The 72,089-nt window shown below is 36.4% G+C and overlaps 1 long non-coding RNA gene across 3 annotated transcripts; it reads left to right on the top strand.

Moving 5' to 3' along the window:
• The first annotated feature begins 13,340 nt into the window (after positions 1-13,340).
• Positions 13,341-60,929, top strand: LOC111922538 (uncharacterized). 3 transcript variants are annotated; one of them, XR_015284345.1, is made up of 5 exons: positions 19,378-19,631; positions 23,803-23,897; positions 31,393-31,481; positions 35,334-35,379; positions 60,592-60,929. It is a non-coding gene; the product is annotated as an uncharacterized LOC111922538 (long non-coding RNA). The 3 variants fall into 3 exon arrangements; XR_015284346.1 differs by lacking the exons at positions 19,378-19,631; positions 23,803-23,897 and adding an exon at positions 13,341-13,491; XR_002860555.2 differs by lacking the exon at positions 23,803-23,897.
• Positions 60,930-72,089: the final 11,160 nt, after the last annotated feature.

The raw sequence follows: 72,089 nt of genomic DNA, 5'->3' as shown, positions 1-72,089 counted from the left end.
GTGTCTTCATATCTTCTTTGTCCTCCAATGTTGTATTAGAGTGAAGAAATGGTAATAGGTAGAAATTCCTTCTTTTACATGATAAAAATTTAGGGTGAACTCATTGAGTAACTGATGAAATATATTTAAAAACATAACTTTATGATGTTGCCTTTTCCACTCTAAGCATTTCTTAATAGCAATGACTATGAGATTCTGGTATGCTATGCTTTTATGGACCATGGTGTTCTCCTTGGAAGAAAATATACTTTTACCATTACCACATCCCTTGTTTTCCAAGTGCAAATGTAACTCATTGACTATCATTTTCAGCTCAGTCTCCCCATTCAAAATTACTCTTTGTGGCATTTTCAACCACTCTCAGTGAAGAAACCCTGACCAAGATAGAGAAACTATTTGAAGTACTCCAATCCACCACCTCAAACTGTGAGTGCACGGGGCCATTGGAGTGGTGATAATTAGTGGTTTGATATTAATTTCTCCAGAGGACCAACTCTACTTTACGAATAACTAGGGAACCATCACGTTGTTTTTAAGGTGAGAACAGGTTTGTATTAAGGATGTGACTTTCATGGGATACATATGGAAATGCCATCAATGTGACGATATAAAATGAATCTATATTTTCAAGGCAAAACTTCAAGATTTTGAAACCAATAATGAGCAGCATAGGGCAAATAGTAAAACAGACATGGATGAAAATCTAGGCTATCTATTAGCATCTGATGTTGACTCAGCAGGGGAATCCTTCCTCTGAGTTGTTCTGTAATCAGTGCTCCTGTATTTATGCATCTCATTTTTCCAAGAGCAAATGGAGCAGAGCTGGTGATTCTTACCAGTCTTTAGCACAATAGCGATTTTGAGGTTTTAGCCAAATTTGAAGCAAATCCCAAGAAATTATTTTAAAACAGATGCATACCACAAGGGTTGTGGCAGAAATAGCAATTTATTTCCAAGGACCTTTCGCATGAAAGGGGCTGTCACTTGTCAGTGATCATGAAAAAATTCAAGTCCACCAAGTCTACTGGTCATAGTTTTATTTGACTGGTAGCATAAACCTTTGGTCTCCTTACAAGAGAACTCTTCCATTTCTTTTTTACAATAAACATTGTCATGCTATTCAGAACTTACGGTATAGTTTGGGATACAGCTGCAGAATTTCTGATAGTCTCACTGGTTGTTTTTGAGTTATAGCATACTATTAAATATTTTAGAGCTAAATTTACCATCAAGGAAAAATACTCAGGTACTTCTAACTTTGCATTCAAGAGAAGATATCTGAATTCTGTTATTATTAAGTTAAATTAAGCTGAGAGAAATTTCTGGGAATGAAAAAAGTCGCTCCCAAACTAGGCTGAAAACACACAACTAATGAACCAAAATAAAGAGGAATGTAGGAGAGGTGATGTAAAGCATTGTTTTTCTAAATTTAAAATCTTAAAAAGAAAAATAAAAAAAAAAGAAAAGGAAGAGTTGTCTGGAATTATTTATATTAAAATTATCCTATTGCATTAGCAAAAAAAAAAGTAAAAAATGTATTCCTCCTGTAAAATGTAATAGTTGATCCATGAAAACAACACAGCTTATTAAAACACTATAATTTTTACAAGGAGTTTGGAAAGAGACATTAAATTTTTATCTGATTATTTACATTTCATCCCTTTAAGAACTTCATTGTGAGAGGATCTACTTTGGTTAACTGAAGGAGAATTATAATTTTGGGTAAAAATCCCTACAAAGTAGTGATTTAAGAAAATCACAAGGCGAAAGTCAACATATTTGGTTGGCAAGAATGCTTCTGCAATGAAAGGAGTTATAAAATACTTTAGAAAGAGGGAGATAATCCATGTAGCAAGAAAATAATCTCACTGGTTGAAGTAAACACCAAAACACACACTGAACATCCACCTTAAAAACTATGTTAATTTATAAGATACCCTGAATTAATTTAATGTTGACATAATGTCCTGAAGTAAGAAAAATGAGCAAAAAAAAGTAGAACTAGTCTATAGCTGCATGCCTTTTTTATTTTTTTAAGAAAAAAATATATTTAATAGTAATAATAATAATAATAACAATGATAAAACATAAAACACATTTGAGATTTCACTGAACTAGTTTCTCACATAACTCTGCTAAAGATAAATTACAGCAAAACCAATAAATTGTTCTTAATATAAAAATGTTCTTATTAATATTTTCATATGCGATTATTAATAATGGTAAAAATAATCCTATGAAGCCCTTTCTTATTAGCACTTTTAAAATCCTCCATAGAGTTTAAATAATATAAGTTGAGAGTCAGTAAGGGAAATGATGACTTTATAAGGGAAGATATTTAGGCCCTGAAGATTTGAACAAATCTTTTTTCTTTTCCATTTCGTGTATTTTACAAGGAAGATTATTAAATCTTAGTGTCACCGCAGCTAGCACTTAGTCATTCTATAATTTTTCTAATTACGGTATTTCTTCAACCTGATGTATTGCCAGTTAACAGTTCATTTTCTAGCCAGCTCTGACTCCAACAAGTCATAATTGCCTGCTACACAGAGCTCTTTACACAGGATCCACAATAAACTCTTTCCTTATAATTAACTACCCCACGAGGAGGTCTCTGGTCAGAAAGTTTTGAGAACTATTTCTTGTCTTCCTTCTGCTTCTTACCACTACTATAAGGGCCCAAGAAACAGCCCATCATCTTTCTATACGTGGTTATGACTTCAAAGAAAGACTGGTTCTGGGGAAATGTTTTTTCCCGTTTGTCATCAAAGTTCAACTTATGTATGGAAGCCAGATGTTTTCTGCCTTTCTATAAACTAGTATAACTGGTAAAGCAGTGCAAAGTGTGTCTTTTATGATCTGTTCACTGAAAGCCAAATGTTTTCATGAAATAGGACTGAAATATATTGTGAAAAAAAATTACTTGGATCTAGTTTTTTTCCTGGGAAAAAAAAGCAAATCTCTATTTTTAAAATATAGAAAGATATTTTGAAAAATGTTTAGCACCTCAACTCGTAACCAAAACATTTGCAGTTTCAAAATACCCATGTATATATGTAATTTTGAGCAGTGTTGTTCTTCACTCACATACTTTGTGACTTTTTATTCAATGCCTGTTTGTAGGCTTTTTTATTAATTTTCTTCTTTTGCAAAAACCTCACTCATTTTCTTTCCAGCTATATTTCCTCTGAAACTTGCAAGATGGTCCTATGCTGAGCTGGAATTAATGCAGTTTTGCAGTCATATTCATGATTGTATATCTTCCTACAAACATTCCTGAGAGCAAGATTTGATCACATGAAAGCTCAAGAGGAAAAATAATTATGACTATCACAAAGGGAATTCAAAATATCAACAAATTCAGAGTTTTTGCATAATGAAGTGATAGCCTTTTCATTTAGCAGCTACTCATTTTCTCTACCTACTCAACACTTACTCCAACGGGTACTAAATTTGCAATGTATCTTCTTCGCTTATTTTTCTATGCTTGTATTATTTTCTTCAGTGTTTTTTTGCCATGTGTGACTTACTTCTGGCTGAATCCATTCAGGGATTGAAGTATCTATGTGACAATTTTGTGATGCACTATTTAAGAATTACTATTGTTTCTGGAATGTGAAATTCTTCGCTGTGTACCAGTTGGCAATTCACATTGCGAGGCATCTGAGCTCCTGAAGGTGGGAAGGGAACACTCCTGGAATGTGGCTCTGGGCCCCCACACAGAACCTCTGCTTTGAGGAATCTCATGCTAGTAGTCAAAAAAGTGATAGGGTTAAGTTCAGTGAAAATGAGTAAAATTGATGTCAATTTTCTTCAGTGAGCCCATACTGACAAAAAATGTGTTTGTGTAAGCTCCTGCAACTCACTCGGAAAGCATCTTGGGCTGACTATGCAAACAGTTTCTTAAAGTGCTGAGTGAAAATTTTAGTGATAAGGATGCGGCAAAGCCATAAATCTGAGCTTCAGGATATGGAGATAGCTCCAAATATTCAGCCCCTGAAAGTGTATCTGAGATCTGCTCCCTCTGACCATAAATGAATTATCTAACTGAAATAAATTAGGTTTCATTACCCATTCTCTCTTAAATCTTTCCTACTGGTTCAGTAGCATTTCACTCTTCATCTGCTCTTTTCTAGGTTTCAATAGGTTTTCTACAGTTTTCAATTAAGTGTCTTGGAAGTATGTCAGAATCACAGACTCACAGAGTGCTTGAGATTGTCAGGCACTTCTAGAGGTTGTCTGGTCCAATCTCTTGTTTCATCTAGAGCCAATTGGCCAAGACCTTGCCCAGATATCCCTTGAATATCCCCTCTGCAGAGTCATCCTCACTTTAAAATCTGTTTCCTGATATTTAGAGGGAAACTATTTTTAAAGTTGTGCCCAATGCCTCTGGTCCTGTCTCTGCACACATTCAGTCATTTGTACACATGGATGACAACCCCCTGAACCTTCTCTTCTCCAGACTGAACAGACATCACCCTGGAGACATCAGATCTATAAATTTAGTGAGGGTAGACTCTGCCCTACCATTCAGAGCATTAAGGAAGGTGTTGAATAGAACTGGACCTATTCTTGACCCATGGGGTACACTTCTAGGTGCTTGTGCTGGTCTCCAACTAGAATTTCTGCAGCTGATCACCCCCTGGGCCTGGCCGTTCTGACCCCTTCCAATCTACCTCAAGAATGAGCCGAACACCTGAGTACTTCAAAATAGCTATTATAATGCCTTTTTTTTTTTTAATTTACTGTTTTATACTAGGAAAAAATACTAAGGTGACTCTTTGATTAGCTTTATCCCAGTCCAATACAAATATAGTTAGTTTGTAAATACCCTGAAAAATGACCTAGTTGGTTTTCAGCTAGAACATACTAAAACTTTAGTTTTCTAAAATGAGCTAAGGTCAGGAAGTCTGCAAGCTGAATATTAACTCCCAGGACACCAGGAGCTGCTATTCATATAATTGAAGAACATACTTAAAAGTCAGAGTCATAGCATCACTCTAGGGAGGAGAAATGGAAAGTAGCCTTGAACAGATTGTAAATATCAGCACTTTAAATTTTCTCATCTAAAAAAAACATTTCTTAAATTCTTTACATGTAATTACTTCTTCCACAAACCTGGTTTAGAGTAAAGGAGTTCTCTGCTGAAATTAAGGTATTATTAACCTAACTACTAATAGAGATATTTTTGTTTTATTTTAGCTGCCAGCTTAATTTGCTGTAGTTAGAACAAAATGAATGGCAAGGGACATTAACATCTATCAATAAATACATTAGCTATTAAATTTAGATCTTAAAAAAACACTTAGGCGTCTTAATCAACATTTGGGAAGAACTTTGATGTCTTCATTCATAATAGGAATTTTAAATCCAAATGTTACCTGGTTCTGGAGGAGCACCTCACCTGGGCAGGGTGGATGTGATCATGGCTAGAGGGAAGACTAAGAGCAGAAAGATTTGTCAGTGGCTGTCATGGATTCTGACCTACATTACTATCTTTGAATTTTACATCTTCATGTGTATATGAAAAAATTGTGCCCAATACCGGAACTGCAGAAGTGTTTTGTCCTAGCACAAAACTATAGTGCCAAGTCTCCCATTCAGTTTTCATTTTCTTTTCTTATAAATCCTGTTTTTTTGTCTATCCCATGAGACTTCCAGCAGATTGGGTTGAAATCATCTCACTGCAATACGAAGAGTCCTGCAGTGTTCTCTTGCTGGAGAATACCTGTCAATTCTTAACAAAATAAAAACTTAAGTCCATTTTTGAAGTCAACCAGTAGACAACAGGTCTCTAGATAACAATTGGTCTTAATAAGTTTGATTTATATATTCCATTGTAATTGCTCTTTTGTATGAATTTTCATATATGCTTTTGTCAAAGTACTCATATTTTCATAATTCTAACCAAATTATAAAGCAATCAGCATCTTCCACTTATTCAAAATGAATGAAATTGTAGTAAATTATTTCTAAATGTTTTTGTCCCTCCTCAGCAGAAAGCTAAAGCACTGCTTACCAGAGGAAATATACCCTTTCTTTTGACAGGTTTGTGAATTTTCAAACTGGAGCCATATGAAAACATTTAATATTTCATGGATAATGAGAAGCTAGAATGTGTGGATTGCAGAGACTCCAGAAGCAGAAGTTAAATGTTGAAATTGTTAGTGTAAGAGTAAAAAGTTAATGTAGAGAAAAGGGTTGCCTATTTTCTTCTGTAAATGGCAATAAATGAAGATAGGCAGGAAAAGAATGCAGGAAAATTTACTTCTGTTTCTTGTATGTATTTTAGTTTCCCTAAAAAGAGGTCTTTTTTTTTTAATTTCACCTACTAATAGTCATAAAGTTTATTTTTTTTTTTTTCTGCAAGACAAGAGTTTAAATCTCACAGGTCTGAGACATTACCCTAATGACAAAGATTTGAAAGATTTTGGGGAAGGAATGAGTATTTTTGCTCTGCAACTTTCAGTATTTAGGAAATTACATAATTGTTGTTTACTTTCATGCAATAAGCCTTAACAATACAATAAGTTGCTGCACATTGTACAGCTAAAAATATGCATGTGGCCTGCTAGGAGCTCTTCTGTTTTTCTGTATCTGTAGGAAGTTAGAAGGCAGTTTGACTGCAGAGATCAACCAAAGGATAAGACAAGAGTAGAAGAGATTATGGATAAAAAAATAATCTCTTAACAAAATCTCTTCAAACCTTTTGAAGCTTCCTATATATCTTCAGGTAATATGCCAAGATTTGTGGCCATTTGGTGAAGAAACAGGTCAAAAATTGCTGACACAACTGAGTCTATGTGTACTTTCTTGTATCAGAGTTGCACTATGGAAAATTCTGGTTCCATTGCATTTTTCTGTCAGATACTTAAATATTTTTAAAAAGTATGAGGCCTTTCAGGATTTTACAGTAGGAAAAAAACCAGTAGGGATTAGTTTGATGATTTCTTCATTTGATGTGTTTTTAAAAATGGTATTCTGCCTAAATTTAGTTGTCTGTCATGCAAATAAGAAGGAAAAACCCTCAGAAAAACAAACCCAAACAACAAACTCTATATAATAGAGCGAATCCCAGACCAGAAGAAAAAAAATGTCTTCTAGTTCTAGCTGGTTAGATTGGTTTTTCATCAGAGAAGGAATTGCTATATTTTACAGATTTCAGGGTTTACTACGCTCCTGGTTCAAGTATGAGAGGTCAGAAGAGGCCAGATGAAGGGCCAAGCTGGGATCTGCAAGACTTTCTGCCTAAGTGAGAGGCAAACTGCTGGATCCTTCTGTGGCTGCTGTGGCAAAAGCAGCTGAACAAAAGCCTACATTTCTCATTAGAAGGAGGGGTGTGATTTCAAAGGAATCAGTTTCCTCTACCTCTGACCTTTCCTCATGCTTTTCTTCAAAAAATAAGCACATCAGAATTAATTCATCAGAATTAAAACTTGTACCTAGCAAAGGGGGATTAGCAGTCCACTATTAGCGGATTGCCATAGTGCTAGATATTGGGTTAAGACAAAACCATACATTTAAATAAAATAAGTAAATGTTATAACTAAGAAGCTTTAAGCGTATTCTAATTTCATTCATAAGGAAAAGAAAAAATAGCAGCAATCATGGATGATAAATATAAGATAGAAAAAACTAAAGAAAAAATAAAGTCCAACAGTTTTACATTATACCTCATTCCAGGGTCTGAAATTAGCTGGTCCTGACTTTGCTCAGTAAGATAATATCTAGCTTCAGCCTGACTTCAAGTGAACTCTATTGATGAATGGAAAAGGCTGTTTGTCACTGGGAAAGGGCTTGAAAACAATCTGTTCCTGAGAGCAACTGAGATGTTAGCAGAAAAGTAAAAGAGACAGTCATCTGGGATGTTCCCTTCTGTGTTCTATTGCTCTGAATAATACAGAAAATTAGATACTAATTCTTAGAATGTAAGGATTCTAATAAACTACTTTTAGACAAGGGAAGTTTTCTTATCTGTGATTTTTTTCCCACTATTTTCTATCTGCCTTTTCATATTGTAAGCTCTCTGGGTAAGATCTTTCATACATATTTGGAAAACACTAGGCACTCTCTCTGTACTTAATACAAATACTAAGATCCAACACAGTATAAAATATTACTTCTTCAGTTAAATCAGAATGGTTCACTTAGCTCCCCTCTACTTTCTGTGAAGGTTATTAATTGAAGTAGCCTGTAAAAAAAGGTAATCATGGGAGTTTGAAGCCATCTAGACTAGTTTTACCCCTGTTAAATTTTTGTTTCATGGTGTTACACTTAGAACTTCATATAATTGAAATTAGAATCCAGGCTACACAACAAATAAAGAGCCTATTGAGAGAGGCTAGTCAGGATGTAGGCTATTTTCTTCCTTGCTACTTCCTCATTTTTCTAGAAACAAAGAGCATATCATGATAGTGTCCTCTCCTGGCTCTAGAAAACCTGGAAGCATATAAAGAGCAAAGAGAAGGTTTTCTTTAAAGGATTTTCTTTCTATTGTATTTTTTTAAGTATTAGCCTCACTAGAAATTGCCCACATCAATGAAATATGAAAGGGAAAAGATAAAAAGGAAAAAATAAAAAAAAAAAAAGAAAGCATGAGGGAGCAATGGAGTTCTATTTCCCCTTCCTCTTCTCCACAAGAAGAGAAAAATTCTTTTGAATTCCCTTCTAGGATTCCAATGAGTCTCACAGACAAATATTCAGCTGTGGTCTTGACAGCTTCTCAGAGGCCTTATTTTAAGAAAATGAGTCACACCCATCTTCTGGAAAAGCAAATTATTTTAAAACACTCTTGGTTGTTGAAAATCATTATTCTTCTTGAATATCTTAAGCCTATATTAATTGCCTACAGATAAAGATATATTAATTACCTACTGATAAACTCTTCTTTAAAAATGTTGAGTTCCGATAGCAAGGCACTTGAATATAATTAAGACCTTGGGATAATTGAGAAATGTAGGGCACATCCACATACACTTCACATAAGTTTATTCAAGTTAGTCCAAAAGAGAGGATATGTGTATGCCACTCTGCTATGCCACACAGGTATACTAGCTCATATATAGGAAGCTATATAGTGATGTGAATGTGGTATTTGCACTGGGACTAATTAGGTCACTTTTCACATCGTGATTGTTTCCAGTTTCAGAGCCAGCTGGGTATTTTTCACAATGCAATACTCTTCACTATAGACATAGCCTTAAAATTATTGTGTATACCCCCTTACCTATTTGTCATGTGTACTGAATGAATTAGGATCCCCACTGGAAAGCAGAACACAATTATTCATAAGCCATCACATATTTCAGGATTTTTTATTTGGGATTTTCTAACTTTAAATGTTTGATTTTTGCCATCTGACTTTTGAAGAAAGGAGGAAACTGAAACGAATTTTTATATGTTGTGACAACCCTCCATTCTGTGCTCTAACAAGTATTTGAACCACAACCTTCACAGCTGAGTCTGCTATTCCTTGTAGTAGGAGACAACTATTATCTCAGTGGGGAATAGACAAACCGATGGTGTTTAATCATGGGGTTTGGAGGGGCTTCAGCATCGGCTGACTTCCTTTCTTCAACTTCCTACCATGGAAGCTTTTGGCCAGATGTAAGGAAAGAATTACTTGGATTACTCTGATCTAGGAAAAACAGAAAGAACTTTTCTTTTTCCATAACAAATTTTAGCATATATTGCTTTGAGTTCATATGCAGGACCCAAACATTGTTGCTTACAGGACCTACTAGTCATTGCATCAACATTTCACAATAAAAAACCCAGTTAGCAAAAGCATTGCACAGGAGTAACGAGAATTGTGTTCAGATGATGGATTCAGAGGTATGTGCAAGGCTTTTTTCCCCGGTGTAGTTTAGGATTTTTTCCCTGAAGAAGTTTCCTAAACAAAAATTAAAGATAAAAATATTTTTTTCATAAATATGTATTTCCTTTTTACAGAGTTAGCATGAAACACTAAATTTTTGTATCTCCTATGATTGAAGTATGAGTAATTGCACATTAATTGAACTGCCAGATATAATTTCTCTGATTAGGAATGTACAGATTTCAGTTTGGTTTCCTAGCTTGAAACTGATCTAACATCATAGATTTGTAGGTTAACATGATCTATTGAGATAGATTTCCATTGGTCTCTGTGCAAAATAAAGTCAAGCCATTCACAAACACTTAATTCTATTAAAGATTAATTCCATTACATTGTTATAATCTTTCTGAAGTGATAAATGTGACAGCAATGAGCCAGATTCATGCCTGGGATACATTGAATTTTAAAGGCCTCATCTTTGATGGCAGATCCAGATAGGGAATTTTTTTCCGGATGTGGGCTACAACCACACAAAAGCATATATGATTTCAGGAAATTGGAACCAAAGTGTTCAGTGTTAAACTGCCAGGATGTCTGACTGCCCATTAAAACTGTCAGCAAGCTATGGAAATATTGAAAAGGACAGTAACAAAATCACTGTTTACATTCTTGTGAACCTGAACCCATCTTTAGTGACTGCATCAATCTCAACCTCTAGTTCTGGTGCAGAATTCATGACTTAAAGGCTTTTTGCGCAAAGTCATAATTTTCATCATTCACAGATGGCTTGTTTAGACCCTGTTTCATGAGACACAGCACAGGAAAGCTCAGGGTATCTGGTACAGCACTTTTATCAGCCCAGACCTCTCCAGGGGCACCAAAGGAAGGTCAAAAACATAAGAAAGAACTTCCATATCCAGAAATTAGGTACTCACTACAAGGTAGAGCTTCATTATCTTTAGTATCCTAAACTCCACAGGCTGAGAAGAAAAATAACTTTATTAGAAAAAATTTCCTTTTTAAATCCTGCTTCTAATGGAGAAATCACAAGACAAAAGATTGAAGGAAGAGCCATTACAGCTTTTAAGTTAAACTAGAAAATGAAAAATAACACATCTGTCAGAGCAAACAGTAAAACTTTTCAATACAGTTCAGACCTACTTGAAAGACTGAGATGTTGCTGAAATTGGAAATACTGCTGAACTTAAGTGTAATACCATGCAAGTTTTTTCCAGAACACATATATTCTTCTAAGAACAACAAATATAAGAAGCATATAAACTCTGAAAAGGATAGCAAGATAGGTTTAATTAACCTAATGTGCTTCCAATCCATCAACTAAATGGTTCAAATATTTTAAGTATGCTAAAAGTAAATAAGTGAGGCAAGGTTCATAAATTCAACATATTGCTTTGTTGTCTGTGGAGTTGTACTGATTTTCCAGTTGGAGTAGATATAGCAATGCCATTTCTTTAATAAATCTTTTTATTAATTTTTGATGCATAGGAATACACAAAAGTCATAAATATGAAAAAATAGCACAGAAAGAAAATAATGCTGAAGAAAATGCAAATTATATCCGTTCATAATACTGACAATAGTTGCAATTTTAGGACACTTTAGGACACTTTCCATTCTGTTGCCTCCAAATATGCCACAGATATTAACTAGTTGCAAGTCTTCTGCGAGAAGAGGAAGACTTAGCACCTCTGTTTAAACTGGCTTCAATTTTTTAAGCGCCCAATAATTTAAGGAGACTCTTTTGGAGAAGCCTAACTAAAGGAGAAATGAGCTACCCATAAGACATTCTGATCAATAATAAAAATGCCTCTTTTTATCATTGATTTCCTTAAGGATTGGGGTCTTTGGGAATAGAAGAGAATTTCATCTAGAGTGTGTATCAGGAAAAAGAATAGAGTTGAGGGCTAGTAATTTTAAATCTTGTGTGCTATCCACAAAATCATTCTGTCCAGCTCACAGCATGACACTGTAGCTTGAGGACATCAGCTGTATGCAGTCTCAATCATTGTGTTTGCTGTTTGTAGTAGAGCTACTCATCCAAGGAAACTCTTTTTGCAATAACAATTGACACAGCCTCATTCTGCTACCATAAATGAAACACATCATCCTCCTCCTGCCTCTTTTAGATTCTGTAAAAATTTATCAGCTCTTCTTTATTTCAGTCTATAACACTGTACTAAAAGGAATATGAATAATTAAATGACAATATTCTCTATATGTCTTGAAAGGGATATAGAGTCTGATAAAACTTCCTCACTGTGCAAAGTGTTTGTCTGGAGAACAATGGCAATTTGAAATATCAGTATAATTATTTCAATAAGCACATTAACAGAGAGAAATCTTTTCAAGAAATAAAATTATAATTTAAAAATTAAACAGAAAAAAAAAAAAAGGAAAATAGGAGGTATGTCCTACTCAGTGTGTTGAATTTTTATCTGCTAACTCTGTACTACATCAATAGCTAAGACAGAAAATTTTTCCAGCACTCATTTCAAGACTGTAACCCAAATCCATATTATGATATTGGGGAAATGTCCTGGTTTCAAGAAATTAGACGAGCTTTAATCATTTCAATTCACCAGTCTCTTATGATTTGTTCATATGATTTCACTAAGTAGTTTGATACGTTGTTTAAGAATATTCTGTTAAATAAGTAACATTTACCAGAATTTCTCTCCATCCCTGCAGGGATAATAGAACATTATAACAGTTCCCTCACATAGAAAACTCTCAACTTTTATCTCCTTTTTTCCTTAAATCTAAAAATCAACTTCCTTTCTAGCAGCACTGACAGATCTATTCACAGTAGATCAAACAAAGGGGTGGAAAATGAAGTGGAAAATGTCAGAGAGATTGGTAATGTTTGAGAGGACAATAAAATCTCGAGAAAGAGGACCTGGAGTACAAAACCTCTGTACAGGCTGTTGTTTCACAACAACTTGCCAGGATGATGACACTTTTATAGAAAATTTTGGAGTTTGTCCTGAGTTTTTATGTATTTTCTGCAACACCCAGGGACTCTGGAAGCTCTGCAGGAAGCCAGAATATGATATGCAGACAGGGGTTCTGGCGACTTCTCCTTCACCTGCTCTCCTTTGCTTGGCCAAATCATAGTATGTAATATTTCTAAAAAGTCATAACCTTTCACAAAATTTATTTTGGGGGAATGGTAATGGATCACAGAAGATGCAAATATTACAGAAGAGCCCCTTTCAATCCCCATACCTACATGCCCATGCATAAAAATCATCTTGGCGTTGACTGATGATTTCTTCTAAATATGACAGATCACGAATTTCTAGCTCATTTGTTTCTTTCTCTTTCATAGAAGATCTGATTATCGGCCATGAAATTTACCTAAATAAAGATTGTGTGTGGAGCAGATTTTACGCCTTTAATTACAAAGAAGAGTTAGTTAACGTTGCTGTACCAGCCTTCCTCTCTGTTACGCGCTGATTCCACGCAGCCCCTTCAGAAAAAGGAGTGCCTACAAAATGGAACTGCAAGGAAGGCAAAGCTGGGAGGGGATCTGTAGTAAATGCCTAGCCTAGGTGCATCCCTGGAGGTTTTCTGGCAGGAATTTGAGCTTGCAGAGTCCTCAGTTCAAGTGTGCTTATTGGGAGATCCTGATTGCAAGCCTCGGTTTTTAGAAGGTGAGCGGGTGGTTCATAATTTGGGGAGAAGAGGGTGCTGAGCTGCCTTGCCGTCAAGCCTTCTGACTGCAACGGTGGCAGGTCTGGCTTCAGTTCTGAGAAGAGAGAGGGGTTTTTGCCAAATTTTCTAACCCAAGTACCTGCATTGTTACATGCTTAGCTCTGACATGCAAATACTGACGCTCATACATATGTATGAATATGTCAGTGTCGGTCTTCAGCCGTGGATAGCTGTATGCTTGACTGGCATGTGTGTTGCTGATTACTTGATTCTTGGATTCCAATGATTTTTTAAGACAGCTGAAACCCCAATTTTTTGCATTTTGTTTATTTAGTGAAATAGAAAAGAAAAAAAAAAAAGGAAGAGAAGGCGAAGGTTGATTTAAGTTTGGAGGTTTGGAGGTTTGTTTTTTTTCAAGGTTTTCTTTTTTTTTTTTTTTTTTTTTTTTTCTTTGGCTTTGGTGTTTTCTCTTAAGCTGTGTTTCAGCTTGCAGCAAGTGGTTGGCCACCCCTACCCTTCTGGTTCCTTGCTTTCTTTTACACTATTCCAGAACATGTTTCATGCCTTCCCTCTTTCTTGTTTAGACTAAATTAGCCAATGAACAACCTGACCCAGCTGCTTAGCTGTTCCCTGATCTGCATTTTACTTCTTAATGAGCTCAGAGTGACAAGCTATTTAGGCTGCTTGTTCCAGCATCAGCTCTGACTCCATCTGTAACTTTAGTGCCACTTCTTTGTCAGCAATGCCAATTACAAATGTGTGCCTTTCTAATTTACAGCACTCTAGTTATAACGCCCACGCTGTGCTCCGTGTGTTCTCTCTTTGCTTCTACTGTTTGTAGTCACCTGAGCAGACCTTCAGATTGTCAGAGCAAGGGTCTGCTACATGGCTGGCATTGATCAGCTATCTATAGCACCATATACGATTTGGCACTGCATAGATCGTTTGCTCCCTTTCATCTGCCCTGAATTTGGAAAGCTCTGTCGGTTCACACGGGGTTCTACAAACCTGTCTGTGCGTTGATCCTTCTGTGAACTGGCAATCCTGGAGCAAATGTGTTCCCTTGCATATGATACCGCAATATGGGAAAAAGAATTACTTACTATGCATCTGTAGGGCTATATTATATTTTTCTTGGCCTCCTCTGCATTCATCTGCAGAAAAATCTTAAATATGTTCCTCTTTTGCCCGTGAGCAATAACTACAACTTGATCCATCTCTTTGTGTGTATTGTTAAAAACGCAGAACATCCTCGAGTCTCTGCTCAGGCAAATACAGTATCAGTAAGCAGTCTCCATTTCTACTGGTTTATAATACAGCTTACTGAGTAGCTGAAAACTGATCTGCTCTTTTCTGTTGCTGCTGCTGCTGCTGGGTGTGCATTGCCTGTTGACCAGTTGGTCTTCTGAAAAGTAAGACTCATATCTAGAAAGATGTTTCAGGTAGCACAAAAGAAGCAATATGTTTGGCTCCTTAGCTTCTCAGACAGAGAGTTCCTCAGATTTGATAGCTATTTCAAATTAATCAAAATATATATAACTTCTTCACATCATTCATAATTTACTTTTCGGTTTGAATTTCGTCATGATTATGTTGCTGCTCTGTGTAGTGGCTGGATGTGAAAAGACCATTATTATCTCTAGCCATGCCAGATGATATGAGAACACAATCTCAGACTGTCTAATTTCATCTGAAAATTCACTATGACTGTGTTATCCACTAAATTTTTTGCTCCCTGTTTGCACTATTTCTTAGTAACTGTGGAATACCCTCAATTATTGTAAGCAGAGAGGAATGAGGGAAATCCCAAGAAAAGCATCAAGTGATGCTTATGATGTTAAGGTAGGACAACAAGGTTCCAATAGTTACCAGGCTACATTTCTTTCATCAGATTCCATGTGGTGCTTTCAGCTGAAATGAGTGTGCATCAGCCAAGGTATTCCTGAAATGATTAAGCCCTTTATCTCCCATGGACACTGGAAGTAGAATTTGGTTTGATGTGCAGAACAAAGAAGCAGTAGTGAGCAACACTTAGCATCTATTTCTACATTATTATTTTTTCTTCAGGGGAAAAAAATTGAGTCTTGAGATAAAATTGTTACGCTCAGGGTAAAAGTGCTAAAAGTTGTTGCATTCACATACATAGTAGTCAGAAACTGTACCAGAAAATCTGGTATTAGAAAGTTTAGATCTTGAGTCTGTAAACTATAGATATAGGTTGCTGAGTTCAAATGGCCACAAAAATAAGGCTGTGTGTGTATGGATTGATTTTGAATCATTTATGATCTGTCTCTGATAACTCTTCCTTTATTAGAAGATTTACTCAGTTTTTCAGGGAAAACAAAACAGTAGTGAACAAGCTGCTCAGCACTTAGATTTTTCCTGATCAGCTGATAACTAGACTATGAAGTTCATTTAGATTATTAAAAATGCTACCAACTTTTAAAATTTTATCAGAAATTCTACTTCAAATGTTTTTGCAAGGGGTAAATATATTTGGGAAAAAAATCACAAAGGCTTACATATACAGAGAGCATGGTAGAGAGATGAACATCATATCTCATTTTTCATATTAAACAAACATAGAAAAGATAAGGGATGATGGTGGCCAAACCTGTTACTTTTAATTTTTAATACTGAAGGGTTCAGTTTGTTTATTTTTTTTTTGAAGATTCCTCACTAAAAAGCAAAAAAGCTTTGGAAATGATGATCATAATTCTAAAATATTAGCATTAGAATTGGTGGGTTTGTCTCAGGAAATTAGATTTGCTTTTATTCTCCTGTTTTGAGTAGCTTAAGTTCTTCTGAAAAGGAAGAATTACAATGGTTTTAGTCTACTTTCCACAAGAGAGATGGTGTTGATGTCTATAAGTGTCACAGTGAAATAACTTCTTTTAAATTCTACTCATTTGTAAGAAGGATTCTGTCCTGTAAGAAGATCCTGTCTTTATCTTTTTTTTTTTTTTAAGTCTATTGCTTGTAAGAATTAAAGAATTTCTTTTAGATACATAAATTTAGCTGCAATAAGGAGATGTGATTCTGATCACAATGACTCTTTGCTACTCCTCCTTCTACTTTTCCTCTGTCTCTCCAGGCTTTTTTTGGGAAACATGCTTTGGGGACTGCCAGAGGAATGAGTGTAGAGGACTATGGATCTTGTTTTGGCCTGACTATTCATCAACAAGTACAGCAGCTATAGGGCACATTGGCCAGCTAGCACAATTTAGGACAGTCCTGAGGTTGCTCAGAACAGCACTGGGGGTAACCAGTCCCAAGAAGGACTCAGGAACTGGGACAGTCTCTGTCACCACTTTTCACTACTGCACTAAGTACTTAAGCCAAGGCAGCAAAATCTGGCAAGTGAAAAAATCTGGAGTGCTATAAATGTGTTATTTTTAAATAGTCACTTTTAAAATGCATAGGATTAAGATCTCCTTAATAATTTCCATTGATATTGCATCAGCTGCAGAGCTGTTTTGTTAAGATTGGTCATTCTTTCCCAACTTTTTACTTTTCTTTTTTTTTCTTTTTTTTTGATGCATTTTTTATGAAGACTAAAACTAATAAATTAATACATTTTAAGCTCAAAAATATGCATGACAATATTTTAGTTTTACATCCTGTATTACGTAAGTCATTGAACTTCATCTTGTAATTTTATCATTGAATCTTATAACTTGCAGCTGAGATAGAAAGTACCTTTTAAAAAGCTATCCAGTATTGATTTAAGGACTCCCACTGAAAAGGAATCAACTATGTCCCTCAGTAATTTACTCCAGTGATTAATTACCCTCCGTATTAATACTGTGCATCTTATTCTCAATATCTCTCTTTTTAATCCAACATTTTTGGTGGGAACTTTTTAGAGTAGGAGACTTTTTACACTGTTCTATGGAGAACTGCCCTGCACTATTCATCTATATGAAGCAAAAATAGTGTTACTCCCTTATTTCTCCCTTCCAGATGTAACAGTTCATCAGTAACCTTTTGGAGCTCATTGAGTACTACACACATACCTTTAAATAGGGGCTCAAGTATGATATAAGCCCATATCCTTACCTCTCAATTAATGCCCGAGAAATACTTACTTTTACGTGGGGTCTGGAGAGTGAGCTGTTGTGTCAGGGGGGCTAAGACTGCAGGTACACTTACTTCCTGGCCTGTATTAAGTAGCCTCAAGGAGGTAGAGGTTAAGTCCTTCCCCTAAGTGCATGTCTGAAAATAATGTGATTGTACTGGTAATTTGTAGAGAACAGAGTTTTTCAGGTAAGGTTTTTCATGTATTTTCATAGAAGTCAACATGGTGATGGAGATGACTGGAGGGTATCAGCCTCTCCCCCTAATTATGAAACATAATTGTTAAAAGGAAATCCAAACCTTTGCTTATTTGCAGGCTAAACTGAAGCAGCAAGAGTAGACATTGGTTAAGAATTGGTTGCATCGCTTTCAGTGCAGACTAAGGTCTCTTGTTCACAAATTAAACAGTACTTTTGGTGTACATTTTTCTCTTCATTTCTTCATCTCCAAATGTGCTTTAGTCCTAACCTAGAGGGACCACCTGTGAGCGAGAGGGTAGTTTAGTCTCCATGCTTATTCACTCCTTGGTCTCTCTGCTGAGACTGTCAAGCCAAGAATGCCAATTAGTTCAGCATTAACAAGCCCCTTTATGTGTTCTATTGGGCCTAAGAATTGACAGCCTCAATTCTGAATTTCCTCGGTTATGTGGATTTATGTTAAATTCTTGTTTCTCATGAAAATGCTCTCAAGCCTCTAGTTGGGCTGTAACTAATTGTTTCAGAATTAAAAGTGGGTGCAAAAGAAAACCTGGTCAGGTTACCCTTGGACTTGGATACACTATCAAAGCTAATCTGTACAGATCCTGCTTAACCGTGTTTACAGTGCTCCTCTGAAATAATTTTTTTTTGTCTAAAACTGTGAAAGGTCTTAGTTTTATATTGATGGACATGCATGTGCTTGATCCATGAGCAAAGAGTGGGATTTGAAGCAAGCCCTGTTCAGAAACAGATTTTGAAAAAAGGAAAAGAATTTTAAATCCATGCACTATATAAACTGCCTTGTACCTTTGGTTCAATGTTAGCCCATGCCTGCAAAAGTACTGCGAGTGCTGGATACTTACAGACTACGTAGGGTGGTTGTGCTTTCTCCTGTGCTACCCCACACACTTAGGAAGAGGTATGGCTAAAGCCCAGAAAACCATGCTACCTCACTTTTAGTATTCATCATACCCTCTTAAAAACCTTCATCACAAGAACTCCGAAGTAATAAAAAAAAAAAAAGGAAAAGAAAATGGCAGCAATTAGGCTACTTTATTGCAGAGATCACAGCATGTCCCATTTTCTCATTGCTTCCCAGTGCCAAGCCCTTCCACTGAGTTCCTTTACTAGGTGTAACTAGGAGTGAAATTTTGTTTTGCATAGGTTCTGACCCCTCCCGGGGTAAAATTTTATGACATGAATGGCCATGCTTCACAGTAACACCAGCATGCAATAGTCTATAAGCACCTGTGAAAAAAAGGCAAAATCAGAGAGATTGTTTCTTATTCTGCTTTTCCATTGACTGTACAACAGTAGTCAGCATGCCTGAAAAATGTCTCCATGCACGTTGTTTATAGCCCTGTTGCATTAGTCAGCTTCCTTTAATAAATCAGATACAAGTTGTGACATGTTGTTAATTCGATCACTAATAACCTGCTCAAATTGCAAATCTATGTCAGCAGGTTGGTGTTGATTAAGTCATAGTCACTACTAACATATTGTTTTAAATGACTGATAAATTTTATTTGCTGCGGTGACAGACTGCCTGCTCTGCTGTGTTCGGTTGTGGCTTGTGGGCGATTTTTGTTGTGGGGGTCCTTTTGGTTGGTTTTTTTGGATTTTTTTTTTTTTTTTTTTTTTTTTTTTTTTTTTTGTCTCCTTGTAAGCTTAGCAAAATGACACAAATGGCCCTGAGGTGGTCCTCTAAAGGCCTTTCTCTTCCCCTGTTTGCTGCAAAGAGAGCTGGTAGCCACTAGAGGGGAGGAGACTGCCGGCTTTACTGAGCGCTCCAGCTACAGCTTGAAGGTGCAGAGGCTGTCACCAGACTGGTTGCCCAACGAAATGGTTTAAAATATGTTATGAAGGTTAGTAAAAAAATAAAAATAAAATGTTTTTCCCTCATGCCCCCACTTCCCTTAATGCATTTTAAATATTAACTGCTCAGTACATGGGCTATCTTAGGAGGGTTTACTATCTCAGGTGATAACTGGGGGAGGGAAAAAAGGACTACGGTAATAAACATTTAAAATGTTACGTCTGAAGGTAATGTGTTAAATCTTTCAAGGCAAATGTTTAATTTTCTATGCAAGGATGCTGGAAAATTAGGGTGTAGTCTAGGAATAACAATCATTTATTTCCTATGTGAAATGAGAAGTTTTGATTTTATGTGTTCGAAGTTTCCAACCATTCTGTCCATTCCCCTCTTCCCTACCCCCCCAATCTATTGATGCTGAAGGAACGTCTAAACTAGTAGAAAACTTAAGTATCATTCTTACAAACTTTTTGAAACATAAGGTCTGTGTTACATGTAACCAAATCTAAGCCAGAATAGCAGAAAATCTCATTTTGTCATCTGTGGATGGAAAAATATATATTTCTTTCTTTATATGTACAGTTGACCTTTTTATTTTATTTTTTAAAACAGAGTAAAATTCTTGGTATTGTTAAAGAGCTATAATGTAGAACTGTAGCTTGTTACACTTACTCTCCTGAGTGTAATTGCACTAAGATCATTCAGTTTCCATTTGGAAAGCCAGTGGCAATTACTGGAATACAATGTATCATGCATTTGCTCACTGGATATAAAACGTATATACTAATTCGCAATAAAATGTAACAGCTGTCAGTGCATTTTCTGCTCTGTTACTTCAATAAATTGGAACTCTGACTAGAAAATGGGAATATTGCATTTTTACACACTCCGTAATGTGTTTGCTTTTTGCAAATACAATTTATTTTTTTCATGACAAAAATTGTGGTTTGTTATTACTGCTAGTGGATAAATATTCTTATATCAGAATGAATTACACATGGTATCTGTAAAGAAGTAGTAATATTTTCTGCTTTTTATTGTAGCCTGTCTCCAGTAAACAAAATGCACTTAACCTACTTCTGTCATATATTGGGTATTTTTTTTATTTTATTTTATATTTTTTTTTTAGCATTGCAATGGTTGAGGGATGGCAGGAGTCTATTTTACCCTACCTTTGCAGTTATTTGAGTAACTGGTTAACATTTTATAGGAGACTGTTATTTCTCTCTTGGATTTATTTTTATTTTTATAAACATATATAGAGATAAATAGTTCTGGAAGACAGTTATTAACCATGACTCCTCACATTATGAACTAGTGCATCTGAGTTTTATTTAAGATAAAATGCCTGCACATTTGTGTAATTTTGTTACTTGAGGTCAGACTTTTCACAGATAATTAGCCTTTTACACACTGTGAAATCAACCTGCATTGGTTATTTGGCTAGACTCTTTGCTTCTGTTCTTTATTTCCCAGAAGGTTAACGTGCTGAAAATCTAGCTGCAAGCACATAGTACTGTCTCTTTGTGTTGCTAATTATCCCGTTGCATAATTATTAATATCAGGAGCAGGAAGAGGAAACAAGCACACCAAATAGTCATGAATGCTAGTGTTCTGGCAGGAAGCTAGTCCTGCATTAATAAAATGTGCCTGTGCCAATATCACAGAAGATAGGAGCGTTCCTTGTTAAGGATCATTTATTAACTGAGATCATCTTTTAGTTCGCCTTGGGGTAATGACTAATGTCAATGGCAAATTTCACAGTTGTCTAGAGAAATGAATTAAATTTGTAATAAAAAGCCCTTCGGCTTGTTGTACATGTTCATTTATTGGAGTAGTTGAACTAGGAGAACTGTAAGGCAACCAAGAACATTGGCTTAATTTTCCTTACATATAATAGTGACCTTTAGCTTCATATTGAAAAAGTTACCTATTATAGACTGGTAAATTAAATGAGAAGTTCCTCTAATGCAAAATAAACTAAGTGACTGAGCTAAGTTAAACAGCCCTTGAGCTTATGAGGTTTTTGGCAGAAACAAATTCTTTTTTTTTGCTACATCTGTTCTGCACCAGGCTTCTGAAGGTGGTTTGGTATCTAATCAGTCAGATAAAACATTACAAACTGGGATTCTAAGAAGTAGTTAGAAGCCCATCCTATAGGACACCAGGATGATTACAAACTTGGGACAGTACAGTGCCAGTTTTCACATTGAAATTGTGGTTTTGTTTGAAAACTTTCAAATGCTCTTTACACGTTATCTTTTAGATAAAGTCAAAGCAACCTGCATCCACTAATAAAAAAGGGTGTGTTGTAGTTTACTGTTTTAAAAATTTATGTGTGCATTGAAAAATAGAAGAACCTTTTAAATATTGTCACGCCAGAGAACAAATATGAAATTTACAGGAAAATATCAAAATGTAAAGAGCAATGGCATGCACCACAGCAAAGATGGAATAAGAATTATAAAATTTCTCTTTTCCTGGGTCAAAGAACAAGAGAATTTTTGATTTGGAGGTATATACCAACATATTTTAGTGTTAGGAAAGATGATAATCCCTGTCCCACCACCAATTTAATACAGACTCTATCTAACAATTAATGTGGTGGGTTTCTCTCTTTCAAAGAGAGACGAAACAAGAGAAAGCACAAAAAAAGGTATGGGGGAAACCCCAGCAGACAGCAAGAGAAAAATACTGTAGCTGTTGAAAGAAAATGGAGGTGGGAATACATTTATAAGACATAGTAGGGCTCAGGATGTGCCTTTATGGTGACTCCCTGAAATCATACTGCAGTGCTTGGAAAAGGTCAAAATCAATGCAAGGGTGCTGTCTTACTCTGCATATTTTTTAAAGTTCATGACAGAATTGCAGCACCAATGTTTTTAAAATCACTTTCCTGTTTGTATAAATTCTCCATTTAATTCTGTGTAGTAGGTGCTTTTGTGTGATATGGCGCTGGAATCCTGTGTTTATTTCCATCAAATTTAATATGACAGTCATTCAGCTTATTTACTCTGAAAGTTCCTGAAGTTTTAAAAGTTCTGTAGATGTGAAATTTTCTTTCTGTTCTATTCAACAACATAAAATGACTTTTGGAACTCTAGTGATTTTAATGGATACTTTCCCCATAAAATAATATTTAAAATATATTTTATGTGAATTAAAGGATGTTCTTATTATAACTGATGAGGCTGATAAAAAAAAAAAATGGAGTGACTAATAAAATCATGGAAATACCACTGTCAGTATGAAATCTTAATGGCTCCTAGTGCAAACCCTAAGTTGTTGACAGACGTGCAAACATAAGAAGTTTTTACAAAATTTTGGCAATTCTTCTCTACAATATTGTTGTGTGACCAAGTCAAGAGTGAATTCTTTCAAATATAAAATTAGGCTGTGGAGGAAAGGTTATAGTCAAGTGTAATATCCAGAGATTGTAATATATCCACAGGGAGTCAGTGTTGCCGGGGATCCTTTTTGCACCAGTCAGCTAATGGACCCAAACTAGGGAGGCAGAAAATAGGGAGTTAAATGCAGAGGTACAAAGCTGCTAATGGTTACTGTTTATTTTTTCTGACAGAGAAGGTCAACTTTAATTTTGTATCTGTCACATGCCTGAATTCTAATGTATCATGTTAGCAGCTTTTAAGAATATTCCGGAGATGGTTACCAGAAGATAATGCAGAAATGAAGCATGGTGGCATTCGTAGGTGGGGGAGGGAAAGAACAGGCTCACGTTGTCCTTTGGTGTAAATCATTGTTAAGTTTAGTGGGACAGCTATCTTTCTTTCAAGTCCAGACTAATACTCATGGCACTGACAGGATGATAACTAATTGAAGAAAATTTTCACCTATATGGCTCTGAGTAAAATCTAAAAGTTTATCTTTTATTCCATTTTGAAATCCAGAAAAAAGAACAACAAAAAAAACCAACTTGAGAATATCTTTTTCTTAAGCAGTAAAAAAGGGTTTTGTCTAGCCGTATGTAGTGAAATTGCATTTTCTCACTGGCAAGAATGTATAGTAGAAGGAGACTTTCATTTCAAAAAGGCTCCTCTAAAATACAGCCATTGAAAGTTGTGAATATGGTAAGCAAGCCCTGTGTTTTTAAAATAAATATTCTAATGCCTGTTCAGAATGTGGGCATGGGCATGTATAAAAAGTGTGGTTTACATAAAGTTTTCAGTATGTTGATTTAAGTTGGTTTTTGTTTGTTTTTTAAGGAAAGAAGAAAAAAGTGTAATCAAAGCCAAAACTTGATCCGAGTGACAAAAAAAATTCTAATCTTGGAGTTGATAAAGACAGTGATCATATACAGGTACTGATAAATTTCAATATGAAGTTCTATGAAGAAAACAAAGAAATTTTTAATGTGTAAGGAAAAGGAGAGTAACTCATACATAATATTTTTTCACAACTTTTTTTTCTTTGCTAGGTGGTGTGTGACCAATAATATAAAACGTTTTAAAAAACTCAGTGAAAAACCAATGTCCTTGCATCCAGAAATATGAAAGTGTATAATTATTGCACAATTAAATAAAATTATGGAATATATATTTTCTTAAAATTCAAGTGCTGTCATCAGCATTTGCAAAATTAATACCTAGTGTACCTGCAACACATGTCAAAATGTTTCAGAAATTTTGGTGTGAGGAATATCTGAAATTTGGGCTATTGTTGTACAATATGTGATTTGTGCCAAATATGGATTTAACAACTAAGTTTCAGAATGCTGGCTCACTTTTGGGGTTTTGTATTATTTAATTCTTTTTACACAATTCTATTAGCCCTTTAGGAAAAGATCTTTCATCTCTGCTCTGTTTCCTTAAACTTAATTTTGTATTTTCAACTAAGAGGCATATTTTATTATGGATTTGTTTTGGTTTTAATTTTTCCACCTTTGTAAACTGTATTTACTTTAAAGTATTTACTTTTTACAGCCTTAGCTGACCAAGGAATACAGCAACATAGGAGAAATAAAGCAGATATGGGTGGGGTTCTCTGAAACAAATTCATTTTCTCTCTGTGCATTTCTATGCTGTGGAATAGACTTTATGCTTATTCACACAGAGGGAGTTTAGAAATGTTTTTAGAAAATGCAGATGTGTAAAGCATTCTTAATAAGGATGGGAAAAGAGTTTGCACTCCCCTTTTAACCACTCTCTCACCTCAGCCCTTTTCAGCATGTAACCTTATTCTCTGTGGGATTACTTGGATGAAAACCAATTAGAGAACTGCTCACACAATATAAATGCATACAGATTAGTACAGATTGAACGGTACCAATGCCAACTAATCATACAGTATATAAAGTCCTAAACAATATAGATATTAAGGAATGATGTGGAAATGGACTCATATTGTTATAAAACTGAGCACAAAATGGAAGCAGCATAAAACTGTTTATTTAAATAATAAATAAAGTATAGGTTTTCTTTAGCCCCCTCCTTTTTTTCTTCCCTTTGTGGCAATCTGCCCACAGACAAAACTAAGTATACCAAAGAAAAGTCAGCCTACATGTTTCTCAGGGTATTCCCCATGCCTTCATGATAACGTTACTTTATTGCTGCTGGTTTTTTGTCCTTTAACTGTCCGTCCCCTTGATAACCTCAAATGCAGAGCTTATTCTCCAGCTGGGATGAGAATGAGAAAATGGTCTCCTCTGAGGTGGATGCTGATGCCACTACAAAAGGTGTCTGTGAGGGAGAAGTAGAGACTGTGAATATAACTGAGTTATTTTAATGCATGGCCCCCAAGGACTGTGTGACCTGAAGGGTTTGTTTTACTGAGGGAAGCCTGCAAGAGGATGACTGCAGAACCATGAGATCAGTCATTGTTTCCTTTTGCGTTGGTGTTGTCAATTCCTGACATTCCAGGGAGAATATTTTGAGGAAAATATAGTACTTTTTTCTCCTCACAACTGTTGCCCAGCAATGGAAATATAATGACGAAAAAATGCAAGTCTCCCTCAGGTTTCATGATGTCTTCATACTACAGTGTCTGCTCTGATATGACTACAGCTTTGGCCATTTGTTCTTCCTTTACCTTGTTTTTGTGCTTTTTCTGTTAGTATAAATGGGAAAATTTTTCAGTGATTAAACTCTAGGCTTTCTGATGAGCACTAAGGTTTTCTTACCTCCTTCTTCCGATGTTTCTTTGCTATATAATCATTGTGAAACCTTCTGACTTTTTAAATATCATAGACAATCATTCTGTTCCTAGTTAGAGCCATGTGACACACTGTTATTTACTTTAATATTGAAAAAGCTTTTTAATCCTTGAAAAACATTTCAGCAAGAGTGTTGAAATACGATGTCAGAATTTTGACTGTCCTACTTCAGAACTTCTCCTGGGCACTTGTCTCAGTGATCTCTTAGCTGCTGGGCTGAATTGTCCACTTACTATCATACTGAAAGTGATAGACTGAGAAGTCTATCTAGGTATAGTTGCAAATCAAAAGAAACACACATAAAAGAACTGAGTCACAGTCAGTTTGGAAAAAGAAACCCTTAACATAACTAAAGGAAGTGGAATAGTTTACAGGAGGGATTGGTGTGTACATTGGTCTTCTCCAGAACAGCTGTCATTTTTAGATCAGCAGTGATTATGCATTGAGTTTTACTCTGAAAGTGTTTACTATAGCATTTAGGAAAAAAAAGGCTAATTACTGTAGTCACTCGCTGTACTATATAGTGTCTGTTTTTCTCTAGCTTCAAAGAAGAGAGAAAAGAAGTCCTTCCTACCATGGTTGTTACATAATTTTAGCTGGATTTTTGTGCTCAACTTTTGATAGAGATGCGCAGAAACTCAAATGCCTGCATTCATTAAGCTCTCACTGCTCAGTTCTCTAGCTGCAATCCAGAGCCAAATCCTGACTGTATGCTCAGATACTAATTATGTCCTAAAAGGAGTGTTGGATTGGCCCTTGTGAATGTGGCACCCTCATCAGATGATGTCTAGGTACGGTAATTTCCTTATCTGGAGTAGTCTAATAATGATTTCCGTATCATGAAAGAAAGTAATTTTGTAAGTGACGGAGAGAGAGCAAGAGCTGGCAGAGAGCATAGTACCTAAGCAGCACAACTTCTTAGAGCTACAGAGCAGGAGAGAGCAGCAGGGGCCTAATGTCTCCTAAGAGTACATGTAATCCACTCCTCTCTTCATGGTTTGCTCAGCTTTTGGGGACTTCACCGATTGCTGTTTTGGTAGAACTTTTTATTTCAGACCTCAAATGAAAATACACATGAGCAAATATGACTACTATGTTGGAACTTCTGGATTTTGCCTGGAAATGGATCACTAGAGTTATTAATGTCAAGTCTCAGTGAATTTGAAGAAATACTGACCTTTTCCAAGAAAAATTCAGACCTGATCATTTGAACTTTTAGAGGGAGTAATTTTTTTATCATTAATATGAATAATTTCTCAGATTTTCTAGAATGATATTTATTTTTTCTCAAATGCCTTTCATTGCCATTGCCTTAATATTGCCCAGCTCCATGGAGCTCCTTGGTTCCCTGCAGGAAGGAACCTGGTGTCTCCTTTGCATTGCTTTGGAGTTTTGAAAGATCCTGACCCTCCTCAAAAGGCAAAAATGTGCCTCTTCAGTTCATCTGAATATTCAAGCCATATCAGGAAAAAATATTACTTACTATAATAACCAACACTGAAGATGAAGATTTTTCATTTAGAGCACTTTGCCACATTACCTCTCACTCCAAGTTAAAGTAAGCATAGTCTGAAAGGAATTATTAACATATAATAAGCAGGACTTTGTTATACCATTGATCACTGAAGATTTATTATTTTTCCTTTTCTGTCACAGAGTTGTCAAGGACCAGTCAGGGAACTGAGGTATCATGTGTCTGAAGGGTTTAAAATAGGGAAAAGCCTATTAGGTCACTAACTCCTCCCTTCTGCTAGGAGAGGTTTGTTACTTGACAGTGTAGTCTGAAGTTCTTTGTCCACTTCAATTTTTAATGACATTTGCTGTTGTCTAGAAGCTCTGGCAGGAGAAACAACATCTTACAGAAATAAAAATAATCAGTGGACAAAGACTACTAGTTTAGGAAATTATATGGAAGTTAGAGGCTTTATGTGAGCTTTCTGAAGCCTCAGAAGGCATCTGTCCAGAAACAGTGAAAAAATTTTGGGCCAACAGTGGGAAGATGTCCACAGTTCTTGAACATAAACCATAAATGATAGCAGAGCACTGATTTTTTAACAACAATTTTTATGTTTTTCTATAAAAATGTATTGGAGGAAAAATGTAAGGGATGGAGGGTTGCATTTAAGGGATGGAGAAAATTAGCTGCCAAGGGTAATAGAATCTGTGCAGTACAACACTATTTCTGTTTCAAGCAGAGGACGGTGTAAGAAAGCAGCACAGTGCTTACTGATTCATCTCAAAAAAAGCATGCTGAATCCTGAAAACCTGCCAGAACTAACAAGATATCATGGGTGAATTCCTGTTCCCAAACAAGTGAGCAAGGATCTTGCCATTGACTTTCTTGGGGTTAGGATTTCACACAGTAGTCGAAATTTCTGTTGTGCGGTGTGGAGCTGAGGGGTCACTGAGACTTCGACTCATGAATATGCACACACAGTGCTATACTGGGAAGTGAAATGTGGGCTTCAAAGAAACAGGGAGAAATCAGTCTGGGATGCTTTCTGTACCATCTCCTGACCGGGTCTCATTTCTGCTAGGCTGATACTAATCCCAGACATTCCTTATGAATTTGCATTCCAGAGAACAATAACCTACCTGAAAGACTGCATTTTCTCTAATTCCCTTTTAATATCCTGTTCGTGTTCCTGAGTGTATAAGTAATTGATATGTTATTGTTATGCTTAGATTTCAGGGGTATTTTTGAATACTATCTTCAAGGAAGTGGTGTCAGGGCATCATGTGAATTGTGAAGGAAAGGAATGCCATAGCTGACTACCTCCTGTGACCAATAAACCTCTGTGCCATGCTCTTTCAGATTTCACTCTGTCATTGATACTGTCAGTTCCAGGCTTCCTGCTGGTCATATTTACTATCCTAGGATGTGGGGGAGGGGAAGAAAAACTGCCCTCCAAATAGTAGAGATCTTACTCAGTGGGAATCCCGAAGATCAGGCTGAAGACCTTGAGTGGATTAGTGGTATATGTGCTGCTGCATTTTGTACTGTTTGGAGCATCTGCATGTGCCTTGGATACTTTTGTAACACTTACAGCAATAATTTTCACTGAGCTCATTCTCATCTCTAGTTTTAATAATTTAGATTTAATATGGAAGGAATTATAAATATGGCCTCCTAGTCAAATGGTGAAAGATGTTCAGCATATGTGTTCATGAAAAGCCCACATTTTTATAGAGTGTCCACACTCAATAGTAGAAAATCTTGTCCAAAGAAAAAAATACTCTCTGAAACAGTAGAAACAGTGTATCTCTGAGTATAAAATGTTTGGAAAAGTATCAACTCAATCTGATTTTTCTTCATCATTTTCAAAAAATGATCTTTGTTTTTCACTATTATATTCCCCACATCAAAACGTAAAAAAATACTGTTCATTTTTATATGTTTCTGGTGCCCTGGGAAGAGTTGAACAGAGCATTTTCATATTAGAGAACCCAGAAAATAAATATAAAAAGATATAGTATCCATCAACAAGCAAAGATAACAATTTTTTTTAAAAAAAACCAAGACATACTCAGCTAATATTTGTTATTCATGCTAAAATTCTGCTCCCTTTATCCATTTTTCATTTCTATACCAGAAAAAAAAAATTAACAGTTTTAGTCATCCATGAACACTCCCCAGTGAAAACATAGCACCACTATAGGGAGATCTCTATACAAAATACCAATTTTGCTATATAACTTATTTTCCTGATAAATTTTTCTGTGGTATAAAGAAAATCAGACCACATTTGTCACTTGTCAAGGCAAGGAGGAAGCTTTATAGATTTGTGGAGTGGACATTGAGGAACAGAAAGGCCCTGTAATGTAGTTCACCACTTGCTCTCTACAGGAAATTTAGGATGCCTTCCTTAAGAGCAGTTTACAGTATAGTTATGACCTAAGTCCCTTATGTAGCTGGTCAGGTTTCTACCTTGAAGTCATTAGAAGAATTAGTAGAATTGTTCAAGAGTAAGAATAAGGTCTTGTTCATATTGAAGTCTGCTGCTGGGGCTGATAGTCTTGTAAACGTCTGTATTGCAGAAGAAATGCTATGGGTGAGCATCTCCATCTGAGGACAGAATGAAAATACAGACAGTAAGATTCATCTGGCCTTAATTCAAGTCATTGCTCCCAAATGTCCAGTAATGGCCACCTACTGATCCTGGTCCAGCTGGCAGCATGTGCATATAAAGGTCTCCGTGGAGATAAACAGAAATTAAATCACAGAGAGAGAGAGAGAGAGGCAGAAAGTAATTGCTGTTGCAGAAGCTAATACTGGGAAATATCACAAAACCAAGCTTCTACTGCACGTGTGACATTATTTTTTATAGGATTCAAGCTGAATGCACCAAAGTAGAAAACACTGGTTGCCTAAGCATATTGGGGGGGAGTAGAGCTGGATATGATTTACACTGTTCAAGGCCACAGTGCCTGTGCTACTGTGATGGAAAGACATATGGTGCTTGCTTGAAGCAAGCGGAATACAAGCAGAGGTCAGTCTTGCACTGGTGAACAGTATCTTGCATGTGGATATACAGTGCTACTGGAATTCAGCAGTGGTTAGCACAGCTTGCTTTTCCATTGTGGACATTGTAGAATTGGGGTTACAAGATGCAACTGTGCTCATCACTGGAGAGGTTACCCTGAAAAATGTATTTGTTTGCAGCAGTGATGGTATAATTTCTGTTACAGGGGTCTTGTGCCTTTGTTAAGAATATTTGTTTCACCAAAATATGATTCTTTTAGACACTGCATTCTCGTGGTATTTAAAGGAAATAGAGCAGGTTAATACCCAGGAAATTCCTTCTTAGAGAGTGGAATTTACTATTTTGGATATTTACATTAATATTTTTTTTCTTCCCTATTGAAGTGTCTGTGAAGGAAAAACCATCCTGGAGTGAAATGCTATTTACCTATATAGAGGATTTTTACAGGAATTTTGTTTTCAGGTGCATTGACTCAGACAGCCTTTCTGTTGGTTAGCATCTGGATTTTGTTAAAAAATTTGAATTTATGTCTCTCTTTCTCATGCGCTCTCTAAGTTTAACTCACATAGAGCCAGTAGATGGTAATTTTGTTTCCATCCTCATACAGTAAAAAATAACCTCTTTGCATTAAGATGACTTTGCTTTTTTGCAAAGATGTGGTACGCAGGTCAAAATCAATATGTATCCAAATCCTTTGTGGCAAGAAAAGATGGATAAAATGCTTTGAGACAAAATTTTAAAAACAAACACTGTAATTAGCTTTTATTTAGTCTTTTTTTTTTTAAGACAATGATTTTCATTTCATATGGAAATGTAGATTTCTTCAGAGTAATTTCATGTTCTTTTTGGTTTAAAGCAACTTTTTTCCTTTGATTACTGAAATATGCAGTTCTCTCTATTTAACACGTAATATCAAATCAACATACTTCCCCCTTCCTTTTTTTGCTGATGACAGTCAGCAGAAATCATGTTCCAAAGTGCCCTGAGAACAAGGACATTGATCTCAAGTGAGACTCTTGTGCCACCTTCCCCTTGTCACTTTCAGCTGTAATTTGTTAAGATACCAGCTCTAAATTATTAAACACTTTATAAGTATAAATAATTCAGCAGTCAACAAATAAAGTGACAGCCCATTAATCAGTTTCTGTTCATGTACATAGGTGGCATGCTGTGGTCTGTGGTGGGGTATGAATTCTGCTGAAGTCCGTGCGCTTTGCAGCTGAGCTGCTTCTTCTCACACCAGGAAAAGGTTTGTGCGGATCTTCTGTGTTTGTCATTTGTTTGCACAAAATCCAACAAGTTTTCGCTAAACTCTAGGGAGGGTGAGTGGTGAATTGAGGCTGTTATTGTATGAGACCACACTGATGCGCACTCTTTCCTTCTGGCCTGAGTTTAGATCTTTCAAGGGCCAACCAGTTTCCCAGCTTGGGAATAGAACACCAGAAATCAGGCAGGGTGCCTGTAAGTGGGAATGCTGCAAACTGACATGGTCCAAATGACAGAAGGAACACCTCTTTGCTATTTCAGGAATCACCTGAACAAGGGAAGCAGTGTGTGAATCAGGCTGAGATTCTTGTATGCTGCCCATAAGGTCAGCAACCATCCCCTCCTCAGGATTTCAGTAAAGTTCTTGTCAAACACAAGCAGCACGTACCAATGAAAGGCTGTTTTCAGAACACTGTATACTCCAAATCCAAAGTATTATTAGAGTTTCTCACTACAAAGGTGGCCTATTTCATAGTCCCAAAATGCTTTGAAGAAGAAGCCATCGATGGACACAAATGTGGCACAAATGTCCTTAGAAATTTTTATCCCAATATGTCACAAAAATCTAGGTAAACCTGTATATGAGGATTATGCACTGTGCTTAGACATGATGTTATTCTGGGAAAAAAAAAAAAAAAAATCTCTGGAAAGTGTTTTAAAAAATGCTGTATGAATTTTTGTGTTTTTAAATCACTGTTTGACAAACATAAATGTAGAGTGAACGCCTTTAAGTCTTCATTTTCAACACCGCAGGTGTTGCAAATTTGGATTGGCAGTAAAAAGTTTCCTCAGGAAGAATGAGAAAATGGTTGTTTAACAGCTTTCCATTCTCATCTTGCATAGAAAGCCTGGGAAATTCTTGTTGTAATGGAGAGACTACAAAGAGGCAACTGAAATGATCCTAAGTCAAGGATCAATCCATCACACATAGGAAAAGATTATGTATGTGTCAATCTCTCTTGCTTTTTGATGCAGAACAAATGGATGTTACCCTTTGTAAATGGTTTATATGAATGCCAGTGCAGCGTTTTAATAGAACAGGCCAAGGACAGGGAGACCTCAGACTTCAGCACAGTCAGGGTTTCTTGCTGGATAAAGCACTAGACTGGAACTTGCAAGACCTAAGTTCTGCTCTCACCAAGCTGTTAGATGACCTTGAGCAAGTCACTTCACCCCGACACAGCACCCTTATAAAACTGTGATAATGATATTGACCTCTTTTGTTACAAAAGTGTGAGGTCTAGTGTTTAAAAGTCCTGCTTAAGAGCAAGTGGTGGTGTCACCCTGTGTGTAGTTGGAACTTGGATGAGACAATTTTTGGACCACATACATGCAAGTGAAGAGATTCTAAATTACACTGGTGATTGAATTTGCATAAGTGCTTGAAAAGAGAAAAGTGAGCACCTGTGACGAAGCTGGTCTGAATAATATACAGTAAGTAGGTGCAATGGCAGTAACAAGAAAATAATGCAGTTCTGAAACTGAATATGAGAAATGACAAGCAACTGGCAAAGGAAAGCTTTCACTAAAAGGAATGTGATTCTGTGGTGAAGCTGAGTAAATTATACAGATTTTGTAAAAAATAAAACAATTTGGATTTTTTTTTTTTTTTTAGAGTGGGATCATATTAAGCCTGTGAAGTTCTCACATGTAAATAAAGATTAGGCTCATGTCTTTCCTGCAGTAGAACGGATGCAGAAATCTATTGTCTGGTGGAGAACTTACTGGGACATGGGACTGTTTATTGCAAAGTCAGAGCATCACAGAGCTAACCGAGGGTGAGGGAAACATATATGAGATATTACTTTTCTGACTATTAAAAGATAGTCTCTGGTCAAGGGATCAGGTTTCTGGATAATGAGTGCTTTTAAGGTCTGCAAGGTTAAGATGATGTGGCATCAGCTATATATAAAATGCTAGTGCTGCCACTTGAAGCAGAGCTCAAGGTGAAAGTTAAAACTGTCATGGAACAAGGTGGCTGAGAAAAGTTGCAAGGCCAATTGACTGGATCAGCAGTATGGTGGCAGTTAGAAAGACAGGCAAACTGATGATCTGCATCAATCCAAAGGACCTCAATAGCATACTAAAGTGCTTATACTGTTCCCTGCCAACAGTCACTGAAATATTGCCAACTCAAGCGAACACAATAGTCTTTTCAGTCATGGATGCCAGAGATGGCTTCTGGCAAGAAAAACTGGATGCAGCAAACAGTTACTTGACAACTTTCTGGACCCTGTTTGGGTGCTATCAGTGGCTGACAATGCCATACAGAACAGAAATTGCTTGAGGGGGTACCAGCAGAGATTGCACACAGCCCCTGAGGGTTGTCTGCTGCAGATATCAGTGCAGATGACATTGTTTATACTCATGTGGGAGGGCAAGGATTGAGCTATGGCCAACCATGATCATAAATTTTCTCTGGTAGAGACAGGAGACAGTAAGAAAGAACAGTCACGAGCAAGCATAGGAAAAGCTGTACTGGCTCAAAACAAAGCTCTCTAACCCCTGCTTCTAGTGAAGGCTGCAGGAAGAAGTCAAGAAAATTAAAAACATTTCAAGTGCCCAGTGATAACCACACAAACTTCTTCTACAGAGAAATTTGAAGAGATAGAGATGGCTGTAGAGCAATACACATCCTTGCACATTATCACTGCCATCGGCAGGACCATCAGTAGCTTCTGAGGGGCATTATTTCCCTTCCCTTCCCTTCCCTTCCCTTCCCTTCCCTTCCCTTCCCTTCCCTTCCCTTCCCTTCCCTTCCCTTCCCTTCCCTTCCCTTCCCTTCCCTTCCCTTCCCTTCCCTTCCCTTCCCTTCCCTTCCCTTCCCTTCCCTTCCCTTCCCTTCCCTTCCCTTCCCTTCCCTTCCCTTCCCTTCCCTTCCCTTCCCTTCCCTTCCCTTCCCTTCCCTTCCCTTCCCTTCCCTTCCCTTCCCTTCCCTTCCCTTCCCTTCCCTTCCCTTCCCTTCCCTTCCCTTCCCTTCCCTTCCCTTCCCTTCCCTTCCCTTCCCTTCCCTTCCCTTCCCTTCCCTTCCCTTCCCTTCCCTTCCCTTCCCTTCCCTTCCCTTCCCTTCCCTTCCCTTCCCTTCCCTTCCCTTCCCTTCCCTTCCCTTCCCTTCCCTTCCCTTCCCTTCCCTTCCCTTCCCTTCCCTTCCCTTCCCTTCCCTTCCCTTCCCTTCCCTTCCCTTCCCTTCCCTTCCCTTCCCTTCCCTTCCCTTCCCTTCCCTTCCCTTCCCTTCCCTTCCCTTCCCTTCCCTTCCCTTCCCTTCCCTTCCCTTCCCTTCCCTTCCCTTCCCTTCCCTTCCCTTCCCTTCCCTTCCCTTCCCTTCCCTTCCCTTCCCTTCCCTTCCCTTCCCTTCCCTTCCCTTCCCTTCCCTTCCCTTCCCGTACCTTCCCGTACCTTCCCGTACCTTCCCGTACCTTCCCGTACCTTCCCTTCCCGTACCTTCCCTTCCCTTCCCGTACCTTCCCGTACCTTCCCGTACCTTCCCGTACCTTCCCTTCCCGTACCTTCCCTTCCCTTCCCTTCCCTTCCCGTACCTTCCCTTCCCTTCCCGTACCTTCCCGTACCTTCCCGTACCTTCCCTTCCCTTCCCGTACCTTCCCGTACCTTCCCTTCCCTTCCTGTACCTTCCCGCACCTTCCCTTCCCGCACCTTGTCTTCCCACTGTATTATCCATGGTTTTGTTAATTCTGTTTTGTCTTCTCTACTTTTTGTTTCAATTCCAATTTCTATGTTTTTTCCTTTATGGGAGTCAAGTTTGATGATTCTAATTTCCTTAAACATCCCCAAATTCTTTTGAAAAATTCAATTGCTAATTTACATTTCTCTTGTACAGAGGCCATTTTGATGACCAATTTCTTTCTACAACTGCTGGAAAAGGTGTAAGTACAGGTATAACTATAAGGTATTAGGTTTAGGCAGTTGGGAAGCTCTTTATAAAAAAATATTTTGGATTCTCTTAACATTAAAGGAGATTTCAAGATTATATTTTTTTTAATTTGAGCAATGCTTTTAACTTTGAATAATTAGAAAATTAAATAATTTTTGAATAATTAAATAGAAGGCTGTAAGAAAGTATCTTCCTGCCATCTGACAATTCTATAATTAAATTACTTTTGACAAGAAATAGCTGTATTTCTTAATGATAGATTTTATTTTTTTCTCTTTGTGTGTGCAATCCTGTACAGATCTTTTATTTTAATAGAGAATATTATTTTTTATTTATATTTACTCTAAAATTATGTCTTTAATGTCTTTAAACCATCCACCATCTGTATTTTACCTCTCTAATTTTTATGTTGTCCTCCTACATAATATTAAACACCATTCTAATGAATTTTCAGTCTTTTTTTTAAACTTACATTTATTCAGTTTGAATATCTTATGCTCATTCTTTTACAATAACTATCTGATGTTAAATTTTTGAGATAATGATTATTTCAGAACTAAATAAAATACAACTTGTGCTCTGAATTCGCTTCCTAGCTGTTCCAAGTGTGACCGTGCAAATCGTGTAGCTTTTTCCCACAAGATAAACAGGGTTGCTCCATTATTTTGCTTTCTGCTCAATCTCTCTGAGCTTCCCTACCATCTCCTTGTCTTTACCACAGCCCTGTGTGGAAGACAGTAGAACAGTCTTCACTATTTACTTTTTTAATTTGGGAATGTAGTTGAAATTCTTCAGGGCTCTACTTTATTTGTGGGTATAAGAAACTTTTTTGTTCTTACTTTGCTTTAGGATTCTTTAAAGTGCTGACTTATTATTTTATACGTGTTCTCATATTTATGAAGATATATTTTAAGAGAGCTAGAAGCAGGTCTTTTTCTAGGAGAAAAACTCTAAACATTAAAGAAAGCTAAAATTTAAAAGAGAAAATAATCTACAAACTACAATAAAAAGGAAAATACTCCCAAACGCAAAAATATTAGTATTTTTTCTTATTATCCTTTAAATAAGTTGTCTCATTTTCTGTAGATATACCAGTTTACTTTTTTTAACGTTACAAAAAAATGCCTTATTTAAACTATTCAGTGCTGAACTCACATTCATTGTCCTTGGCTTATGTTGCACATCGAGCCAATGCTTTCAGAGAACTCTTTATGGATGATCCAACATGTATTTCCTGAGCTGTAACTACCATTCTGAATGCAGAATCATTAGATTTCATTGGCATTCCCCAGATGCATTACCTTATATTTAGCCACTAAAGCCCAGCTGCTGCCCTTCTGGCCACTCTTTTTTGTGGGAAGCATTTTCAGGTCCTCAACAATTGCACAGCTCAAAAAAAACAACAACAACAAAAAAAACCCCAAAAAATTACTATGGTCTGTAGTGTTGGAGATTTTAGTGTTCACACCCTTTTCCAGACCACTGATGATTTATATTGGAAAACAGCAACACAAGCACCAGTTGATAGGACAATATCCTACTATTTTCCATCTAGAAAATTAAAGAACATTTGGTCTATAAAGGTCTATGTTAGGACGTTTTCTTCCTATCCTTTAATCAGCTTTTAATCCATAAAAGATGCCCTCTACCAATCCTGGCACAGTTTAATTTCTTTAATAATCTTTGATGTCAAGGACTTTTCAGAAATGCAAGTACATCCACATTTCTGCTGACATCATCAGCACAGTGGGTAGCAAGGTAATATTTCCTTTACAGAAATAAGGCTCTTTCCCTTGTAACAAACTTTTTTTTTTTATTATTTTTTTTAAGTGGGGATGGACTCCTGCCTTTCCTAGGATCATTTCTTGAGACCTTTTTGAGATGGGAGGTGCATTGGCAATCTGTCAGTCTTCTGCCACTGTAACCTTTCATAATGTAGCTTACAGACTGCAGACAAAAGTCCTGTAAGTTCAGATCTATGTTGCTTCAGAGCTCTTGGGTGAAGGCCATGCAGTTTAATGTCTTGCTTCTTACATAAAATTGATCAATCTAGTTCAACTGCCTATTTAAGATCTTGCATGAAAATCCAACATTAGGAACAAAATAATCACAGATTCACAGAATACTCTGACTTGAAGGGACCCACAAAGGTCATCAAGTCCAGACCTTAGCCCTGAATAGAACATCCAGAATATCACACCAAGTGCCTGAGAGCATTGGCCAGATCTTCTTGAGCTCTGTCAGGCTTGGTGCTGTGACCTCTTCCCTGGGGAGCCTGAGCCAGTGCCCAACCACCCTCTAGATAAAGAACTTTTTTTCTTATACGCAACCTAAACCATGCCTGACACCATTTCAGGCCATTCCCTTGGGTCCTGTCCCTGGTCACCATAAACATGAGATCAGTACCTGTCCCTTTACTTCCCTTCATGAAGAACCTGTAGACCTGCAATGAGGTCTCCACTCATTCTCCTCCAGGCTGTGTGAGCCAAGTGACCTCATTTGCTCCTCTTATGACTTCTCTTTCTCCATTCTTGTGGCCGTCCTTTGGATGCTCTCCAATAGCTTTAAGACTTTTTTCTATTGTGGCACCCAAAACTGTTCACATGACTTGAGGTAAGGCCATCCCAATTCCCCATCCCCTCCCTTGCCCAGCTGGCCATGCTGTGCCTGATGTTCCCAGGACAGGGTTGGCCCTCCTGGCTGCCAGGGCACTGCTGGCTCTGTTCAACTTGGCATTGACCAGGGCCCCCAGGCTTGCTCTCCAACCTCTCATTCCCCAGTCTCTTCATACATCCAGGGTTGTCCCATCCCCTGGGCAGAATTCAGCACTTTCCACTGTTAAATTTAATGCAACTGCTGGTTTCCCAGCTCTCTAATTTGTCTAAATTTGTCTTTCTCCCATCAGGGCTTCTCTGCCTTCCAGGGAGTCAACAGCTGCTCCCAGCTCTGTATTATCTGCAAACTTACTTAGTATCCCTTTAGTCTTCTGTCCAGGTTGTTTATAAAGATGCTGAAGAGCAATCTGTTTCATGTGAAAGCAGACCCTGATATTTAAAATGTTTTAATTCAAAATTATTAAAAAATAAAATTACAGAGTGAACGGAATTGAAGGCAAGGTTTCAGAACATAATGGAAAAGAAGTGAGAGTGTTTATTCACCTGTAATATAAACCAATTCTTGCCTGGTAGTTATAGGCTTCATGTTTCCCATAATACTTCTAGTCACAGATTATTTCTGTATTTTGCTACATATATTATTGGCCTTGCATGTAGAAATCTGTAATGAATTTTCAGAACTGATCTATGGTTAAAATCTATATATTTTTGACCTGTTTTTTATTTGAAAACTGCTTCCTAGGAAGACATGCATATATTTATATTTGCCTTTTAGAAGATGAAGAATAACACCTGGCATGTATTTCTCTACAGAAAATGTTTAGCTTCACATCACACATCTTCCTTGTTAGGAAATGAAGAGTTAATTAATCTCTCTTAGCTGCTCTCCATTTATAGTTCAATCAGGGAGTACATTCTAGAAGAATCAAATCCAGTACAGTTCATAGACATTGCAGTAATTTTGTACCACTATATCATGCTACCAGAGGGGATATCAAGATTAGAGTTTTCATGCTGAATATTGAACACATCAGACTGAAGATGTGGAGTTCTTAATTGCCAGAGTGGGAGTGTCTATGCCCAAAATAAACTTGCAACGGAGAAAGTTCACTCATCAACTTGCACGACACAGGACTTGCTCCTTTTATCTCTCTTTTAACTTTGACAGTAAATTCTCTGAAAAGAAAATTATAGTTCTTATGTGCTGAAAAGTCTTGGCCACTGTGTGGAGAAGAGGGGGTTATATATTGGGCAGTGTCAGTGGAGGAGGAAGGGTTATACTTTCATGAACCCACAAGAGACTTTTTTTCCATGTTTTAAGCCACAGAGGGGTGTCCTAACTGTTTTCACCTTCTCCTGGAACAGTCTCCTAAGCATCAATGTTGTTACCAGCACTTTCCTAGAAAAATTTACATTCTCATTTGTAGAACTTCTCCTGGGAGGTGGACATTTCTGCAGCTTCAAGTAAAAGAGGAAATTTAAATTGTTTTTGTCGTACATAGGTGTAGAATATCTAAAATATTTAGTTAATTATGAAAATGTGTCTTCTAGCAATTTTGGAAAAAAAAAAAAGGGCCTCAGTCTTTCAATTTTTATGTAGAAGTGCCCAAATGAATACAGCTGATTTTGCATAGGTAAAAATGAAAACAAAATATTTCTGTGTTGTTTGTTCTGTTTCTGGTGCAATGAAAAATAAAAATTCTGTGTTTAGTTTAGATTGATGTTTGCCCTTCCTATTTTAGTTAATGAACTTGCTTCTTTCAATTCCTCCTCGTCTCTCGCTCCCAAATAACCAAGATTCCCAACATGGTCACATCAATCTTAAAAAAGAATGAGTGTTTTGTGAGTTTTGGATGAGACTAGCATTACCTCTGAGGGAAACCTATTCAGCACATTGTGTTTTATATAAAATATGGTAGTATAGCAAAAGGCAAAAAAGATGAGATTTTAGATTAAAGGCTGAAAATCTCTCTTGGAAATTCTGTTATGAAAATGAAATAGAAAAAAATCTTTTTTATACTGCAGAGGAATAAAAACTAGCAAAAGCAGATTTTTTACTCACAAAATGATGAAATTTTCCCCATAATGCTTTGGGCCAACTTACTTTATTCAATGCAATTTAAATATTTCATTTTGATTTCCTTATTAATGATTTTCTCTAAAAGCAATTTCACTCTGGGAAGAAATTTTGAAATAAACGTTCAATTCAAAAAATGCTAAATAGGGCACCTGGGTGTTATTGAAATACCTAGCTTTATTTTCAAGCTGACATGCTTTACAAATGCTGTAGCTTTTATTAAAATTTTATGTTAAGTAGTTCAAAACTGTGTGATTATAAATTTGTGAGTCAAGTCTATTGCTGGGGAAATATAATACTCCTTAAAGAAACAGGTGGTTGGCCATGTGTAACTTGCATTGTACTGATCAGGATGTATTTAAGTGATACATGGAACAGAGTTCAGTGTGTTGATACATTTCCAATTTATGGGCAGAATGGGTAATTGGGTTTTGCTTTGTTTTTTTTTGGGGGGGGGCTAGGGATAGAGATGGTGGTCACATTCTTCATTTCATTTATAGCAAGAATTAATATTCAGTAAACACAACATGCATGTGTTCTACAGACTGGATCCAACCCCTGGGATCCACAAATGTTAAAGAGCTTCCAGGTTTGTAATCCTGATATTTGGAATACTGCAACCACGGGGTACACTGTGCCATGAAGCTGCTGATGGTTTAGATCTGACCTCTGGAAATGTTATGTGGCTGTTGCTGTCCACTGTTTGCATCTCCACAATGCCAAAGGAATGAGGACTCTCAGTGCCAGGTGGTGCACAGAGAAGGGACAGACCGCCTCGCCCCAGAGACAGGGAGGACAACAGAAACAGACTCAAATAAATAACCAAGTACAAGGAAGCAGTTGGTTTGCTGTGATAGTTAGTAGATCCTGTGAACACATCAAGATTATAAGATGCACTGCAGAAGGTGACTTAATGAGAAATTGAAAGCTGAATAATGAATCAGTTTAAATATTTCTTCCAAAGAAATCCTCTTTAGTCTAAATGAAATTAACATCTTGGAAAACAGCACATTGCTGCTCACAATAAAGTTTAACATATGAAAGAGTGGACATTTGCATCAGTGATTTACCAACTCTTGTCTCTTAACTGTACTAAATAAAAATAAAAAAGTAGCCCAAGTTTGGCAGTAAGGCAATCCAAGAGTGTAAATTTATATTTAGTGCAATGGTCAATAACAAGCCCCAGAAAAAATACAAAGGTGAGAGAGGATTAGCACTGATGAAGCCGGCAGAATGAATCTTATAGCAACAGTCTGGATTGAAATGAGTAGGGCAATTCCTCAAGGCCACAGAGAATAATGCCACTGTAATTAAAATTAATGCTAATTATACCCTACTCAAAAAGGATTATGTCCTGGCCATGTTGAGCAGAAGATGGCTGTGGTAACAACCTGTGGTAAGTGGTCAGACTTCAAAGATCAAGAACACTGGGATGTGGTAGAGGTACCTGAATCCACAGTAGTACTGAGGGCTCCCTGGCAGGAAAGCATTCCTTTCTGAAGGAATGGCTGCAAATATATAAGTTGAAAGTGTTAATATTACTTTGTTCAAAAATCAGGTGAATTACAATGTGTTTAAAAAGAATGAGGTAGGTCTTTGTCTTGTACAAACAATAACCACTCCACCTGTTTTAATGATTGTGGTCAGTCAAGAAAAGTTCACTGTGGACTCCTCAGCATGAAGATTCATTTTCCATCTGCATTTCAGGGAAATAGATAGACACTTAAACATACTGTACATATTGCCCAAATAGATTGGAATAATTACAACTAAGCAACATCAGCACTAGAAATATAAAATTTAGTTCTGTATTAGGAAAAATATCAATCTTAATTACTTTAAAGATAAAAATATTTTAATAGTTAAAAGTAGCTGCATTTGTTAAAAATTATAAATTATCATCAATTGCTGTTTTTAGCTAGTTTAAATATGACTGTTTTTCAGTCACTGTGAAATTCTGGTGTAGGTTTGGAAAAGCAGTTAAAAATGCAACCTATAGGAAGCTTTAAACTTTATATGTATTTAGAGATTTAAAATGAAACAGAATACTATTTCAGATAGGCATAAAATTAGAAACGTCAGCTAATGAGATGTTATGTGTTATGACTTTTTAATGTATTATTTATGGAAACTTTTATCAGGTTATCTATCACTCAAAATAAATGAAATATAACCATTTTATTAATCATATTTATCAATCATGGTTGTTCTTGAGAAATAGGATTTTCATGTCAAGAACAAAAAAGCATATATACTATTTTCATTTTATTCTGCATGGGTAGAGTTTCATAATGAAAATGATATACAGGAAATAATTTTAACTTCAGTATAATATTCTCTCATGCTAGAAATTCAGAGCAATTCAGAAGCATTAAAGATGAGACAGAAGGTGCAAAGAAAGGACAAAATTATCCAAAGAATAAGCAGTAGAATATGGAAAGAACCAAAAGATTTCATCTGATCTTGGCTAGAAAGCATCTTTAACTGAAAGGTAGTGACACTTTCTGGAAAAAAAAAAAAAAAAAAACAGGGATCTATAAGAAAGTGAGAGATAGAAAGTTGCAGAATCACTTTTCAGTCTCAAATGCAGCTAAAGCAAAGCATAACTTCCTTCATACATGTCTTTGGAGATGTCTTCAACTTTCAGAAAGCCTGATCTCACCACTGAAGGGCTGTGAGTCTTCACCAACCTCTCTGGGTGCATATCTGTGTGTTCCTACACACCAACACTACCCTTACTGCAAATATGCAGTGGGCACTGCTGACCTGAGCTGTTATATTTCAAAACATAAGGGACAAAAAAGAAAAAAAAGGAGAATGCTTTTGAACCACTGAGAAGAGTCTAGAGTTGCTTCAGGACAAAGTTTGTCCAAACATATGACTAGACACATGGAAACAACATGTTATCCACATGAAACAACAGCTGAGTGAATTTTTACCCCTTACAGAAAGACATCTGAAAAAGACCTGTCCATACAAATTTTGTAACATGTCTAATAGATATCTGCATATTTTTTCTTGTTATTTTTACTTATTTTTTAACAGGAGATGCCTTGTGGCTCGACAAAATTGCAAAGAGCAATTTTTGGTTATTAAAGTACATGAAAATCACCAAAGAAAAATGCAGAAAAATATAATTACTTATGTAAAATTATCACACAGTTATTGATGTTTAGTATTCATGATTCCTATAGTATTCATATGTAAACTTATCCTGCAAGAAGGAGAGAGAAGGGATCCCAAGTATCAAAACAACTTCAGGAACGCAAACTCTTCATTTTGCAACAAAAGGTATATCATTACCATGTCATGGATCATTGTCCAACATCCCCAGCAGCCTGGTGCCATGGAAAATAGAGGAATGCAAGCCCCGTCCTTGATGTTTACACTTACAAGGGCAAGTGGTTAGCAGAAACAAATGACTACATCCTGTAATCAATAATTACCAACTGGGGAAACTGAATGTAATCACTGAACAAAATGGTTATTTAATCAGAAGGTATTACTATGTATTATTCAATATTTAAACTCATTGGGTATTTACTTGGTTATTTTGAACTTATATAGTTTTAAATAGGTTTCTGCTCAATAGAAATAATAGAAGACCTCAATAGAAATCTGAAAATCAGTGATTTTTGAGGGTACCTGAAACCAAGATGGACATTTGATCTTGAAGATGCCTATATATTGGTTTCTGCATACCACTTATGTGCCAACAGCTTAATTTTTTTTAATTGACCTTCAGATCAAGAGAAATAGATCTCTGATTCATTATGAGTCAGACTTTCTCTTCGTATATCAAAGTTACAGGTTGTTTTAACAACAGGAATTTTAAACTGCCTTTTGGTTTTCATTCTTAGAAATCCTTTCCAGCTCCACTGTTGGGAGTTTTTTTTGTATGATGTGAGTTTTTTTGTATGTCTGTGATCTCCTGTCATGTCTTAGTTTTGACTCTTAGGCATTGTTACCTCATTTAGCTGCAAAAATTACACTTAAAATGTGTAGCAATAAGAACTGTAATTTTGCCCTGGCTTTATCAGGAAAAAGCTCTGACCATTTAGTGTGCTGAGCAGTGTATGAAGACAAATATGGGAAGAAAGACTGCGGACTTCTAAGTGACATTTTGGGATAGTAGATCGATTGTTTCAGAGGAACTTTAGGACACTATCTCAACACTGGGTTTAAGCTAGGTCTCTTGAGTCTAGAGACACTGTAGAATATTTGGTGGTCTACCACAATCCTTATTCCTGTGCAAATACTTAGATTACAGGAACTGTGTTCTGAAAGTGCATTATCTTTAAAGAAATCAACAGGAACCTTTGTTCTTTAGAGGAACAAGGCTTGATCTTGCCTTGACCCTAATGGTCAAGTTTAGATTAGATGCACCTTGCTCAAAGATATGGGAGGAGAACCTAATCCCAAAATCATTCCATTTTCTGAATCATAAACTACCTGTTGTGGCACACAGCTTGTCTTTTGTACCTTTTTATGGCTCTATCACTAAGCTAAAATATTTCTGGACAAATATCATCTTTTCTTTACTAGAAGACAAATCAAACTGAGCTTCCTTTGCTGGTCCAAATCAAGCTAAGCTTTGAAGGATCTAGATGTAAATCCATACTTCACTGTCTGGACTCCTCTTTCTTCAGCACAACAGGAAGATGTAAGCAGATATGCAGATGACTGCAGTTTTCTGAATTAATTTCAGATATAAGGACTATTGCATTTCCCCCCCCAAAAAATTAAAAAATCAAATACAAGATAAAACACAAAACCAACTCCTGTGGTTGGTTCTTCAATTTGATGCTTTGAAGATCCAAATATTTTTCTGCTCAGCTCTCTTACCATTATAATTTTCATTTGTACAGAACTTTTGCATTCTTTGCACAGAATGATAGGTTTTTGGAGAAAAATAAAATATTGACATACCTTCCTATAACCTCACCTTTTATTCATGAATGAGAGGCAACTCCAAAAACTAGGAGTGGAAAAATGTTACTCAAATTTTATTTATTTTTTAAACATTTTTTATTTTAAATTCCATGTCCGCTTCCATTCCTCAGTAAAGCATGCATAACAGTAGAAAAAATAGGGAATGCAAAGGATTTACTGAACAGAATCTTTTGCAAAAGGAATAAGCATTTTCTATTACAGAATCTGCTGTGTGTGAAAGTAATAATGAAAATAACATTTTTTCATTTGTAGTTGTGATGTAAGATACTAGCAATCCTTCAAAGTGTCCTACTCTGGTACTTTGAAATTTGGTATCTTGTGTGCATTTCTTTACACATTAACTTGTTTTTCCTGCCTTCCTGCTCATCTGTTTGCAAGATGGATACAAGTATAGAGATACACACCAGTCCTAAAATGAAATTCCATGTTTGGAGAGTCTCTGCTTCTAGAATCAACTGAAAATGAGGTAATCCCTTCTGGTCCTCTTGACTGCAGTCTGTCAGGAGGAGCATAGGATTAGTGGTGGAATATCAGATTGTTGATTACAATGTTCTAATAATAATCACTTATTGGTGCTTATAAGCACCATCATACAGCAATCTCACTGAGATGGTTATCAATGTCAGTGTTGAGACTACATGAATTTCCCTTTATCCCTGACACCTCTAGCCCAATACTCTGCTCTACACTGGCATGGCCTCACCTCAAGTCCTGTGTGCAGTTTTGGTCACCTCAATATAAGAAATTAGCTCATTAGAAAGTGTCCAAAGGAGGGCAAGGAAGATGGTAAAGAGCCTTGGGGGAAACTGTATGAGAAGCAGCTGTGGTGACTCAATCTGTTCAGCCTGGAGGAGAGGAGACTGCAGAGAAACCCCATCACAGTCAACAACTTCCTCACAAGGAGAATAGAGGTGGCAGGCAGTAATCTCTGCTCTGTGGTGACCAGTGACAGGAGCCAAGGGAATGGCCTGAAACCGTGTCAGGGAATGTTTAGGTTGGATATTAGGAAAAGGTTCTTCACCCAAAGCATTTTTGGGCACTGGAACAGGTTTCCCAGGGAGGTGGTCACAGCACTAAGCATGACAGAGTTCAAGAAGCATTTGGACAACGTTCCCAGGCTCTTGGTGTGACTTGAACATGGTCAATTATTCAGGGCCATGACTTCAACTTGACTAGATCTGTTCATCTGCACCATTCCCCTTTCTAAGAAAAGTCACTGCATCTCACTGAAAAAAGATATCTTCTTATTCTAGCACAATGAATGTTTGGTAAATAAATGTTTAGCTTTGCAGTTACATCCATGTTTCTAATTTTGAATTCCTATTTATGTTTGTTCTAAATCTCTCATGTTTTGATATGGCTAACCAGCTATCAATTTGCCATATTCATTAATTCTACCTCTTAACGGTAAGAGTTCTGACTCTCAATAATATCCAACAAAAATCTTTGCTACTGGTCACAAGACCAGTGTGGATTAGAGTCACAGGAAGTTGGAAGGAACTTATAGAGATCTGTAATACAACCTCCTGACCAAAGCAAGGCTAATCAAGTTCATTAGGATCTTGTCTGGTCATTTTATGTAAACATCCAAGGCAGGGCACACTATTGCATGACAGAGACCATCCTGTGCTTCAGGCCAAGTCCACTCTGGCATTTCAGTTATGAGTGCAGATGATGTGAAATAAGACTTATCAATGAGCAGATGTTTTTGTCCCCATATTCAGGCAAGGACAGATGTATCTTTGCTCTAAAGATAGGAAAGAAGAGGGACATTGGCCTCTGCCTGAAGCATACAATGTGTGGACAGGCTGCTCTGGAGCAGACCCTGACACTGACTAAAATATTTTCATAGGAGTGGCTTCCTTAACATGGGACTCAGTATATTTCCCTTCTCAGACCTTTTCCAGTAAAGATAGCACTACAGCTTTTTATAGGCAGTCATTTCTCCATCTTTGAAGATTCCCAGAAGAGTCTAAGAAACTCCTGGATCATGTCAGCATTCATTAAGAAGATGAGGAACAAGGAAAGACTTTAGATACTAGTGGCAGTTAAGAAAGGAATGATTGTCTGGCATATCTTCTTTATTGTAATTTGCCAGATTTTCCTTTTTCAGTCTGTGAAAATGGACTACCACTTCATTATTTCTTATTTAAAATTTCTTATCGATGAAGACTGTCTCAATCCCAGAAGGCAAGAAGATGTGAATAAGTAACTTTGGAGCTGGTATTGGAGCTGAGATTACTGCTTAGGGACTCTGATACGTAATGTGTGACCTCTATCTTTTGTCATCATTATTTTGTCTACAAAAGACCACTCTCATACTGGTGATCAAGCTAGGAATCACTCACAGAAAATTATACATTAATTCTGAATAACAAATATGTTTGAGAGAATGAGTCTGTTCACAGATAACTCACAGTTATCATCCTGTGATAACCCTTCTTTCATTTATGGCAAGTTAAAAGGTGAGAAACAATGATTTTATGCCTCTTTTTATCAAAGTTTAAGGTCATTTAGGGAGCATGCGTTTATAAGGCAGAATTATTTTGTACTGTGGGCTTGGATTTTTTTGATTATTGAAAAGAAGCATGCAGTTTTAAATAGTGAAAATTATAATACCCTGCCTTTCAGGTAAGAAAGTTTTTGATTTTTCCACTCTAGAAGCTGTGACTTGTTCTTGCATGTGGGAAACTGCAGTAAGAAACAGCAGATATCCAATGCAGTGGAAACTGTGCAATGTGCTGGCGTATGCAGCTTGGTGCAATATATTCTTTAAATGTATGCCTGTGCTGCTGCAGTATCCCATTGTTTTTACACATGTCAAAACCACTGAAGACTGTTGGAAGTTCCTATCAGGAAAATATACTCTAGTGGGGTTTTGGTCTCTCACAAGAGGAATATCACCAGGTATTCTAGAAAACTGCTTATGAACAGAGAAAGGGAAACTTGAAAGACAAGGGTCATTTATTTTACTTAGAACACCACTCATATTCTTTTAAGAAAGACAAGGAGAAGAGAGCTTCTATCTTACTCTGGCAATGTATTTTAATGTAAATAAAATTATATTAGTTTAGAAACCATGTAAACAGTTAAATGAACAAGAAAGATCAAATTCAGGTGAAAATACATTCTATATGCTTCATTATAATTCTCTGCAGAAGAGAGATCCTGATAACATCCTTCAAGTCATATGTTATCACTTCTGCCAGTTATTATTAGAGCTACTTGAAAATTAAGTTAGCATCAGTACAAGTGAGGACAACAAAGCCTGATACTCAGGATGATGTCTGGTCAACAATACAGGATATTTAAATTTTCTTTTTTTTGCTTTTTTTTTTGGTTTTTTTTAAGGATCTAACTTATTGTAGTCATAAAAGACACTCGTGGAACCTTGGGAGGGTCAGAAATTATTATCTGTGTGTCTTCAGCTTTAGGCTGTTCTTGCTCTAATATACGCAATCAAGTCAGAGTTGATTCAGTTTATTTTTTTCCCTTTTGTTTTCTTTTTTAAGGTGTTACAGTTCTTCTGGATGAAGTTATGGTCAAATTTTGATTTTCAGATTTGTAGGTACTTCCTTGAAACTCCTGGTTGGTCAAAGCAATTTCTTAGTCCCTTTCCTGAGTTTACTGCTACACTAAATCAGGCAAAAAGCTTATGCTGACATCTGCAAAAAGAATTCCGTAGTTTTTTTTTAAAAGCTGATTCTGCCTTTTTCCTTCAGACCTACAATATGTGCTTTCATTGTTCACACACCAACTTATGAATATGTTGATGCCGTATTCTCTTTTTTTAAGCTCCCATCTGAGTTCTGTTCATCACAGATGTTTAGACACACAGCTGTCCATCTACAGTGGTTCTGCATGAAAGACCATGGCTGTTGTGTACAAAGAAGGGATTCAGGCAAAATGTACTATAAATAGATAGCATTGTCTGCTTCTTCATTCTCCACTGGAGTCCTAAGTTCTGGAATTGGAATATTTGCTACTTTATCAAAATAGTTTTGCCTTCTGCCTCCACTGAACTAAAAGATGAAGTACAACCTGAACATTTATTATAGCTGTTATTTGTTAAAGGTTTCCATTCTCTCTGAACCAAGCTGGCTACTCTGGCAGGATCCCAAGCTATATGTAGTGCACAGTGAACATGGGCACACAATGTGGCATCTTCACCTGTACAAGTTGGCTAACTTCGCATAAGATAAACAGTTTAAAAATGCTTCAAGGTCATGCTATTAATGTCTTAAAGCATTTGATTTAGAGAACAGATCTGCATGCAGCATGATAAGCCCCTCTGAAAACTGTGGAGCAGCAGCATAATATCTGAGAGCATTGTGGCAAATTGGGAAGTTGAGATGGAGCTGCTAATTATTCCAAGGCATATTTCTGAAAGGACAGGAGGTGTGGGATGTTCTCTGCCAAAAGCCCCTATTTCTTGAATGCTCTCACCATCTCCATATGCACATATGAAACTTAAGCTATGCTGTGTGTGTATAAGCTGTAGATAATGTGGTCTTATCTATTGCTTGAAACCTTGAAATTCAGTAAGATACAATTCAATAATGATGAGGGCAGCAGTGGAATAATTTGGGTAAGACTAGATTATCAAAAAACAAAGAAGAAGCTGCAATTAGCATCTGTTACAGACCCCCAGGACTATAAGACAGTGAGGAAAAATATTCATAGAACAACTCTGGAGTAGTTCAAAACCCACAGTACTGTCCCAGAGGGGACTGTAACTGTCCAAACATCTGTTAAATTATAAAGCTACTGTAAATATAGATCAGAGATTCCTATGCACAAATGAAAGTGTGTGGATCCAAAAAAAGATTCCTATCTTTAGTAGTGGAGTACCTTATCAAAATATCATGCTAATAAGTCAATAAGGAGAAGCTACTCTGAAACAATGGGAACTATATTAAGGATGCATGAATAGAACTGGAAAATTCTAGTGAAAATGTGTCATTTCAAGTCAGGTATATATCAATAAAATAAATTATAATGTCACAAGGAAAAAAATCTTTTTAGCATGTTACTAATGTTTACTTGATGCAGTATTATTGCAAGAACAATATCTACATGGATATATAGATATATAGATATATAGATATATAAAAGAAATTAGCAAGCAATTTGATGAGGAAGAGCATTAATGGTGGTTTAGAAATGAGTCATTCAATAACTTTCTGAGATATTGTTAAAGGTTTCACGATAGCTGTACACACCTTGAAATTCCTAGAAATTAAGTAGAGTGGAATTTTCTAAGTAAGAAATTTCCTTATTTTTTTCATAGAGCATAGTCCTCTAGTTGTCATCTTCCTTTTACCTTTCCTTAGAAAAATAGGCTATTATTTCTCTTCCATGCTGGATAAAGATTGGAACACCTGCAGAAAAAGTTTTTTGAGATGCTGGCATTTAATGGTATATACCTTCTGACTCCTGCCTTCATTGGCCCGTAAGGATAAACAAATGTTTGGCTTTGGAGAGGTTTTGAGATGTTTGGAGAAGGTTGTTGATCTGCCTTTTAAACCATGTGGTTTCCACAGGATTTTGATACCAAGTGAAAACAACTTTTATTGAAGCTTTTGTTTCCCTTTTAATGACTTCTGGCACTTTCATAGCAATACAGCAAAATTCCAGGGTTCATCTTTTGATGCTTTATCCAGGTAAACCAAACTGTATCTGACTGAGCTGCTTGACCTCCATTCATTTTCTCAACAGAAGTAAAGCAAAATAAACTGTTTGCGTGACCAGAAAAAAATTTTACTGGCCACTGAGTTACATTTAGTCTTTGAATGACCATTTTTTGTTTCTTCCAGCAGCATAAAAAAGTGCATGTTGCAATTTATAATGTTAATGAGATATGAGAGGCACACATAAAAAAGCACTTGGTTCACACTGGATATCTGTGAGAGATACCCATTTTAAAATATCTGTAGGTGGTTCACTAGCAAAGGTAATTGAGTTCTGACATATTTCTCCTTTGGCTCCTTCTAGAAGGATAGTCTATAAAGTAAGAAATGAAGAAAATTACTTTTAAGGTACTGTGGTATTTTTTTTAATTTGAGCCATAATGGAAAATTTTTGTCACTCTACTATTGTATTTTCTTTTAAGTGAATATTTACATACCCAAAAAGAAGCCCTCTCCATATTCAGAGATAAGTACTTTAATACAGCCACTTATGTTGTGTATTTAAGCAGGTGTTTTTCAAAAGAGCAAAATACTTGCTTGTAACAGGCTGTGATGACATGGGCATCCTGAGAATATAAATTTTTAAGAAGAATAGGCCCTCTGGAAATTACAGATGTGTTAGTGACTTTCTGCTTTCACTAAGAATATCTCAAAATCCATTCACTCTGTGCATTTCTGGTTTTCAGGGGTTTTTAAATAGATGAAATTTTACTTTCCTTCTATAAATTACAGTTTATTCTCGGAAGCCATTTCATGCCCTGCTTTTATTTATTTCTAATAATGCATTTTTTGTCAGGCTCCAAAGTGGGAAGAGATGAATTAAAATGCAGAGTTTCAGAACTTATTTTCTAATTCTTTTTTCCTATGGTTGCTTGCTTAGTCTTATAATTGTCAGGGTATGTCAGATAGTTGAGAATTCAGTTCTCTGAAGTCCCTGTAATCTGACTTCTTCATTATGGTAAAAGAGCCACAGTTAACTCCCTCTCAAAGTCAAATTATCATGTTGTTTTCCTCAGTCAGGATTTTGGACCCTGTCGATAAAAATTATCTTCCACCATGTAGCCTGCTCATATCTTGTTCATAGGCAACTTTTTCCCTTGGGATTCGTTTTCATCTGTGGTTGCTGAATTCTTTCCCAAACCTTCATTGTTTTGGTTTCTTTTTGGAGACTTGTCCTCAGATCTTCTGCATATATTGATGACTTTAATATTTTGTTGCCTCCTTTAGGCACCGAATTTCCTCTTCAAGTGCACGGGCAGCCTGTAATCCTGAGCTCCTTGACAGAGACTGCCTAGTTCTTGACTTATTTCTACCTTTTTAGGTAATTTCTGTCCAAAATGCTCTACTTTTGGCCCCTAGATGGATCTGTCTCTTTCAAACATGCTTGGTTGATGAATTCAGTCACTCTCTTTGTAAAGCTATGAAAGTGATGGAACAGAGTAGTGCAGTGAGGTGTTTTTTTCCCTTTTGTGGGAGGGGAAAGAATTTATTTGCTGAAGAAATGAAATTTCTGGCAACTCAGATCTGTTTGTAACTTTAATTTCAAATGTGTGAACTAACTGTGCCTGAAGAAACATTTAGAAATGTTCAAAAAGCACTGTCATTGGCTTTTTACTAACTGATAAGGCATGTAGCTCAGATAGCTCAGCTGTCTGAGGTGACTTGGAAGTAGGAGAGAGAAAAACTCTTCCCCCCTGCAAGAGCTGCTATTTAACTCCACTGGGTCAAGGAGGAAAAGCAGCACTAAAAGAAATACAGTGACCTTGTGGTTGATTGGAATTGAGTCTCCTGTTGTCATTGAGAACAGCATTAACAGCAGAGCGTGTTAAGAAACCCATCCTCAGGTGTCATATGATGTCATGATTTTTGCAGATGTGATAGCAGGAATGCCAGTCTGTCCAGGCAAACATATGCTGATCTGAACTTGGGTCTTCCATGACCTCGGGGAATAATCTAACCACCCTGACATTGGATAAGAGGGGAGACAAAGCACACGGGGATCTCCTAAAACACAAAGCTCTGGAGGATAAAGCAAGCAGTCACAGGGTTTATTACTAGTAAAGTAACATCTGGTGAAATGCATCCCAGTCATATTTGCATTCATGATTTTTAAAGTGTGATGTACATTTCTAACTTCTGTCCATGGAGAATGTACAGCTTAATTGACAGGAAAAGCAGAGGGTGAAAAGGAAAATAGAAGCACAAAGATTATAAAGTGTGTTGCTGAAAGTAAGGTAGAAGTAGCAGAAAGGTTTCTGTTGTTGGTCACATCTATGGCCCATCTTTCCAGGCAGCATTTGACCACTCCTCTTACCTTCTTATGTTCATAATACATCCCACATAAACTTTTCATTTGCTCTTTCCTCCCACACTTCCACTTCCTTTGGTTACAAAACATATTCCTAATATTATACAGAGGTGTATTTTGTGATATAATAGTGATTTAGTTGTGATATATGAATGATGATAGAAATGTTGTTGGGTCACTTATAGACATTATATATTCAAAAGTCAGTGTATCATTAAATGAAATTAATTCAACCATGCACTTTTACCTAATATTTGACAATGTTTGTAACCCCCATGTAGTTTAGATATTCATAACAGGGACTAATATCTGTACCCCAAATAGTATATTTCCTTCTCATGTAAGCTGAAGATTTTTGTCTTCCAGATGCCACTCCTGATATTCAAACCTGAGCCTTTCTGCCTTTCCATTCTGGATGCTCCACTGTCTTTGCTCAGTGCTGGCCACAGAAAAAATGAACTCACTTTCAGTATTCACAGGCAGCAATGAGGGAACATCAGTCGTAGTCACTCAGAAAGAGAAGGTTGCATTTAAGACATTGGTTCAAGAAAAACACAGAACAAAACAACATCTATCAGTGAAGATGAAGAGAGCCTGTTTCTGCCCAACACAATGATAAAACTGTGAATGGTTCATACCTTTCTGTCAATGACACACACAGGACTCATTATTCCCATTCCCTGGAAATACTGCTGGGGTCAATGAAAAGCAGTGCTACCATCTATACTGCCACTAAACGGGCACACCTCAATTAAAAAATTAAAAAATTTGATCTATGAATTTTCATGATTTCTTTTCCTTGTCCACTTGGCCAAACAACACCATGTCTGCCCTTCTCCTCCCACTGCTCTTCTTGTCCCTTTCCCCACTTCACATAAACATCTCTTCAGGCTCCTTTTGGACTTGGCAATCCTTTCAAAGGGGCTAGCTAAGAGGGTATGCCAGTTTGAGGGTAATTTTAGACAGAATTCTGCTTTAAAATACCCTAAATTTATGCTTATGTAGTGTAAGAACTGTTCTTTAACAAACTGGAGACTATAGAATAATGTCTGTATGCTACATTGGAAAGTGACTTCAACTATTTCAACTTGTGTATTTATTAAATTTTTCCAGTGATGCACAACCCATCCCTCTGGTTTGTTTGGAGTATTGACTTTACAGTAATTTGTCTGATCATTCACTAGGTTTAAATATTATGAAAAAAGCTTTTTTGCAGCTTCTATCTGCTGTGCCTCTTCCCTCCACACCGATTAGGCATTTTACTGTGCTTGTTTCCAGAATAAAGGAGCTCCTCTGGAATTGCCACAGTGTTTGAATTTATGGACCTACTCTTTTATATTACATGCTGGCAGTGATGTCTCATGCTTGATCAAAGGTGACAGCTGCATTCTTCAAAGGGACAATTGTGCTCAAGACATTCAATAGGTGTTAAGTGAGCAGTTGTTATCTATGATACTGCTGGTGGCCAGGACCTACCAAAACAGTAGAGGTGCTGTTACTGCTGCTCATCTTGCCCACTGCAGCAGTTGGCAAGCACTGCCAGTCAGCAGGGAATGGTTAGGGTGAAGGAGACCCAATCAGGCATACATGTAATTTACATCTGATTGATGAATGCACGAAGAGTGTGGGAACACCAATTAGAAATAAAATTGTGGCTGCTAAGACTTTTGGATGTGCTTCTCTTACCCTCTGCTCCTGAGTATAACCCAGAAAACTTGGAAGGTCTGACAGATAAAAGAAATTCAAAAGGCAAACTCTGTGTGCATTCACAGCTTAATTTGGATTGCATTGCTGTGTTTTTAATACATTGTAAAATGTATTACAAAATGTTTATTTTGCAAAATTTTTACTCAACTTTGAAATGAAAATTTAATTTTCAAGTAAGGGTAGAATTATAAATAATTTGTATTCTCATTCTAAGCATATTTCCTGATTATAATAATTATCTAAAACTAACTTTTGATATAATTTTGAAATTTTTTATTCAACTATAATAGTAACTTGAAATAAATTCAGTGCTTCTTTTTTAAAATGCACTGCTTATAAATACATCAAAACAATTTTTCCATGCTGAGTGAAACAGCATCTCTTTAACATTTTTTCCTTAAGCCAGTATTGCCAGTGCCATGCTTTTGATCCATATGACCTGCTTTTCTGAATCCTTCCTCTCTTTCTGTTCTCGTGTGTGTGTTCCCAGTACAGTGATCAATATCATTTATCTCAGTATAGAAGAATTGGAGTTGATATTGATTACGCTGTGTTAGATTTTGAAATTCCTTTGTAAATGTGTAAAGCCTGTGAACATCTACCATTCATCTACCAACACCTTAAAAGAATCATCCTTCCTCTGACCACATAATTGTTAAATTGTGCATGCAAAATGGCTAGAGGATATTCTGTCCCTTTTCCAGCAGGTTATCAGGGAAAACTTGCCAGAGAACATTGTGTTGTTTATATATGCTCCAGTTTAAGAACTCAAAGGTCAATAGTTGCCAAAAGCAGTTTCACTTAGTAACTTACTACTTTTCCCAAGCTCTGCAACCTTCCTCACCAGTGATCCTTATCATTTATTAGTGAAAGTGTACATATCCAGCTCCTAGATCTCTACCCATGGGCAAGTAATCTTGGTTTACTGAAATAATCTGTCCACCTTCTAGTATAATTAATCATGATGATTAATTACCTGAATAAGCAAATATTGCCTGTAAATACGATGAGCTTACATTGTAATGTTTTTGTTTCCTAACACTTACTGACTGAATCTGCGATGCAACTTGATTGACTGAAAGTTTTCCTGGGTTGGAGTTAGCCTTTGCTTTTTTTCCTTCCATGAAATAGCTAAAAACGGTATCTTTTTCTTTATTGTTTACTTGCTTGCTTTTTAAATTGAATTTTAAAAAATCATTGTACTAATTTTTCTAGATCACAAGATAGAGTGCTACCAAATATTTAAATTTCATCTGCTTTCAACAGCTTGATTTTGTCTTCAAATGACTTATGACACCCTATTGATTTAAAGACGTTGTTTCTGTTTTTTGTTTTTGTTTTTGTTTTGTCTGTTTGTTTGTTTTTTTGTTAGGGGGAGATTTTTCTTTTATTTACATGTTTTCCAAACTGCTGATTTAAAAGGAATAAAAAATAGATATTAATTTTCATTTTAAACAGTCATTTTCATTTTAAAGGAAGTTCTATTAAAGTTTATAGATTTTTGTTTAACTAAAAGGTACTCCAGAGTGCTGATAATAGTCCTGTCTTTGGGAAATGCTGCTAATAATTCTATTCATTTCATAGGACTTGTCCTTTTTTTCCTGAACACTTACCTTTGGTGATTCTGGTGTTTAGCTGAAGTTATCTTTTAATCCAAACTGTATGATAATTATTGCTCAAACCAACACTGTGCAGACATTACCCAGAAGAAAATATGAAGAACAGAACTTTATTTTAAAATTTTGCAGCTTAAAAAGTAAAGGCATCCATGCTAAGTCACTTCATAAAAAAATCCATGTAAAATTACCATAGTGCTGAAGTTTGCAGATTAATTGTGTACATAACTTAAGGATTTTGGAATATTGCTATATCTTTAAATGTGTGTATTAAAAGCAAAAAGGCACCAACCCCCCCCCTCCCCCAAAACCAAACTCAAACTCAAAAACACAGAAGCCTTTGTATTTTATCTAAAGTAGAATGTTTACAGAGAAAATATATGATTTTGTTCAAATAGACTTGGACTTGTTTTCTTCCAATTGTGATGGCATCATTCAATCAAATAATATAGTTAATGAATATTAAAGCAAAAAAGAACAAAAAAATCCCCAAATGGACAATGATGGGAAAGCAGTAGCTGCACTACAAGAAATTAATCTAAGAAAATAAAGCATTAAATTATCATGGAGCATCTGAAAGAAAAGAAATTAAAGCAGATTGTCATCAGCTCCTTTCTTGTCCCCAAAAGTTTGATACATTTCTTTAGGGAATAGTTTGCAAATGATATATATAATATGTGTAACACAACCATAAACAGCCATGTAATTTGCCTCACTTACAATCTGTTCCATGATCTTTGTTCATCCCAAAGAAGAAAGAAAAGGTGCAGATCTTGAAAACAGTAGGATGGGGAAATAAATCAGAACTGCAGTTAATGAAACTGGTTTGGGACATTACAGTTGTAAATGTTTGCCAGTTTTTCTTTATGTTTATTCCATAATTTATCCTAGCTCTGTCTTTTCAGTGTCTTTGCAGAATATTTCTTAATCCATTTTAACATAGGTAATGTTAAATATAGCAAACAAGGACGATAATCAGTGGGAAATTGTGTTATATATATTAAAATCTAGACTTTTGTTCAAACATAGAAATATTGAAAGCAGTCTCCTTGTGACATGGGCAGCAAAGTATTTATCCTCTGCTTTTTCTTGGGCTTTGTTAGATCTGTTTGAGTGCCAACAAATGAGCAGGTTTAAGGAGAAACCCATAGTGGAGAAAATTACATACCTGAAGTATTAACTGGTATATTCAGTGATGTTTACACTTTCATTCACCAAACACATTTTATTCTCGGGTCTGTAACTCATCTTCACTTAGACTTTTATGGCTCTCTTCTCAGCTAAAAGACAGTTTGTTCTGCAGAGTCTGTGAGAGGGTGGAAATGTCTCCAGTAAGTTGCTGTCAAAACATGAGAAAAAAAAATGCCATCCTTTTTGTTGTCCTTGTTCCACTCCACTCCATCCAAGCCCCAGCTGTGCATGGCCACTTGCCACTGACCCCTATCTTGTCCCATTTTCATTCCCTTTTGAGGTTACACGTGGCTGCACCCAGCATTTGGGAAATGATCACATAGCAGAAGTCTGGGCAGAAATGGGAGCAGCTCGGTGCAGACCTGGAGCTTTCAGAGGTGGTCAGCCCAGGCATGCTCTTTCTGACAACCTTTATTGTGTCTGTTACAGGCTGCAGGATCACTGGAATAGAAATGCAGGACGTGAAGCTTAGCTGGGAATGGCTGAGGAGATGTTTTCATCGTATCGGTGCTATTTATACCATTTAAATCCTGCTTCTTACTGGGATACTACTATGATTCTTCTCTCCTCTTGCTTTGCCCACACCCTCTCATCAAACAGTCAAGGCAATCAGAGAGTATTTTGTGCTGTAAAGGCTGATCCAGTGATAAATGTTGATTCTTCAGTTCTTTTTAGTGAAAAAGTAAAAGATTTTTTGCAGATAATGACATTCTGGGGCAAAAAAAAAAAAAAAGTAACTGGCAGCAGATAGTGAAAAATGGTCTTATCTGAGTACTTAAATTAATTCCATTTTAATATGTATCTGAAATAATCTCTTAAAAAAAGTCCAGTGATTGACCCCTTGCCTGCATACAAAGTAAAGAACAGCACAATAAAATGATGGCATAAATGAGAAGAAAAACACACATCCCTTGTTTACATTTATGCATTATACTGCCTACATGTATGCATAGCGATGACTGAACGGTCTTAAAGGATGAATGCATATGCAAGTTCTTCATTTTTATTAAATCAGTAATTTTCTGTGAAACAAGAACAGAAAGAAAGCATTCAATATAGAACTGATCAAGCAAACCCTTTACTTATTGTTTTCCATATGTATTTAAGCAGGATTTCCAGGTGTGTTCTTGAAAATAACCTACTTCTGTCAGACAAAATGGTAAAATTTGTACAAAGTTTTAAAAACCAGTATTTGAATTTAAAATATTGCATTTGGTGCCATTTGAAGTAAAATTGTTGACCATACATCTGAATAAGATTCAGAAATTAATTTCTTCTGGGCCTCAGAAAGAGAAAATGGGTGCTTATGATGTGACAGCAGATTGAGTGTATACATGGATGTTGTGATTTTTGTGTTTCTCTCCCCCCAACAAAAAAAAAAATTACATGAACATGAGAATCTCTAACAGGCTAAAATGTAGCAAAAATAATACAGGCTTAATATATTTAAAAATGTTTTTTAAGTAATGGGGAATGCTTTATACCATTGTAGTGTTGAATACAGCATTAGTTCTCTATGGCGAAACATGCAAAATTCATGAAAAGAAAAAATAATGTGATTGTCTTAACGCTGTTTTGTGCATGTGCCTTGCAATAAAGATATTTAAATACAATCAGTTTCACAAATATAGTCACATATATCAGCTTCTCAGATTGCATATTCTAATGCAAACTATCACATACTTTTGCATATTAATCCTAGGGAGGGAAATACCTTTTTTGTATGTTTGTATTAATGTTGTCATAATCATCTATCTGATCTGTCTTAATTGTCTCTGGGTAGTGACCCAAAGAAAAATTGCTTTTTTGTAACATTTAAAGATTAATATAAAAAGCCTTATCTTTTTTGGCCTGATGCACAATTAAAACCACTGTGGGAATAATAGTCTTTGTCTATGACAGTTACCTTGTCTCTGCTTGGATTCTGTTTTTTTTAATTTGTCTTCTGCCTTATCTTCCATATCATGTTTCCACTTTGGTCTTGAGCTCTGGCTTCTCAAAATATTAATAAAATGTGCTTTCATAATACCTTTTTCCTTCTTTGGAAACATTTCTAAAAAAGGTACAGTTGAGGAAGCAAGAGATACCCAGGATGGGTAAAACCTCATTGATTTTTCTTGCTATTACTCTTTCTTTTCTGTCCCTACCTGAGTGACCTCTCAGTGCCTACTGTTGAAGTATTATTGTCGTTTATCATAGATTCATAGCAAGCAGAGCTGGAAGGGAGATAGAAAGAATGTTCAATCCCTTCTCCTACCCTGAGGCAGAACCAGCTGTATCTAAATCTTCCCTGACAGATGTTTGTCTATCCCGTTTTTAAAAACCTCCAGTCTGGAGATTCCAAAAATTCCCTAGGCAATCTATTCATTTACTTCACTGTTCTCACAGTTTCTTCTTTTGTCTTTCCTAATGTCTAAACTCAATAAAACTCCATATTGCACCTTTCATAATGATCCTCTCTTGCATCTTCAACAAACATGGACAGCAATTTGAAGTCTTTCTCCTTGAAGCCACCCTTCCCATATTTGAATATTAATATTTGAATATTAATACCAGGTTTTGTCTTTTCTTATGATTAAGAAACCTTACAATTTGTTTTTCTGCCCCATTTCCTTCCTTCCTTCCTGCCTTCCTTCCTGCCTTCCTTCCTGCCTGCCTGCCTTATCACAACTAAGCAGTTTTTTTGTTAAATCCTATAATTTGGATCTAATATATCCACATGAGGCAATAATTGCATGGGACAAAAATATGCTGAAACTTCAAGTGGTCACAAGTGGTCACCCATGCTACAGTGAATTCTTACATCCTTCACACAGCCAATGGAAAGTCCAACTAACTTCGTGAAGGAGATCCTGACTTTGTTCTACATTAGGTGTCTAAATAGTACAGTAGGTTTTTTGGAGGAGCAGTGAACAGTGGTGACTGAAAGAGGAAGAAAGAATAAGAAACAAAAAAATTAGGTGCAAAACAAAACATACTTACTGTTAACTAATTGTGTAAACAGAATACTCCATGCTCAAAGTCCTGAGAAATCATTGTCTTCCTAGATATTATTGGTCCAACAAGTGGATTGAAGAGCAGAGGGGAGAATATCTGTCCGTGGAGATATCACCTTGAAAGATTCTGCTAGCTGCAAGAAAAGACCTGAACTTTCATTTCAACCCCTTCAACAACTGCACAGACTGGAGTGGTTGCTAAATAAAGTGACAGTGCCTGTTTGTTCAGGGACAAACACAGGAATCACTACTTTATTTGCAGATTAACATTTAACCTGTGGGACTTCTGGGCTGACTTGTGCTAGTTACAAAAGAAAAAGTAGTTATAAAAGAAAAAAAGTGTTCTTTATTTTTCTTTTCTTTTTCATTTTTAATGCAGCTCACATTAAAAAACCCAATGGAATTCAATTTTTGAATAACCATTAATATGTTTCTCACATTTCAGACAATTCTACGTTGTTTTGGGCATATTAGACTGTGTTCTTTTGATATGTTTAATTTCTGCAATTGAAGCTTTCTGAACTCACAGTGAGGTATTTGTAGAAAGTTAATTAGCCCATGCAAATTCACTAACATCTGTTTTCTACTTTAAAATAATTAAAATTGTCTTTTATGGTACAGTTAAAAAATTAAATAATTAGTAAAATTTTATGCTCTACAAATGACCCAGGCTATGTTGGAGCCTTCAGACAGGTTTGATCAACTTTCTTAAGCTGCTGATTTGAAACAAAAAAAAATCAATTTTACTAAATTGAGTAACATATTAAAGACCTGATAGATACCTTGAAAGATAAAATAAAGTCAGACAATGAGTTCCCATGTCTTTTGTAAAGCATATCATCAGTCTTGGTGAAAATAAATCTGAGGTACCTGGTGTTATTACAGTTTAAACATTGGCCTTGCACAAATTAGGCCATAATCTTGTTATCAAACTGATGTAGAAGGAGGTGAACATCTTAAAAATCAGGAGATAGCAACATTTTCAGAAATAAACCCAGCACGACTTATTGGACTAAGCAGAAAATTTTTGGGTGGAATTCATCCCACTTAACTGTAGACATCAAAATTAAAAATTACTCCAACTGCAAGCTCAGAAAAAAACCTAAAAATCAGGAGACTTTAGAAGACCAAATTACAGATGTTCTAAAAATCCCTGGGCCTGAGATCCTATGAACACTCTGTTAACTTCATTTTATGGCAGGGAAGTCTGTGAAATCTGTGATAATTTAACAGGTTAGGGATTGGAATCCAGGAGATATTGCAGCCTTTTCACATTACTTACTTTTGAGTCCATGTGGTTTTTTTCCGTGTTAGAAAGCTTCCCCATCAAACAATATCAAAAGATATCAAACATAGATGTTTAGAAATCTTTAGTAAAGGTAGCAACATTTAGTATGGTTTTCTTTAGCAATATGTTTTCAGTTATCTCTTAGAATGGCATCTCTTAGTAGACAAAATTTTTAGCAAATCTGTACTTCTATGAGAAATTCCCCTTAACCATTCCAATTTCAAAATTATCTCTTTCAAAGACATTGTTTTGCATACATTTTAATATATCTTTTACAAGGTATCTTAGAGAATTATAAGAACCTTCTCTCACAGTCTTTATGAATATTCAGTGTGGAGGTGGCTACCAGTGATGATAAAAAATTCCTTCAAGTATATTAAGAAATATTTAGATGTGGAAAACCAGCGTGCTACAGCAATAAACATTGCTGACCCCCAAAGAGAACGTCAGAGGACGGTGCCACAAAATGAACAACTGTGCTATATAATTGCAGCAACAAAGATTATAACCACAAACAGATGGAAAAGATTCCTGAGAAGATTTCCTAATGATAGTACCAGTCAATATTAAAAGTGAAAATGTCCTTTCAATTTTTTTATGATAATCATAATGGATCAGTGGCAGCAGGAGGAGTGGCTATGCTTGCATGCACCTCTCCATGGAGTTTGCTACTGGAGGCTGCCTATCTCACTGTCATTGTCTCCCTTTACTGAGAAGAAAAAGCTACAAGGCTGCATTTAAGCACTCACAGTAACTTACACTACTTGGCAATCAGTTGCAGCAGGGATCCACCCAGATCATCAAGTTATGAATGCAACATAACCCCTCTGCCAAGTGTGTAGCACTTAAAGTCTGTGCAGTGACTAAGAATCCTTTAAAATCTGTCACCTGTTTGGCTTGTTCCCTGATTGATAGCTTTAAGCACTCCATGCCTTAGAAACTTTAAAAAATAAACAACTAAATTTTCTTGACAGGTGATTTTTTTTCCTTACTTGCAACTTGGGAATCCTTCAGTATGTGAAAAACTTTAAGTGGGAAAACCGATAAATAACAAGTTGTGTATTAAAATACTTCCTCAAGAAGTACACGAGGGTAATGGCATTATTCCTAACTTCAGTTTAAACCCTAGAGACAGACAGAGGATAAGGTCACCCTCTCCCAGCCTTTCTGCTGCCATTCAGTGACTTGGCACTGGGAACCAGCTTCCTCAATCAGCATTGATACAGCCAAGCAGATCAGTAGCTATCAGCTGTGGGTGACCCCCATTTAGGTCACCTTCAGCCAGTTGTCCGAAATTAAGATTACTGGAGGCTGTCAATTCCATGGTGATGTTTCAGAGATACCACCAGAGCAGTCAGTCTTAACAAGGTTTTGGCAAGAAATCATAGACTACATATTAAAACAAATCAATGAAATTTTAACTGAAATTTGAAGAAGGAGGTGAAAATGCATCATACAGAACAAGTTTATTTGTATTCCTTGTATGTCATCTACATTTGTAGGCCTCCTATGTGAAAAAAACACATCCATGTAGGGCATAGACTGTGCTGCCATTTCTAGGTTTTGCTATGGAGACTATTCCCTTCTACTTGACAAGCAAACCTTAGTGTTCAGCTCCTTTCTCTGGAAATAGCCAGGAACAAAAAGAACATGCCCAAAGAACATTTTGCTTTTGCTGATATTCATATGAGTGCTAAAATGACCTTGTATGGAGCTCTGAAGCATACAGAGGAAAGAATGCAACTTCACTGCTTATTGACTGAATCTGAAAAATATGTTGCCATCACTATTTGACAAAGGAAAACAAACTTCTGATTGTCATACATTCATCCTGATAATCCTGATCTCTTTTCATTCTTAAATTCTTGTTATTTACTACTGAGAAAACTAAATAACATGAGATTTCAGAATCAACAGATTTTGCAGTTGAGGTTTCCGAAACACAAATCACAAGGGTTTTGTCTGTGACTGCCAAAATAAAGAGTTTCTTCAGGCAAGGATCTAAGAAATCTTTTGCTTCAAAGAAGAAATCTGGCACCTCTTTTTTTTTCACCTTTTATAGAAGAATTGACAGCAACTTCCAAATGGCATACTGAATTTCAGTACTGTTAAGACACAGGAAGTTAAACTAATTGTAACTCACTTATCCCAGTCCTTAACCACTCTCCCCACCTAAAATTAAATGAAGAAGTCACTAGGATATGGACAAATTATGTAAGTGATTTAGGAATGGGACTTTTCTTGAATTTGCTTTGACTCGTGTTCCAGAATTATTGTTTTCCTCTTAAAAATATTCAGATCCTCCCTTCTGTTTTCTTTCTTGTGCCCTTAATCCTTAAAAAAATCCCATATTTTAAGTCCCTATAGTACTAGTCAACCAGTTTGCAGAAGCAACCGCAATATGTCTGTTTTACCATTGAAGCTAATAGCATTCTTTATTAAAGCAAATGATTGTGCACTAATTTCTCAGTGCAAGAAAAAGCCATGAAAACAAAATTGTCATGAAACAGCATGGTATCTTAAAAAAGTAGGTAATATGCTTAAATGTTTGTAAATTATGATTTTATTCACTTTGGAAGACAATCTATCTTCATCAGTGAGGATGCAAAATGCAAAATTGAGACTGTAATAGCTACTTACCCACCCTTTCACTCCTACACACACTACTTAGAAACACTAGAAGCTAAAATTTCTGCCTCTGCTGTGAAATAGAGAAGTACTTCTTACTTCAGATACCTGAAAAGGTGATTTATCAAACTCCTTCTTCTTCATGTGATACTATAAAATCAGATAGCATATTCAACTGATTGCTATAATTCTTCAAAGTTTGTTTTCCTGAGCGTAGCAGATGCATATCATGAGCTGTTTTAATATCAAAAGGTGTTGTTTATGGATATGTTATTATGTTCCTATACTTATGTTTTCTTCTTAATGACAAAATATGCATTTTCATACAAATTTTTGCTGATAAAGTACTTTAAGGTAAAGGACGTAATTGTTTTAAAAGCATTTATCAACAGATATCATTAGCAAAATATTTTAATCACTATAGTTTATGTAGACTAAATGTAAGCATTTATTAATACAATCTAAGCACTCATTATAAATTTGCACAGAAAATGATAAAATATTATGTATGAAATGAATCATTAGCATGGACCATTAAGTCCTCTATTTCCCTTTAATTGAATTTGTCAGTAGTACCCTCTTTAACTGAAAACCAGTCATAACCACAAAATTAAATAATAATTAAAGAAACAACTATTCAAAGAGTTGCTTGGTAGCTAAGGTGCCATTTAACCAAAACAGCAATTTAATGTAAATTGCAGCCCATGTAGATGTAGTTCTGAAAATTATACATCCTGTGGTTCGTATATGTTTGAAATAGAAAAACATTTTCACAGTCTAGATGTTCTTATAGTGGTTCTGTAAGCATAAAGGAAGACTGAATAAATTGGTGAAAATAGGTATAAATAGACCTATTGCAATTAAAGCTAATTAAGACTTTACAGAAATAATTTGCTGGCTGTTCCGTAAATTTTTAGCAGATTAGAAAATGCACCAACGTACAGTATAGGCATTCAGTCATTCAGTAAAGATGCCCTGGATGTGAAACCAAAAATAATTCTTTGCCCACTGGTGTTTTCTTCTAACTTTATCCAATCATTAAAGGTGGAACCTTCTATTTACAGAAACATTGTTGCACTGCCCTTTTCATGCACAAAAAAAGATAAACCAAACCAAATAACTAACCACCCCCACAAAAAAAATAAACAAACCAAAACAAAAACAAATAAACTACAAACAACCAAAAAAAAAAACAAACCCATACTAATTAAAAACAGGAAGAAATCCAAAAACAGCACTAGAATGCTTGAGAGGAAAGCGGATCTTGCTCTCTCTGAATGAGCAAAGATGCATCTTGAAAGAGGTCCAAGAGTCTCCATTCCATATATGGAGATTTGCTGTTTCTACTTCAGAACAAAGGTTGGGAATAGACTTTCTTATTGATCGTGATTGTCTCACATCAATTACCTCTGGGACGGTGGTTTTTTTAGTCAGAAACTCTGTTTTGCACAACCAGCAGGGGGAGGCAAGATTTAAGGAAATAAACTGGGAAAACTTCAGGGAAGCAAGCCCTTTTTAAAAGGGGAGGGCAGTTGAAAGCTTTGAACAAAAGGGAGAGGTGAGTAATACAAGACAGGAGGGTTAAACTGGTATTTTGATTGCTATTTTCATGTCTATCAAACCATAACATGCAGTTGCCACATGTGTGAAATTTGAAAGAGCTTGCATCAGTTTGTCCATTTTTGCAATGCAACAAATTTTTCTTATTGTGGATATATAGCTGTAGTAAAAAATATTTTATTTCCATTTTCTAGTAATGCAAGCTAATACGAAAGAATAGAGATGTAAGTAAATGATGTTACAAGTTTCAAAGAAAATGTCTCTTGTTTAAATATTTCACATAATTGACTACTTGTGTTTAAGAACCAATGAAAGAGATGCACAGCTGGACTGAATGCCCTAAAATTATTTTCAGAAATCCATATCTCATTGTACTTTTCAATTCTTACTTATATAGCTTTCATTCTTCTGAACAATTTACAAAACAACTTGCGTAGCTAGTATGGCTACATTTTGGTTCTGCTAAGAACATTTCAAGATATTTTCAGAGAGAGGACCTAACATTTTCATGTATATTCATGTCTTCTCCCTGACATGAATATGACTGTTATAATGTGGGGGCACAAGCCACGTGATGAGGACTAATAGTCAATGTGTGTGCTTGTTGTAGCACAGAATCTATTTTTCAGGAAAAATAGATTCTGTGGAGGAAAGGGTGAAGACCTGCTGTGAACAAAAGGGCTGTTCACCTGTGTGACTGTGTTCTGCGCCAGCCTGGGTGGAATGTACAACCAAACCCTAAGAGCCTCCTTGGTGAATGTGCACATGCAAAGCTGCCTGCTGAACGAATTTCAGCCCATGAATTTCATCAGGACTTCTTACAGGTTGCTGGGTGAACAGCAAATTATACCATGTGGACCACAGATTAATACCCTGCTGGTTTCCCATGTACATCATCAAGGAGCCTTCTTGCTCCTTCTGTACTCCTCCATAGATCCCACCTGTTATCTGTCTCATGGGTCTACTTGCCTCCACACAATCTAGACTACTCTTTACAAATATGATTAAAGTGTGTGTGCATGTCTGTTTAAAACCCTACAAATGATAATGCATTTTTATTTTATATGTATGAACCCTTAAGAGCATATAGACTTAAAAAGGAGGTAAATGTTACCATTTTCAACCACAGACTAACATGGTAAGAGGGCAGCAGCCTGCTGCCCTAAGTGCCTGAGGTGCAGGATGCCATTTGCACAACAGACTTTAGGTATGGCATGGTAAGGTATAGTATGGTATGGTATGTTTGCTATTGTTATTACCTTAATTCTAACTTTCTAGGCTCTCAAGATACCGAGTCCCAAAGAAGCATGCAGATATAACAGTTACTTGTAATTACAGCTTTGACGAGTTATTTGAATCAATGTATTCCAGAGCACAGGAAAAGTTCCAGCCTCATGGCTTTGATACTGACAGATCTGGTGCAAAGTGGGTGTTTGGATACAATGCCAAGCATAATTGGTGCCAGCAGTGGAGATTACATGTGCTGGCTCTATGGAAGCTTTTAGACTTATACAATTGTTGGGATCAAGGCCATGCATGGTAGCTCACATGAAGTCAGAGCACAGCCTCCATATGAAGGTGATATTATTAATTTGGTCCCAGCCTTCAGTATGATTTTTGGAAATAAGAAGGAATACAGACCTTATTGCTTTGGTTCTGCACTTCTGTCAAGTTCTTCACTCAAATCAGAGGGTAGATACTGGCACCATCCTCCAGATTCAGCTGCTCTTCTTCACCAGGTTTCAAATATAGCATCTAGAAATTTTTATTTTACCTCCTCCAGTAAGGCCATCTGTTCCCATAGCTTTCCCTCAAAACACCTGGTGTTATCATTTTTAGAATTTCTGGACTTCTATGAGAGTTTTTTTTATCGTGTTTAGGAGAAAATAAAGATTTTAAAATACACTTTTAAATAAAGGAGTACAAATATCTCTTTTGTTGCTGTTCCCATTTGTCATGCAGGAAAGTGACAGGCCATTCTGGCTGAATTCAGAGGTCCGTTTCACCTGCACTCCTGCCAGGATAAGATGCTTATTGAAGATGCCTTACAAGGTGAAAAGGAAATGTGTGTAAAACTGAATGACAATAAAAACACTTCAAAGCTCAAACACAGGATTATTTCATTGAAATTCTTACAGGAAATAGTTGGTTTAATTCCCTGTCTCTGTAGCAGGAAATTTTAGCACATTGCAACAGTTTTCCATAAAACTTATTGTCTTAACAAAAATATATTATTACTTAAATAACTAAAGGATTTAAAACCACAAATCCACAACCTGGAAGTACCCCACAAACCCTTTGTGATTTTGCAGTTGCATGACAAAGATATGAAGGTTTGATGGATCTAAGAAGGGATTTGTGGTCTGGAGAACTCAGTGAAATTCCTTGGCCTGCCTTATGCAGAATGTCAGACTAGACTCTGGTGATCACTTAAAATAGAATAATTTAAAACAGATTCAGTTCCAGCAGTTTCTAAAAGGTCTGGTAAGACTTAGTGAATTAGCATTTGGAAAGTTAGGTCATAATCATGCTTCAAGTAGTCACAGCTTCTCCTTTGGCAAAGAAAAGGCACTCCTTTTTTTCTATATGAATAACCAGGTTTAAGTAATGTTTCTTGACCAGCAAAAGCATCTGCATCAAGGACACCTCAACCACACCTGCTCCTCTGCCATCTCTAAAATTTGAAGCAGGAAGACTTCTTGGCTGACAAACTGCAAAGTTTTGGATCCAGTGGCTGTCCCATCATACGAACAATTTTCACATTACACTACAAGTGAACCTGAGTAAAGTAAGGACTTATTTCAGGGATGACATTTGGGACCAGTGACAAATGCCTGGCTGATCTGATTGTATAACTTATGCTAAGCTACAGAGACAACCCAGACAACCCTTAAGAAATTGTTACAAGCTTGTGTTACAGCACTTCTAAAGAAGGAAGGATGCTCCAGAGCCAAACCCCATCAACCCAATGTCTCTAATATATGATTTTAAAGATAAAGCAGTGAAGTAATTTATAAATTGTCTGTCACCAATGGCTGAACAACACCTTCTTTCCAAGCAAGCTTGAGTAACACTTGAAAAAGTATGTCCTGGCTGAGCACTGAACATCATTCAACCTGCTGAAGTTGGGTTTGAAAGTGATATGGGCACAGATGCAGTGTTCAAAGGCCAATCAGCTGTGTCTGACACCATATACCACCATATGCTTTTAGACAAAATAAAGTACATGAGAGAAAATCAATGCATTTTATGACTGATACAATTTCTATCTGAAAAAGGACAAATTTCCCCATAATCAGCAATGATTTCTATGCTTAACTCTGTAAGAAGACGTAATAGTGGAGGCTACAGCATGTAGCCTCTACCATGGAATGTGCTTGAGTCTGTATTATACAGCATCTGTGTGAACAATCAAAAGTCCATTCTTATAGAAGAAGTATTATTTCTGCTAGTAATATTTGTAATTCTGACTAGATTAAGGGCTTCATGTGAGTAAAAACCAGATTTATGTCCATGTTCCTCAGGTTTTCACGTTGTACCAAAACCCAATTACAAACCAAACCAAACCAAACCAAACCAAACCAAACCAAACCCAACCAAACCAAACCAAACCAAACCAATCTGATTAAACAGTGATTTATTTATTTTTTTTTTTCTAAAATCACAAGTCCAGTAAATTTAGTGTGATTTGGAACACGCTACTGTTTGCCCACTGTTGCAATCCTGTTTATTTTGGGCATATGTAGAAAAGAAAAAATCTATGTTCCACACAGAGAATCATATACTGAAGAAGCTCACACATTCTAAATGGACATTAAGCTGAGAACATTATGAATGACTACACTTGCACTCTCCAAGGGCTTACTATAAAAACAAGAAGGGGTTCATGCAGAGAAGTCAGTGTTAGAGAATGTTGCGGCTGTATTATTTAATGCCTTTTACTGCATGAATGGAACAAACTGCCTGGGCATTTTGGGATCACCCCACTGAAAAGCAAAAGCACAGTTGTGAATAAAGTGGAATCCTTCCAACTGATTGAAGACTGAGGTACTGACTGCTGGGGCACGCTGCAGCTGTTGGCCAGCTGCTGTAAAATTTTCCAACTACAATGGAGCCATTTAATAAATCATCAAGTGTTCTGCATCCCATTCAGTTTGTTTAGTGAAAAAAGGCAAAATGATCACTGACTTTTTCAAATACCTACTTGGGAGTTCAAGGATAGACTGACCAGTCTGGACATGTTTGATTTATGTTCAAAAACTGTTGACGGCACAGAAGACTTATATGAATATAATACATAGACATGCCAACATGGAAAATCACAGATCAAAAGATATCTTAATGTACCATGGATGGTAATTCTTCTATGGAGCATGTCACAACATGCAAACAATTTTGGAAAAACCACACATTGACCCTAGAAGGACATAGGAAAAAACACCCGTGGTGCTCAGAAAGTTTATTACTCAATATCCTTGTGCTATTGCATTTCAGTCAGCATGCATGCTTTATATTCCAAATAAGAAGTATAGAAAAATTTTCCAGAGAAGTTCACATAGATGAATGTTAAGAAAATAGTGCTGTCCTGTGTTAGATAGGCTCTCAGTAATAAGTTCAGCTTTTTTGTATGTTTGTTTTTTAAATTCTGAGACATGTCCATCTTAATCAGAGGTACCACAGTACAATTCAAAAATACTATAAGGCTTTTGACCTACAGATCACACTGATTCCCTGTCTCAGGTAAACAATGTTAATTATTAATTTGATTTTCCTTTTAAAAATGAGCTGGTTGTTTCAGAATGAGTTCAGATTGCTTGGCCCCATTTATACTTTTATGTCTGTTTCTACATCTCATGACTTTGCAAATATATATCACTTCCTTTTCAAATTTAAACCTCTCAAAGATGTTTCTCCTTCTGGGTTTGAGGGAAATTAATACTAATATTTTATGATGTTATATAATAATGCCAATTATCTAAAGACACTTAGGAAAGATGATTTGAAGTAAATTTTACAGGGATTACTTTGGTAAAAAAAACAAAAAAAACCCGAACAATATAAACATCCCAAGTTATTAAGTGTTATTAATTATTTCCCTGCATTTTTGTCAAAACAATACTTTATCAGTATAGATTGCAACAGGTTTTATATCTTTGATCTTGAAATTTGGTAATACAAATTCCACTCAGATGTTCCATTTTTTCCATTTGTTTTTCTCTTTCCTGGCCTGAAGATTGCCAGCAGGATTAGATTTATGCAGAGTACTTTCAATGGTGTATGCAAAATATTTTTATTGCAAAAGTGTGCAAAAAGCCTTCTGAAGAGCAACCCACAATATTAGAAGTTTTATGAGGACAAATTGTATGTCTTGTGCCCCTCAGAGCTTTGTACAAAGTACAAAGGAACAAACAAAAGGACAAATATTTGAGGCTGAAATCAAAGAGTAAAGAAAATTCTGTAGTGAAGAGTTTGAAGTGGAAGCATCATTTAATGAAGAACATGTCAAATAATACCAGCACTGGAAAGGAAATGAGAAGTCAGGTGAAGTAAAAGAGTCGGAGAGGCTATCAGTGTGGAAACAGAAATAATCAAAGATGGCAATTTGGCAACACATTGCAGAAGAAATAAGAATGTTGAAATTACATGTAAATTCATCAGCTGAGATTCTACTTTGTTGGGACAAAATCTTTTTCTCCACAATTATATGGAGGAAAATTCACCTTTAACAGCTCACCCTCCACACCTCATATTCCAGGTGATTTTACATACCTTGATAAAGCAGAACTTGTACTTGAAAAACATTTTGATTTCAGCAGTGTGTTCACTATTACTAACAGTCAAATTCCCACTCAGACTCTCACCCATCTCCCCTGCCTCAGTAGAATGAGAGGAGACAAAAAGAAAATCAGATAGAAGAATGTTTGTGGACAGAGGTAAAGATAAGGAGATTGCTTACTAATTAATTACTAAATCTGGCAAAACAGATTTGTCTTCAGAAAAAATCGTTTATTGACAATTAAAATTAATTTGGATAGTGAGAATCAAACAAAATAAAATGACAAACAGTACAGCC

Source organism: Cyanistes caeruleus, chromosome 3 (assembly GCF_971803275.1).
Source record: "Cyanistes caeruleus chromosome 3, bCyaCae1.hap1.1, whole genome shotgun sequence".
NCBI lineage: Eukaryota > Metazoa > Chordata > Aves > Passeriformes > Paridae > Cyanistes > Cyanistes caeruleus.
The sequence above is the reverse complement of the archived record's forward strand: the minus strand, read 5'-3'. Positions and strand labels throughout refer to the sequence as shown.